The sequence below is a fragment of the Malus sylvestris genome, chromosome 15 (assembly GCF_916048215.2).
Source record: "Malus sylvestris chromosome 15, drMalSylv7.2, whole genome shotgun sequence".
Classification (NCBI taxonomy): domain Eukaryota; kingdom Viridiplantae; phylum Streptophyta; class Magnoliopsida; order Rosales; family Rosaceae; genus Malus; species Malus sylvestris.
This window is the reverse complement of record NC_062274.1, coordinates 22,309,497-22,371,790: the sequence shown is the minus strand read 5'-3', so window position 1 is coordinate 22,371,790 and position 62,294 is coordinate 22,309,497. Positions and strand designations below refer to the sequence as shown.

At 37.6% G+C, this 62,294-nt stretch overlaps 5 protein-coding genes and 1 long non-coding RNA gene across 6 annotated transcripts; 4 read left to right on the top strand and 2 right to left on the bottom strand.

Annotated features, from left to right (window-relative positions):
* Window positions 1-3,527: 3,527 nt before the first annotated feature.
* Window positions 3,528-4,693, bottom strand: LOC126602166 (uncharacterized). Its single transcript, XR_007616001.1, has 2 exons — window positions 4,530-4,693; window positions 3,528-3,621 (listed from the first exon to the last, which is right to left on the bottom strand). It is a non-coding gene; the product is annotated as an uncharacterized LOC126602166 (long non-coding RNA).
* A 554-nt stretch (window positions 4,694-5,247) lies between these two features.
* On the bottom strand, window positions 5,248-6,475 carry LOC126601710 (transcription repressor OFP7-like). The gene has a single exon (XM_050268456.1). The coding sequence runs from the start codon at window positions 6,303-6,305 to the stop codon at window positions 5,304-5,306; it is 1,002 nt and encodes a 333-aa protein (XP_050124413.1). The 5' UTR covers window positions 6,306-6,475; the 3' UTR covers window positions 5,248-5,303.
* Window positions 6,476-15,318: 8,843 nt separating this feature from the next.
* LOC126604882 (probable polyol transporter 6) lies at window positions 15,319-17,435 on the top strand. The gene is made up of 2 exons (XM_050272208.1): window positions 15,319-15,712; window positions 15,900-17,435. Exons 1-2 carry the CDS (start codon window positions 15,577-15,579, stop codon window positions 17,276-17,278), a joined length of 1,515 nt encoding a protein of 504 aa, XP_050128165.1. The 5' UTR covers window positions 15,319-15,576; the 3' UTR covers window positions 17,279-17,435.
* Window positions 17,436-19,553: 2,118 nt separating this feature from the next.
* On the top strand, window positions 19,554-21,718 carry LOC126604883 (uncharacterized). The gene is made up of 3 exons (XM_050272209.1): window positions 19,554-19,963; window positions 20,278-20,619; window positions 21,050-21,718. The coding sequence occupies exons 1-3, from the start codon at window positions 19,676-19,678 to the stop codon at window positions 21,530-21,532; spliced, it is 1,113 nt and encodes a 370-aa protein (XP_050128166.1). The 5' UTR covers window positions 19,554-19,675; the 3' UTR covers window positions 21,533-21,718.
* A 4,500-nt stretch (window positions 21,719-26,218) lies between these two features.
* Window positions 26,219-27,244, top strand: LOC126604885 (uncharacterized). The gene is made up of 3 exons (XM_050272211.1): window positions 26,219-26,438; window positions 26,743-26,805; window positions 26,912-27,244. The coding sequence occupies exons 1-3, from the start codon at window positions 26,349-26,351 to the stop codon at window positions 27,047-27,049; spliced, it is 291 nt and encodes a 96-aa protein (XP_050128168.1). The 5' UTR covers window positions 26,219-26,348; the 3' UTR covers window positions 27,050-27,244.
* A 21,423-nt stretch (window positions 27,245-48,667) lies between these two features.
* On the top strand, window positions 48,668-49,315 carry LOC126602809 (uncharacterized). The gene has a single exon (XM_050269665.1). It carries the CDS (start codon window positions 48,668-48,670, stop codon window positions 49,313-49,315), a length of 648 nt encoding a protein of 215 aa, XP_050125622.1.
* Window positions 49,316-62,294: the final 12,979 nt, after the last annotated feature.

The window sequence follows — 62,294 nt, the reverse complement described above, 5'->3', positions numbered from 1 at the left end:
AAACGATTGGCTAAGTATTTTCCAACGACTGGACATCAATCCTTTGGTTCTTTTCCCACCAATTTTCTCAAGATAATTGGTATGAATAAGATTCTACATTTCTCGCAACTGTATCTCATTACCCGTAATTGGATCATGAGTAACTTCAACCCAGCTAGTACACAACGCAATATCTTCAATAAGCATCTAATTCGTACCTGCATCATTAGTCATTTTGTTGAAAAAAAAATTGGATTGAAACTTTGAGAGAAATATAGGAATGTGGTTGAAAGTAGTTGAGAAAATATGAAATTGTAGTGTAAGGTAAAAGATAATGAGAAGGTATTTATAGAAAAGTAAAATCAATTTTTTCTTCGGATTTTTATTAATTTTTTACATTTTAAAATTTTTTTTATTCACATAATTAATCTCTGCTGTTGAATTAAAAAAAATAAATTCCAACACTCCAGATTGTGCCACGTGGCACAACGGTAAGATTTTCAGAATTTTAAACTGTTTTTTTTTAATTTATAAAGGCAAATAACGTGGACCGTTGATCTCAAATCCAACGGCTGCAATTAAATAAGGTTTTAAAATTATTATTGTTGTTGGAAATCCAATGGTATAGAAAAAATTACTATTGATATCCAACGGATGCAGAGGTGCCACGTGGCCTCCCCAACGGTAACATTTTCAGAACTGCGCCGCGGGCCCCATTTTTGCATTCTTGTCGGACGACGCGCGCCAACGTGCGCTTGAACCCCACGTGCCTGACGCAAAACAGATACAAAACGTGGCTGACATCGCTTGACGTCAGCCTTGCCATCGGGCTCTCGGGCCGTCTACTCTCGCCAGGCCTCCATCTTGGGCCCCCTTGGGTACAATCGCCTGGATGGGCTGGATGTGGTTGCTCGGGCTCTTCCCTTTTGTTTTGGGGCCTGTCGCTGGGGCTACTCCACATGGTGGAGTTGCTCTAAAAGGAAGCTCTACCTACTTTCTGCCCTAAAAATCTCTTGAGCCAAGTGCTGTTGTGGTTGTTGATTTCAGATTCAGTTTTTCCACTTTGGCTCTTCAAATTTATTTCGTCCCAATTTGAAGTCCCTTTTTTTCAATTTTTGAACCCTAATAAATCTTCTTGTATCAAAATACTTTAGAGGGCATTTTGACGACTCGTCTACTTGACTAAAATGTCATTCATCTACTGACACGTAATCATTTATTTTTTAAGAGTAGTCATTTAATATGTTCAAAAGCGTACATAACAACCAATCCGAATATGTTTTCACCTTAAAAATTGATTTCTTACTCGTGCTTCCATCTGAGTTATCGTTCTTGCATTGTTCGGGAATGATCTTAACAATGAACGTCTTCCGATCTCTTTGTGGTCTACAAAAGCCGTGACGGTTTGGTGTTAGTGCAAAAGGATTTTTTGTTAACATAGTTGGCATTGAGGTTTGTTCGAACCAAAAAATAACTAACCACTAATTTTGTCAACTTTTGTAACTAATGTCACTATTATCTTAATTTACCACATTTTTAAAAGTTTATGCACCAATTTAGGGAAAAAAAGTATATGACCAAAGTAAAATAACCAGTTAAGTTCATGGATACATTTGTAAATTAACTCTTTCAACTTTGAGCCAGATAAAATTAAAATTTTAGTTCTGAGGTTGGTAAAGAATCTCTGATGGCGTGTTCCTTCCACCCACTGAAACCTACCCATTTCCAGAACAAGTTCATTCTCTTTAAGCAGAGTAATGCTAGGAAGATTAAATTTTTAAATCAAATTTTCAAACCAAATAATATGTCACTAATAAGAAATAAGCACGTTAATCAACACTTAAATAATAATCTAATAATCAACGTCCATATTATTTAGTTTACAAAATTTGATCAAAAAATTTAATCTCCCTAACCTTACCATTAAATTAAAGACAGCCTTATGCATTTTCCTGCCCCATCAAAATTTACTACTAACTGAAGTCTTGCTTTTTACTACAGTGCTGGGTCACAATTGAAGAGAAGGCTCTCACCACCTGACTGATCACGACCGGTGAGAGAGAGAGAGAGAGAGAGAGAGAGAGTCAGTTATCAGTTGGTCGTGTCGTCGTGGGTGGTGGGATTCGATTCCATTGTGTTTGTGGTACTTTACGTTACGTGAAGTGTGTACAATACATATTGAAGGGGAGTTTTCTTTCTTTCCATTTGTGCGTTAAAAAGAAAAGGTGAAAGGAATAGAAGTAACTGGCAATACCTATAAAAGAACGAGGTAGTGGAATGAACAAGCACATTGCACATTGGTTTAATGGTGAAGTTTTTTGTTTTAGTCCTTGAGGTAAGTTATAGTTAGTTGCTCATTCGTATGTATGCGGATTTGGATGATTGATGCATGTAGAGTTTATGTTGTTTGTAATAGTCAAAATTATGCTCACATGTAAATGGACGAGATGTTAACAAAATTCATATAATCCTCATGCAACAAAACAAATGGATTAACTAGTGGGCTGAAAAGGTTTTGGTACAATCCCTCTTATATATGGAGAATGTCTTATTAACTACATGTAATGGCACAATCAAACAAGGTATTGATTTCCTTTCAAAAAAAAAAACAAGGTATTGATTTAACAAACAATTAAAATCCTTATTCATGAACATTTTCTTGCATGTTTTCAAAAAAGTTATGCCAGTGACAATCGTCCGCATTCAGATAGTTAATGATTAGCACTTGCAAGAATTATTTGCATATTTTAGTGGTATATATTAAAAAAAAAAACAATCTTAGTAACGAACATTTCAAATAAAGATTAATGGCAGTCTTCTTTCATTTTTCATATTTAAAAAATGCAGACTACTTCAACTAGAAGTTCATTATAACTACGAGCTGGTGACCCAGTGGTAAATGACGGATTGCGAGGCTTCCTTCAAAAAAAAAAAAGAGTGGACTGGCTGGAGATGGCCAGCCCGATGGCCTGATTGGCTGGTTTTGGCCTAGTGGGGCCCACAAGCCCTTTGGCCTAGCCATTGGTTGAAGATAGTTTTTGTGTCATTTCGAGCTATTTTCGGCCCTATGATCCTCTGGCCAGATTAGTTAGAGATGCCCTTATATACTTCCATTTTCCATATGGAGCTAGCGTGCATCACGGATAACAGGATTAGCTTTATTCATTCATGTTTAAAGTTGCAAGTTACAACATAATCATTACATGCAGTCCAGAAGGCTGGCTTTTAATCGCTAGTCGGTCCAAATGCTTAATGGGTCGTCGTCAATATTATTGATTATGAATCCGCCTGCGTTTACCGATCGATATGAGGCTAGCTCCTCATCCTCCGCCTCCTGTCAAACGAACAGGGCAGCAATTAGTATCATGTCTTGTCGACCAAAAGTGCAAACTCGTTTATTAGCTATTGCAACTTTACATCCTCCATAGGTCCATGGGGTTTCCAATGCCTCCGTTGAACACGGCTTTCATGACCTACTATTTGCTTTATTGACTCAGCGAGGAGTTATACAATAATTGAACCTGATTTATACCATGCGAAGGCATAAATTGTAGAATTTTTGATGTGTATTTCATATCAAAACAATTACAAGATGAAACATTATATAGGAAAAGAAAGAGAACATAAGCCTAACTTGCCTAACTTGCCTAACTTGCCTAATTTCCTAACTTGCCTAACTTGCCTAATTTACACAAAGAATGTTGACTAGCCTAACTTCACTAGTCATCCAACATGTTTATTTCATGCATGCATTTTAACAAAAGATATGACTTGCATGCATTCCAACACTCCCCCTCAAGCTGGATCGAAGGGATTCCTTGAGCCAAGCTTGGACAGAATGCGCATGAACTGAACCGTAGGAAGAGGTTTAGTAAAAATAACGCTTTACTTCTTGCTGCGCCATGTTACCAAATTCCCACTTGAAATGGCTTCGTGCCGCAAACAAACAGTAATGGCTTCGTGCCGCAAACAAACAAACTTGAAATGGCTTCGTGCTGCAAACAAACAGTAATGGCTTCGTGCCGCAAACAAACAAACTTGAAATGGCTTCGTACCGCAAACAAAGAATAATGGCTGGCTTCGTGCCGCAAACAAAGAATAATGGCTTCGTGCCACAAACTTGAACAACGTTAGGTAGAGCTAAAGCATCCATCGAGCTCTCAGCTTCATAATGTTCTCCAGCCATCTTGGCTTAGAGTAAATGTTCTCCAGCCATCTTGGCTTAGAGTAAATGTTTTTCAGCCATCTTGGCTTAGAGTAAAAGTTCTCCAGCCATCTTGGCTTAGAGTAAATGTTCTCCAGCCATCTTGGCTTAGAGTAAAAGAAACTTAGCGGAAACGATCAACAGAGCATCCATCGAGCACTCAGCTTCATAATGTTCTCCAGCCATCTTGGCTTAGAGTAAAAGAAACTTAGCGGAAACGATCAACAAAGCCAGGAATTTAGAGTTCCTGCTCTGATACCATGTAGAATTTTTGATGTGTATTTCATATCAAAACAATTACAAGATGAAACATTATATAGGAAAAGAAAGAGAACATAAGCCTAACTTGCCTAACTTGCCTAACTTGCCTAATTTCCTAACTTGCCTAACTTGCCTAATTTACACAAAGAATGTTGACTAGCCTAACTTCACTAGTCATCCAACATGTTTATTTCATGCATGCATTTTAACAAAAGATATGACTTGCATGCATTCCAACATAAATCAACACTATTCCTATAAAACTAGGTCACATTCTTCTTTTTAAGTGATCAGTGACGAAGCTAAAATATTGTCCTAGTCAAGCGCGATAGTAAGAGAAGCTCCAACCAAATCTCACAACCCCAGTCTTCCCGTTTACTTTTAAATGCAAGCATATCTTTAAATCAAATTTAATCAATGAGATGAAGATTAATGAAATCATTTGACCACCCTTGGCGGAGGTTTGTCATTCCGAATCCAAAGCCTTCTAGAATCAATAGTCTGATACCATGTTAAGCACTTCCAAAAGACTAAACTCTAAGAAAATAGATCCATGTTAATGTATGTCAAAATATTTAAAAGAAAAGGACAAAACTAAGATTGTGGAGCATTTTTTTTTACCTTCCTTTGATAAGATACAAATTATGTTTTATATTTGGTACTTCCAGTTAATAATTAACATGTGTTTGCTTGCTTCATCATGCATGCCAACTACCAAGTACTACTACAAAGTGATCATCTGCTTTTACGTAGAGGAAAAATGCATGACAATACCCAATTAACTAAATTGTGAAGAAACTAAAGAGAGTAATTTTATTTTCCATTTCATTGATTAAAAGTTAAAACACTAGTTAATCATTCAAAGAGCCCTAGAAACCCTAGCTCCTGAGGATCTTGCACTACAACAGAACAAACCCTCCCAAATCTCTGTGAAAACTTCAACAATAACCCTATGATGCTCTCTCGAATTCAACGACAAGAAGCAATGCAGCAGTTGCTCCAGCTCCCTCTCCTCAAACATCTGCTTCTCCAAAACCATCTCCATCATCGACCTCTTAAAATCCTCGTACGGATCCTCTGATTTCTTCACCACCGCGAAGCTCTCCCTCACTTTTCCCTCCACCCTGCACGGTATCAACCTCTGAAACATCGACAGTCTTGCCGGCACAGCTTCGCTCTCCCCAGCCGCAGACTTCCTCGAAAAGCTGCGTCTGACGGCGCTGCTGCTCCGCTTCTTTTTTCTTCGCCTTGTCGGCGGCGAGGAGTCGGTGGAGAAGCTTCTGGAGGATGATCTGGTGGAGACTAGGGTTTCGGTTTCTTCGCCATCGTCGAAGCCGCCGCCTTCGCTGCTGAAAAGTCCTGTTTCGAACGAGGACGTGCTGATACGGATGCGACTCGTCGTTCTTTTCTTCTTTCTGTTGACTCGACGAGTTTTCTTCTTTTGTTCCTTCTCTATGGCGGAGGAGGGAGGAGGTGAAGCGCCGTCGTTTGCGTCGGATTCGGGCGAGGCGGAGGAAGTGTAGATTTTGCGTCGGGGGGTGATGTCGTAGACTTTGGCCACCACGTGCCACTTGTCCTCTCGGTCCCACTCGAACTTATGAAGATCGGGCGGTGATTTGGTGTGGTCGTCGTCGGAGAGCGTTGGTCTGGGTCTACAGCCGCAAAATAACACGTGGCGTTTGATGGATGAGGAGTGGTGGTGGGTTTTGGAGGGTAGAGGTGGTGTCGGGGCCGTGGCTAAGGGGGGTGGACGGAGGAATGAAGGGACAGGATTTGAGGGGAGAGTGGAGGGATCTTCCGAACGGCAGGAATGGAAGGAGGTGATGACTCGGGAGAATCGGAGCTTGAAACGTTTTGCCATGAGTAAGTTTCTTAGTAGCAATTAGCTCTGTGTTTGTGTTGTAATTGGAGAGAGTTAGGGGCGAAGAGCAGCAGTGTGAACAAAACATTGAACTGTTTGTGTGTTGTTAAGAGGTGGTGGGGCTAGTATATATATAGAAATAGCAGTGCTAGGTGGACAACTTTTTAACTATACTCATAAATAAATAAATAATTCGATGTTACGTACACTAATTGGCATAATACTTTTTTTTCAAGCTTCCAATCAATTATATTATTAGACTTAGTGTACTCAGGTTGTGTTTTCGACATTGAAAAATTTCTCTACTAATAGAAAATAAGCACATTAACTAACACTTAAGTAATAATTTAACTATCAACAAATACGTCATATGATTTATAAAATTTAATTTAAATAATTAATCTCCCATAAAAAAGTTGTGTGCCCATTTATCACAACTTCTGTCCAATTCCACCCATAAAAGAAGGACAAAGAAAAAGAAAGTAGTACCACTAATATTGATAAGTTATAACAATACACGGTTTCAATGTCACTTATATAATAACTATAACTACTTCCAATTTTTTCTTTTGTAAGTTCTAATATAATGTTTGAGAAATGCTTTTTCATCAACTGTATAGTAATATATCTTGTTAGACTCCGTTCTAGTTAACTTTAACTGTATTTTGTCTGGCAACATAAATCTTCATTTATAGAGACATAAGAATTATAAAAGACATGATAATTAACAGTTAAAAATATGTTTTTTCTTGTTGAGAAACAATAAACTATGTATGTTGTGGGTTGAAAACATGCCAGTTATCATGACCATTATTAGTCATAGTAGAGAAGGGGAATTACTTGAATACAAAATATTGATCATAAGTAGTCCAAATTCAAAGCCCTCCAACATATATAAACATTCCTCTAACAAGAAAACATTATTTTGTGATGCTATATTTAAGTTATCGAGTAAGGAGCATAACATATGGTCTTTAGGCAAATATATGTTGAAAACTATGAAAGAAAAAGATACAGTAAAAGAGAATCTATATGGTAGGATATGTTAACAGGGTAACCTATATATTCTGTTTGGCATTATACTCAAACTACAGGGGAGGGTGTCCCTCTTTTTCTCTGTGGATTGCTGTGTTGCTGGCATTTCTCTCTTCTTGTATTATTTTTGGGAGACGATCATCTGATCTTATATAGAAGGCTGAGGGAGCCAACTTCCAAGATAGTAAGACAGTCATGATTATATGTGACCAAAGATCTCGGTGCATGTAATGCAACCAGTGTAGTATGCATGCAGTAGTATCCAGCCGTACGATGATGGATTCTTGGAAGATGATCATGGATTACAAAAATGTTGATACATCAACTGGTATTATTATTATTGTTATATTCTTTTTGGTGGGAAGAGTCAATAGAGTCATGACAAAGTTCATATCTAAAGCTGGATTTTGCACCTTGCATACTGTAATATTGTAGGGTAGATCAATAGACGATGTGCCCCTAGGCCCCTACCCATCATCACCATTGAGTTTTATAATAAGCACATGAGGGATGAGGCCATGCGTTTTTTTTTTTTTTTTTTTTTTTTTTTTTTTTGAGTTTTAACGAAACATTTCCGGTACTGTTCATTTTTTACGAAAAACCATATTTTTACTTTTCTCTAGTACTATTTACTACACCTTTATTTGTCATTTTTCATTAAAACTAAATATTTTTTAGACTTTTAGACTTTTCAAGTTTTCCTTTTTTTTTATTTTGGTCGGCAGGCCATGCTTCTAATTATCTGCCTATGTGAATGGAAAAACCTATACCATTTCCCATTTGTACGGGATAAGAAGTTGGAGTGGACTATCTTAGTTCATATTTTAGTTCAATAAAACTATTTAAGCACACAAAATCAATACATTTATACATTCTTAAATTTGATTAGTTAAAATAAAGATTGAATTGAATTAAAAATAATTTACTCTATTTTCCCATGTTATCGGTCACAAGAGAAATTGAGCCTCAGGTCTTGGATTCGAAGTTAGTTAGGGTTCAAAGTTTGGGGACTAATTAATAAACAAGGTTAGAGTCTACGGTAGTGTGTGTCCAACCCTAACTTGGAGCCAAGAACCATGGTTCGGCCGCCGGCCGGGCCTAGGTCTGTTGTTCAAAGCTCGGTGTTAGGATACCAATATCTCACATGCATTAGAAAAACATGAGGTTTTGGAGTAGTATATGAGTTCTGAGACATCTTTCCCTCTTACAAGCCAGTATTTTGACTGTAATGAACAGAAACCCTAGCTATATATTAAGTTCAATTTGCGCATGATAGCGGCATTATTGGGGAAGGAAGTCGCGTGCACACCTTACCCAAAAGGACAAGTAGGGAAGGAGATCAGGAGCCATCTTAAGAGACAAACTTCAAATTTTATAACCCAGATGGGTGAAAATTTTAACATCTAGGCTGCTAGGCCCCTACACTGTAGCACCTGGTGGTGGATACAAATTCAAAATGATTAGTAAAAGTAAGCTACTCTTGTCCCCTTCATGCTACTATTGCCATGCCAGCATTGAAATTGAATTTACGTAAAACGTTACCAAACCGTGAAAAGTAAAGGAGCCTAAGCTTTTTTTATGCTTGAGATTCAATGGGTGGGCACTGGGCCGATTGTATATAAGTCAAAGAAAAGTCAACCAGAAGAGAAGAAGTATTTCATCAAACGCGTGGTGGGGATCCAAGGAAACAAAATCATATTGCATGCAAGTGTCTCTTCTTGTTTCCCTGGTTTTTTCTTTCTGTCCTTTTGGACCATTGCTCTTTGGCAAGCAAAGTTAATGCTCCTTTTTCTATGTACAGTAGTCTCTCAGTATCTCAGATGTCCCCCCACCCCAGCAGCAATCAGCATGGCGCGCTCTGAGCATCCCAGTCGTGACTTGTGGAGCTCGATTCATTTTGCTTTGCATGCTTAAGCTAATGTCCTTTGTTTCTCTTTTTCTTCAGCTTGCTTTATTTATGTTGTCTTCTGAATTTGAAATTTGAATACCCTGTAGTAGTTTTGGTGGGTATTTTTATATCTTCACAACTACACGTAGCATTATTATTTTAGAAGGAAAGATCAATATGATATTATTTAAGAAATTTAGAACTCCATTTCAAAAGAGAGCAAATTAATGTAGCCTTACGGCCCTTACTCTCATCCCGCATAAGATGATTAGAAACAACTAAGATTTCGAATTTATTGTAGGCTAATTCCTTTATACTCGAGCTATTAGAACTATCAACCTTCCAATAAAGATTCTGTCCGTCAAGCTTATCCAGTTCAAATCATAAATTACATTCTTCAAAAAAAATATCAGGAGCTAAATCCACGACTCTTCAAACAAAGTGCTTGTAAAACCATTAAGTAGTCCATAACGTGGAGAAATTTTTCTAGGTGAGCTGGTGTGCAAGTCCCATGACCCGCTTCATCAGTTTGACAACAAACATGGGTGAAACTAACTCCAGTGGTCCCCAATGCCAAAGCCTTTGCATCCTCCACCAGCTGCCCAATCTTAGACGTGTTTGGTGACGAATCCCGCAGTGCCATTATGAGTGAATCACTCTCTACACATAGATTGTTAAAACCCCTTCTTGTCACCATTAACAAACCTTGTCGCATCGCGACTGCTGCTGCTTGAAGAGAGAATTATTCTTCATTGCTGAACCCGCTACAAAGAGACCATTTAAATCACATATTACTTGGTAAGCATATTAACCATATCAAACATTCATATCAGAACATGTGAATTAATAATATTACATGACAATATGACCGTTATATGCAAAAAAAAAAAAATAATATTAAGGAAAAACTAAGCTTAATTGTAGTTGAAGTGTCATGTTCTAAATTGCTAGGTTGTTATAATATCTTAGATGTAATGAAATACGGGTAAATAAATTAAACTTAAATGTAGAAACTCGTGATGTCTTTCATATTTAATCAATTTTGGAATAAGTTAATTTGAAATTTACTGATAAAATTTTAGCATTTCTTTCCAATTTTGTCCAAAGTGTCACGTGGCCACCATTTAATGAAATATTGTTGATAATTTTGTGTTTATAACATAATATATCGATAATATTGCGTGATTGCACAATATTCACACTGAAAAACTTCCCCTCATGAAAAGTTTGAGCTTACTTTAATTTTTGTCTCTTCTACTTTTTGGGCTAATATTCAAAAGTACATGGCAAACCAAATCTTAAAAACTGTTGTCTCTAGGCCCAAATCTCAACTCTCATGCCAATTTTAAGCTATTCTCGTTTATATTGCACATCATTTGCTCGGTCGGAAACTTTGAACAAAATACAGAACGTTACCATCTCCAACCGAAGGGTCCAGAGGGCCGAAAATAGTCCTAAGACCGTCTCCAACCTAGGGTCAGGCCAAAAGGCTAGTGGGCCCCACTGGACAAAAAAGGCCCAAATGAGCCAGCCAGCCGGCACTGGCTAAAAAATTTGAATCTCATGAACAGCTAGCTGACGTCAGCTAGCCGTTATTTTTGATTTTTTTTGGGCCAAAAATTTTAAAAAAATATTTAATTAAGGCCCAGAAAGGTGATTGGTTATATGTGGGGTTGTTGCTTTTATAAGCATGTTTGATTGCTCAAACCTCTCTCACAGTCGATGTGAGACAAATATAATAGGTGTCACACATGCAAGCTTTTGCTTGCTCAATTCTCTCCCGATGTGGGAAAAATATAATGGGTGCCCCAAATATAAGCTTTCTATTAGAGATGGTAAATGTGCATTTATACATGTATCTATCTCAAACTAAGTTGTACTAGTAATTGGACACTTAAATTAAAAAAATAATTTAACAAACAATTGTTAACCGCCGCAAGTAGACATGAAAGCAGCACCAATTACTATGACGAAGTAAGTGTTTTCACAATTTATTTTAAATATTTAATTATATTTCATGTAATTTAAGTTGTTGTAGTTTTTAAATTTAAATAATAAATTATGTTTGGCCCTCGGTTGGAGATGGTAAGAAATATGGCCCTGTACTGTTCATTAAAATATTAATTTCTTGAAGGGCCAGAAGGCTAAAACAAGCCCTCTGAGGCCATCTCCAACCGAATGCTGGCCAAATGGCTCGTTTTAGCCCTCTGGCCATCCAAGAAATTAATATTTTAATGAACAGTACAAGGCCATATTTGCCTCCATCTCCAACCAAGGGCCAAAGGGCCATAGCGCTCGTTTTAGCCCTGTCACAAAAAACCATCTCCAACCGAGGGCCAAACATAATTTATTATTTAAAAACTACAACTTAAATTCAAATACAACTTAATGTTGTTTCATGTTACTTAATTTAATTTAATGTTGTATAATGGCTTAGGAAGTTATAGGAAAAAAAAATAGAATTTAAAAAATATATGAAACAAATTTTGTAAAGTAGAAGTTATAGGAAAAAAAATATAATTTAGAAAAAATATAAAACAAATTTTGTAAAATAGAAGTTATAGAAAAAAAAATATAAGTTATAGGAAAAAAATTGTGTTAAAAAAAATATAAAAAAAATGTAAAAAAAAAATAAAAAATTAACGGCCAGCTGACGTCAGCTAGTTGTTGCATTTGAAATTTGGCCTAGAATTCCTGTCGGATATAATCGACAGGAATGCTAAAATTTCTGGCCCAGCCCGGGGTTGGCTGGATTGGGCCAGCCAGATGGCCCTTTGGCCCTTTCAGATTCCGTGGGGTCCACGAGCCCTCTGGCCTAGCCCTCGGTTGGAGACGGTTTTCGGACTATTTTCGACTCTCCGGCCCTCTAAACCCTTCGGTTGGAGATGGCCTTATTGCCTTATTGGTCAAGTTTATTGGTGCTACATAAAACTGGTACAAGATTATTGGTCAAGTTTGCAACCAATTTCCTGGTTTGATCGGTCAAATGACATCGTACCTAATTACCATATATTTTCGTCGTGCTTTATAGCATATATCTTTTGTCGTGCTTTATGACACATTATATATATTGTTGTCACATTGTTCAGTAGGTTTGATTTGCGGGATTAAAAAACTAGTTCAACAGATTTGATCAAGCTCTAAATACCTTTATTTATTTATTTTTTCTTTCTATTCTGTAAAATTATGGTATAGTTTATGGATAAGTCTTCATTAAACGTTATAACAAACACTTGGGTGAGTGTTGTTCGACTCTCACCTTCCTGTTTATAAGGAAGTATAAACTCTCGTCGAATTTTTTTGGATCGCTACAATTTTGAAAATATAGGTAATGCCTCACAACGAAGAGTGTTTTTTGTTTTTTTTTCGGTCGAACATGAAAATCTTACATGAGGTAAACTTAAAGAAAAGCTGCTAGTTGGCCAAGTGGACAAAGAAGCCCAAGCAAAGCACATGATGACCCAATTAGGTTCCGTTAGTTGACGGAATAGTCTTCGAGCACAACCACTAAGTACCTCACAAATTCACCATTCAGGTCATGCATGACCAATACCAACAAAACATAAGGGCCATAAAATAATACCACAAATGCAAATAAGTCTCAAATGAAGAACAAATTTAATCCCTACTTTCACAACAACAAAGATGCACAAAGAATACAAATTTACCTCTAAGATACTCAACAAATGAAATAAGCAACCAACACCAGTAACCATATCCACCACCTGAGGAACAGCAAGAGAAAACTTTTGATGCCAACAAAGCAAGAAGACTAAACACCATCAAAACCATAGAAGGAGGCGGCACAGAGACCCAACTAGTTGCAAATCGATCGGTTTTGCACACATTCATTTGAGTAAGTGATGACTCGCTCTCGAGGGGGGGAGCAAATACAATGCCCATAAGAGACTTCTCAATCGATAGCAAACATCTATCAAACAAATGGAGGATTTGTGGACAGAGGAGTGGGAGGGTATAGGAGAGCACTTGTGTCATGCACAAAGAAAGGAGATCTAAGTAGTTGTTAAGGCTAAATTGAATCTAGTGCAGCAAATTGAAAATCTCTAAGAGGTGAGCAGAAAACCAAAAAGATGGAGATGAATCAAAAGAGTTACACGATCACATATTATTCAAAATTAGCAACCTTAGATGGAAACTCAAAAGACCTTGAAAATTATGGTAAATTGAATCAAAATTTTATTTTACCATTAATTCGTCTTCAATTTGAATGTCTTATAAAAAAAAACTTCATAATTCTTATCCAGAAAAAAATCAGTTGACTCATCCGCTGAAAATGGAAAATTGTTAAATTGGAAAGAAAGTTAGACCTAAATGAAATATAGCAAATCGCGATAAAATACACTGTAGCCTACTTCGCCGCCCAACCCACTTGATAAGTTAGTACCACAGCTGGTACTCTATAGTGCGATATTATTTTATGCCATAAGTGAAAGCGATTTTAATTTCCCATGTCACTATCCAAAGAAAATCAAACAATCAAGGGATAATTTGATTGCGGTCCTTAATCCTTAATATTCTTTGATTAAAACCTTAATAGTATTCAAAGTTTGATCAAGGTCCCTTGACTTTGTACACCTCATTATATTACTATTAATATTTATATTCTTATAGTTTTGCAATTAATTGTTTGATATTTTATGAGATTTATAATCCTATAAATTTAAAATCCTTCATTATAATACTATTAGAAACGGTTATAATAAAAAAAAATTCAAACATTTTAATTGAATAAATGGATAAAAACTGTGTAAAAATAAGAAATAATAAATGGCAAAAGAATGTATCCATAGTGTTAAAAAAATTGGTACATTTTACAAAAAAATTGGTACATTTCACATATAACAAAGTGGTACATTAATAAAGAAGAATGGGTACATCATAAATAAATTAGGGTACAAATAAAAGATTAAAAATTATGAGTACAAATGAATTTTTAAAAATATAGGTGCTAAAAGAAATTAATAAATGGGTACAAAATAAAACTAAAAAGAAAATACTACAAATTTTTTAAAAAAATGTTGCAAATTAAAAGTGGGTACAAACTAAAAATATAAATATATGGTACAAAGTTTAGGCATAAAACATAAATATACCATATGTAATTTTTCTATCATTGATTAAATATACAATGTCACGTGATGGTATACACATTGGTACAAACACAAATAAAACTTTAAAAAATATGGGCACAAAAAGAAACTAATATATGGGTACAAATTAAAAATGAAAAGAAAATTGGTACAAATTAAAAAATATTTGCAAATTAAAAATTGGTAAAAACTAAAAATAAGAATATATGATAAAAAATTTAGCCATAAATATAAATATACTAATTGTACCATTTTTAACACTAAAGGAATATATTTAAAAATAAAAATATTTTATTATTCAAATAATTAATGATGTTATTAATACTAAGGACCTTGATCAAAAATTGAAAATGAATAGGATTTTAATCAATGGAGTAACAAAAAAAAGGATGTGAACCTAATTTTCCCAAAAATCAATTTCACCAATATTACTAGCAATAATGCATGGATGGTGCTAATCTTCCAGGTGCTTTTCTGTTACACTTTTTACATATTAAACAATTCAATCCTTAGTACCACAAATTTGAAATACCAACTTATTCGATCCCACCAAGAGTTCTTATCCAAATTTATTGTGTTTTACTCTTTTTCCAAATATATATCTGTATTAGTGTCTAAAGCTGCCTTGGTCAATGGCACATCAAGCTGGTGGATTTGGCCGACTATACAAAGTATTTTTCTTCAACTAGGCACTTTCCTCATCGTGGTTTAATGATCATGCTTCTGAAAGTGAAAACTACTAGCAAAAGCGGCCTAACTTTGAACAGCTTTGGTTTTAATTTAAAGCGTGTTTTTATCACACTAACTAAGAGAAATATATACCAGTTTATCAATTCAAGTTTGTCACGATTTTGCTGGCATACTGACGGCTATCCATTTCCCACATGGTGTTTCCAATATTGTTCCTACCTTTAAAATACTCTTTATTGCATGAATTCCAAACTTGGCCTATTTTATTCCTATATAAAGCTAATCTTTGTAGCCAGAGTGACACATAAGTTTCTCCTGTCTATCCTTCCTAAAATTTCTTTTGAGTGTTCATGCATCTGAGATTTTATATCCAATTGACGATACTATATTATCCAGGGAAAGTTTCATACACAGTACCCCAATCTTATTGTTTTTTCATGAATGATTCCTAGTGTTATAGAGGAGAGACATAATATTGGTAGTGGTACCTAGATATAGATTGTGACGAACACACACTACAAGCTAGAATACTCAGACGAGCGCATCTATGCCGAAGCATACTACTACATCCCCGATGGAGGTGGAGGGCAGTGGCGAAAGCTGCGAAACACCGGAAAGGATAAACAAGATTGCTTGTGCTTGTGCTGTGGTAGCCTCCATTATATCCATTATATTTGGCTATGGTATGCTACATTTCACATTTTTCTTTTTAATCTGTTATGTTTGTAGTTTAATACCCCCTTAATTAGATCAATTGGCTTCTAAACAATTTGGTTTTCCCTTATAATTAGATTTTAATTAAACATGAACGCATGATCCAACAATTTATGAATGTGGTAATCATGAAAACCAATTTCTTTCTCAATCTAGATACTGGTGTGATGAGTGGAGCCATGATCTTCATCAAGGAAGACCTCAAAATCAACGATGTACAAGTTGAAGTACTTGCAGGAATACTAAACATTTGTGCTCTAGTGGGATCCCTAGCAGCTGGAAGAACATCTGATTACATCGGTCGGCGTTGCACTATTGTTATAGCCTCCATTATTTTCTTAATAGGTGCAGTGCTTATGGGGTATGGTCCAAACTATGCAGTCCTAATGACTGGGAGGTGCACTGCTGGTGTCGGTGTAGGGTTTGCACTAATGATTGCTCCAGTTTACTCCGCAGAAATTTCATCTGCCAAATCAAGAGGCCGTCTAACCGCGCTCCCAGAGCTTTGCATAAGTCTTGGAATCTTACTAGGGTATGTATCAAATTATTTGTTTGGTAAATTCACTTTGAAACTCGGATGGAGATTGATGTTAGGAGTTGCTGGACTTCCTTCTATTGTCTTAGCTTTTGGGATTCTCAAAATGCCCGAGTCCCCAAGATGGTTGGTGATGCAAGGTAGGCTAGCAGAAGCCAAGAAAACTTTGTTACTAGTTTCTAATTCCAAACAAGAAGCCGAGCACCGTTTTCGCGATATCTTGGTTGCTGCTGGAATCAACAAAAATTGCAACGAAGATGTGGTGAAGGTCAGTAACACCACTAGGGGTGAAGGGGTTTGGAAAGAACTATTTTTGAGGCCAACGCCCGCCGTCCGCAGGATTTTAATTGCAGCGATTGGAATCCACTTTTTTGAGCATGCGACAGGGATAGAAGCTGTTGTGTTATATAGTCCAAGAATATTCAAAAAAGCTGGGATCCTTGGCAAAGACAAGTTATTGCTTGCCACAGTTGGAGTTGGGCTCACAAAAACTGTGTTTATATGTGTAGCCACACTGTTCCTTGACAAAGCTGGGAGAAGGCGCCTACTGTTGACCAGCACTGGTGGCATGATTATAGCCCTAGCAGGTTTAGGGTTTGGTTTGACCATGGCTGAGCACTCCAAAGAGAAGCTGACTTGGGCTCTAAGCTTCAGTATTGTGGCAATATATGTGTTTGTGGCATTCTTCTCAATTGGGCTGGGGCCCATAACATGGGTTTACAGTACTGAGATTTTTCCCTTGAAGCTTAGGGCACAAGGTACCAGTATTGGGGTGGCTGTGAATAGGCTTATGAATGCAACTATTTCTATGAGCTTCATTTCAATTTACAAGGCAATTACAATTGGAGGGGCCTTCTTTATGTTTGCAGGCATAGCTGTTTTAGCCTGGATATTTTTCTTTTTCTTCTTGCCAGAGACCAAGGGAAGGTCCTTGGAAGAGATGGAATTGGTTTTCAGCAAAACTAGTGATGCTAGTAGGTCTAGAAATGGTACTGTATGAATGGGTTCAAGAAGTAATATGTAGAATATGACTAGTTTGGGGATAAAATTAGTGGGACCTGGAATTTGGAATGTGTGTCTGTCAATACATTATGAAGATCTATAATTGTCGGTTTTTTTTTATTACAAGCAATATTATTATTTTAAACTAGACTAAAGCGACGGAGAGAGCTTCAACCCAGAACACAATGAATTGAAAAAAAAAATTCCTATCCACTAGGTCAATCCACCATTTGCCTACAGTTATTCATTAATTAGTATATTTAATGTATTGATTATGTTATGCTTTTACCAATTGCAATGATGTAGTGAAAGAGATTTTATTTATGTTTTATTCAAAAGCTTAATTATGAGGTGATTACAATCTTTGCTTATATAGCAAAAGATTCCAATTCACACTACTAGATTAAACGCCAAATGCCGTAATTCACCTTGCTTTAATTTTTGGGATGACAATTCAAACAAAACAAATTAACTACTGTATATAGGAGGGAGATATTATTCGTATGCGTTGAGAGAAATCCTGCATCAAGGAAAAAAAATCTTGCATGTGCTTATAAGTAGTTGAGTTTCTCATTGTATTGTCAATTAGTTTTATGGTGGAACCTTAACTTTCTTCATGGTCTCAGAACATGTTGTTCCATGTGTGAAACCCAACAGCTACACATGCTCCACGTCATCCGATTAGCGTTGTTCATGTGATTAGCTTGAAAATTTGTTAGACGTGAAAGTGTTGAGAAAAATCCACATCAGAAGAGAATGGATCTTACATTGCTTATAGCCTTATAAGTAGTTGTTTACTTTTCATATTTTCAATGAATTTTACGGTGAAGAAATCTCAATTTCCTTCGTTATGTTTGCGGGCATTTTTGTGGTCGCTTGGGCCTTGGGTTTTATTTTTTCTTTCTATTTTTGCATGTCAGGGAAGAGACCAAACGAAGATCTGTTTTTTGGTCAACTAAAATAAAAAACCTTTATTAAACAAACAACACAAACTTTCAAATCACTGGCCCACAGACAAAATATACAAACAAAAAAGGACTAGCCCAAAAAACAGAAAAGCCCAACCAAAGGTTGAGCCCAAACCAGAAAAAACCGAGAACAACCTAGAACTTTGCTACAGTTGTTTCCACACTAAAAAATCTCGTCCAGCCCGATTCCATGCTTTCGACGAAGCATCCCCACCCCAATTGCCTCCATTAGCTAAGAACATCTCTTTAATAGAAACCACAAGCAGGAAAAAAACTAGCCATGAAGCCAATGAAGATCCACATGCAACGCTGCCAAAGGCACAGAGAGAGAAGTTGATGGTGTTGATGACGCCCGAATCGGTGAGAACATCGAAATTTGACACACCGACTCGATAAATCTCAACGAATCGTGATGAAAAGTGGCTACAAATCAAATTGGAAATGTCCCGGAAAAAGGGATGCCAAAGGATTGTACAGAATAGACTAAAAATGATTGATAGAAAAGGGAAAACACAGTAGAAAAACATAAAGGAAAAAGCATAACAAAAAGAGAAGAAACTGCCATCCTTTTCTGTAGAAACACTTGTGATGATGATTCTAAATTTGAAGTTGCAAATGGTGTTGGAATGCAGTAAAAAAAGCAATGGATAGCAATTTACCATTTAAGTTTGGCTTTTTAGTCAAAATAGTACATGAGATTGTTCTATGTCAATCATTGGTCATTTTGTGAATAATCTTAATTAAATTGAAGAAATCACCAATTCAAAGAGAATGGTTGATTTGACAAAAATATCCTCAATTTAACGAAGATTTTTCATAAAAAAGATCAAAATGATTGACGGTGAATAATCTCAGGGATCACCTCTATTAATTTTAAATCGCAGGGGTCACTGTGATGAGTTATGCCAGTTTCAGGAATCATTTTGGATAAATTTTTTATAATTTGAACAGAAAATTAGGTGAAGCTTTGTATATATGTCAATAATTTCTTGTCACCTCATAATCATTTACTTCTCTTAAAATGAGACGAGAATAGTTTTGTAATTTGAAGGATTTAAAGACACAGATATACAATTGTTCAAGCGGACATGTTAGACTATAGGAATGCGAATTTTCTGACTAGTAAGAATACAATTATTGTTATTCAACTTAATTTAAGAAATATGGCTTAACTATGCACCTAAAATAGAAAGTTAAATCAAATCCATCTAATCTTGCCCACATGACACCTACAAGCAAGGAGAACCTCTGGCAAATTCACATCCACTCCCATCCTCTCACCATCTCCACTCTCTCCACTTAGTTCCCTCTTTTCCCTCATCAGGTTTGAGGAAGGAGAGCAAGGCGTTTTAATTAAGCCCTTGACTCTAAGTCTCTCTCTTTTTTTCTTCCTTTTCCCTTCTCTCTTTTATGAGATCGTAATACACATGAGGAAGCTTTGTCCAAATATTGATAAAGAAGATGGCCTCGAGACGGTTCTTGAGGTCCCCATACCAGAAGAGATGTTCACGAGTATGGGAAGCAACGTGCATTTGCGATGGCAGAACATGTTAACGTGGATGAAGGCTCAAACTTCCGACAAATGGTCTGCGCCGGTCATCGCCGGACGCTTAAACGAGCTGCGATTCTTGCTTTACCTTGTTGGCTCTCCTCTCATCCCTCTTCAAGTTCAATTGGGACATTCCGTCCATCGTCCAGTTAGAGATTCTTCCATCGTAAGAATCATCGATCCTTTTCATAGTTATTAATTTCTTATACTTTGTTACGGATTTCTATTGTTGTTGCTGAAAATGCATGGTTATAAGGCATCCACCATCTTTACTTATTACATTAATATTATTGACAAAATCTCTAACTAATACCAGTTGAGACAATTCATTCGAATGAATACCTAAAGAGAATATACGTATTGTAAAGAAAGAATCAACATTCAAATACATCGTGCAATAGTTCCAACACAATAATGAGAATCTGAAGATCACTTCCTATGCTTGAAATAATCACAATAATTCTACTCAATATGTTACAGCAAGCTTCCACAGCCAAATACATCGTGCAACAGTACACAGCAGCAACCGGAGGGCAACCAGCACTGAACTCGGTGACCAGCATGTGTGTGACCGGCGAGGTAAAGATCAGTGCATCGGATTTTCACCAAGGGGACGTGAGCGTTGAGGTGAAAAGGAGCTCAGCCGAGAGGGGTGGTTTCGTGCTGTGGCAAAAGGATCCGGACTTGTGGTGCTTAGAGCTTGTTGTGTCTGGCTGCAAGGTTATCTGTGGAAGCAATGGCAAGCTTTCATGGAGGCATTCCTCTAACCAACAAACAGCCGTCTCTCAAGGCCCACCTAGACCATTGCGCCGTTTTCTACAGGTACATATACATATATTCTTCAACATATTCTGATTTCTTGTAGGAACGAGAACGAAACTTTTTGCACCACATTTACGGAAATTCGTCTCAAACAGACATGCGCATAAAACTATTCCACTTGAATCGGTACCTCAAAATTTGTATTATATAAGCAAATGGAATTAGCCTAGTGACGTGGTATAAGCAGGCTATCTAGGTTTAGGATTCAAAATTCTATAATGTAACAAAACAAAATCTATGCTAAATAGATCCACATACCTGATAGAATTAATTTGTCAATACAAGTGGGATCCCATTGACAGATGTAGTGTGTGAGTAAATGTGAAGATTTTCTTCTTAAATATTTGTTTTTGCTACATTTCTTAAAAACTGTTCAGTAGGGTAACTAATTTCATGGAATTGAGAACTGATTTGACGTGAACATATGCAGGGTTTAGACCCAAGGGCCACGGCCAATCTATTCGCAGATGCAATGTGCATCGGTGAGAAGATCATCCACGACGACGATTGCTTCATCCTCAAGCTAGAAACAAGTCCAGCAATTCGTGAGGCACAGAGTGGTCCAAACTATGAGATAATTCACCACACAATATGGGGATATTTTAGCCAGCGATCGGGTCTACTGGTGAAATTTGAGGACTCAAGGCTACTTAGCATGAAAAACAAAGGGGACGACACGGATGTGTTTTGGGAGACGAGCACCGAGTCGGTGATACAAGATTACAAGTACGTCGACGGCATCAACATTGCTCATAGTGGGAGGACTAGGGTTAAGGTGTTCAGATATGGTGAGCAATCTGCCAACCACAAGAGGGAGATGGAGGAAACGTGGAAGATTGATGAGGTGGATTTTAATATATGGGGTTTGACAATGGAGAGCTTTATGCCCCCTGCTGAAATGAAGCAAGGATAGTTGATTTGATACGAGAAATTTTGTTTCTGTTTTTAATTTACAAAGAGATAGCTGAAAGAAAATTAAAAAAATGTGTAAATACTAGTGAGCGTGGAAGTGATACACGTATGGCAAGTGATGAAAAGATTTTGTAAAAACAATTTTGTTAAGCTGCATAATTGAATTGAAATTTTGTTTGTACGTTAATTGGCTTTGCATATAAAAGGGTGTGGTTATAATTTCCCGTAGTATAGAATGCTTCAAATTTATAACCGTAAAATATCTATTTTGCAATAGTGTTCTTTTTTTTTTTCTTCTGTTTTTAGGAACAAATGATATTATCTATATTGAAGGAAAATGATCAACTTAGCTTGACAATGGGTTAGTAATAATGCAGTTCAAATTCTCCTTTAGTGAGAATCAAACCTAAGATCTCTCACTTACAAGTGAAGATGAATGCCATTAAACCATAATACTAAGTGACACTTGCAATAGCTTTAAATCTCAATGTTTAAGAGCTCGTTTGGAAGTGCTTTTAAAATGGTTGAAAGTTTTTTTTTTTTTTGTGAAAATGTTTTTGGGACCAATATCTAGTAAAAATGTAAGTAAAACTTGGAAAAACACATGAAGTGCTTTTAGAATAAAAAAAAATTTTCTTCAAAAACATGCCCTAAATCTGATTGTTCATTTTGTGAGCATTTAATGGTTGCATTGTAAAAAGATTGATATAGTTAGTGAGCATTTTGTGTAATTTTCTATATTTTTAATGAAAATTTTATTTTCTGACCAAAGAAATAAAAAAGAAAAGTGGTTGGTCTCATAAATTCCGCTAGCTTATTCTTTAAAGCCTGTATAAAACTCCCAAAGCTACATACGGTTTAGAAGCTGCTTAAAGTTTAGCGCCTCAAAATTCAGAGAGTTTAGCTATTCAACCATTAACGCTTTCACTAAAAGCCATGCAAATGGAGGAGGAAGATCTTCATTGTAGGGTCCCATTATTAACTGTGCTGGGAGAAATTTTGGGCCCCGATGACAACCTTACAAGACTCTTGATATGTCATGCTAATCTTGACTTATTCTTTGATCTCACTTTCCTCACACACCAACTACAATTCGGGGAAGGTAGATTGTTTACCCTCCTGTTTGGGTGCCCTTTTTATCCCCTCCTATTTATGCGGTCATGATTAAGCCACGTCAACATTTTATATTCTTATTGCTTTTTATCTTATTATCTCTATAAAAAAAATTAATATAAAATGTTGACGTGGCTTAACCGTGACCGCATAAAATAAGAGGAGATGAAAAGGGCACCCAAACAGGAGGGCAGACAATCTGCGTGCCATGTCAAAGACCATCTCTTGTGCTAGAGGCCTTCTTCAAAGTTTATTAATTGAATCAAGATCATAGAGAAGCAATGAGACACTATATTGTAATTATAGTATGGAACGCTCTTTTTTTTTCAATCGAGTTGAAATCACTTTTAAAATTTTATCGATGTCCGAATAAAATGCAAGTCCATCGTTTGTTGTATTTATCCATTGTCACAGTACTATTAGTGTATAGGATCCTTAAAAAATATTAAAAAAATAGAATAAAATAAAAACTATTCAATTAATACCACATGAAATACGACTTCCTGTTCACCAAATTTTAGAGGGCAGCTTTGTATCTAGAGTTTGAGGATGTGAATTTACACAATATCTACCATCAACATAGATGGTTGATCTGTTGTATAAACTCGAATTTTTATCAAGTTAGTCATATGTTTTATTTTTGTTTCATCCATTAAGGTTACTCTGAAACATTAAAAAATAAATAAATAAATAAAATAAGTAAAAAAACTTATTTTTAGTTATGACACATATATTATCCACCAAATCTCACTTTATTTTTTATATATTTACATTGACTCACTTAACCACGTGCACTCTTCTTTTGTGTTTCACTTTACCTCCTATACTCTATATTGTCTTACTTTAACATTTGCATTTTTACTTAATGTCCCATTTACATTATTCTGTCAAATAAGTTTAAAGAGTTGTAAATTGTACTAACATGGCATAGAAAATTTAGTCTTTTCAAATACGTTGGTTGTCTAGAATGTTAGGTGGGTTAAACTCAAACTAGGTCTTAATTATTCAGATTAAGAGAAAATATAAGAGAATGTTGAATTTCAAGATTCGTGAATTAAAATATTGTTTTTGGACCTTTTTACAAAGATTCAAAGAGTTCTATCATCAGAATCTCTACTTCTATCGCAATCCTCTTTCTTTTTCTTTTTTCTTTTTTTTTTTAATCTGGAGAAATCAAACCTATTTCAACTTACCCCACATCCTTACACTCCAGGATCTTACCAGCATAGTTGAAAAGACTAAATTGTTCATGCCACTGCTAGCACAATTGATGGCTATTTTTAACTTATTTGACAAAATCGGGTATATAAGACATTGAGGAAGAGTGCAAGTAAGACCATACATAATGTAGGGGTAAAGTGGACACGAAGAAAAGTGTAGGTCATAAAGTAAGTCAATATGTAGTGTAGAAGCTAAAATGAGATTTGGTAAAGAGCAAGTACGACAACAACAACAACAACAAAGCCTTATCTACTAAGTGGGATCGACTATATGAATCCTACAACGCTATTGTGCTTGGTTATGCGCCAAGTCTTTTGTAAGGTCTAAATACTCCATGTCCTTTCTTAGTGTCTATTTCCAAGTCTTCCTAGGTTTTCCTTTAACCTTATTGCCCTGAGCCTCTATCTCATAATCATATTTCCTAACCAGAATATTTGTAGGTCCTTCGCTCACATGTCCAGACCATATTTTCGACCCTCAAAATAGTACAAGCCGGAAAACAGACCACGAAAGCCCAATAAAATTCAAAGGCCAAAGAAGAATAGGAAGCCCAAGGCCTAGTAGAATCAAAATGAGGCATGTCCGAGTGCTATAACCAACCACTCACCAGCCTCGTTCGACGAACGACATAAAGTACTTTCTCACCACCAAGGACACGTGGGGAGACCGACAACTTAATGGCACAAAACTTTAGGGGCAGGCCTACTCAGACACCAGTTAAGCCATATGTCAACCACCAAATAAAAGTAGGAGTCTAGGATGGGACGTAAAGGCAATCAGACCATTGCTCGGGAATGGCATCGTTGACTTATCAAGGCCAAGCAGGTTGCTCACTACACATTGAGCTAGAAGGACGTGCAATTTCGACTGAGTAAATGTCACTTCATCAGCGAATATAGACTAATAGTGAAAAATGTTATTAGCAAGCAAGCCTATTTAAGTGGCTCATTAGATGCCATAAAAGTAAAGGTAGGTGAGCCCAAGGTTTTTTGGGTTCACTGTATATAAAGGGGTGTGAAACTCTTGTAATGGGGTTTGATAACTAAGGGGGGTGTATTCAATTGAGATTTTGATAGATTTTAATTCTTTTAATGAATCTAGGGTATTCAATCAGGATTTTAAGTGATTTTCTGAAATTCAAGGTGTATTCAATTAGAATTTTAAGATAGTTTATTAAAATCCTTAGAAATACGGGTGTATTCAATTATGATTTTAAATAAGTTTATAACATTCCAGGTGTATTCAATTAGAAATTGATTTTAAAGAATTTGAGAAAGTTGAGGAATTAGAGGGAATTGGAGAGATTTCGTAGTGTATTTTAAGCATCCACAAATCTCACATCTCCCCATGAGATTTTGAGGGAATTGAATCAAAATTTTATATGGAATTTCTACAGATCAATTAAACTCCATAAAAATCCATGAATTTATAAATCCATTAAAGTCTCTCAAATTCTCAATTGAATACACCCCTCCTAAAAGAAGAGAGTTATTGTCTTTACCCTAGCACTACTTGTAATATTTGAAATCAATATATTATGAGCAATAAAATGGATGTAGCCCATTTTTAAGGGTGAGTTCATTATGGCTTCGATTCCACACCCACCAATGACTAATTATTTTAGTTTGTTAACCTATAAGTTTTGAGCGTTAACACACGTTAATTAACTGATTTTCTCTCATCTTATCTTAAATGAGCCATTCATAATTTCTCTAAGATATCTTCGTGTTTAATCCTGTCATTTGTTGTGTACCTAATTATCCAATAAAACATTTTCATTTTAGCTATACTTATTTTTTACCTGTATTAATGTATGATCATTCAATATTCCATGCTATAAAGCATCCTATAAAAATTTTCTTTGAACGTTATTGACAACGATTTCACAACACACGTGTTATAACTGAAAAATAAGTCGAATAAAAATTTAAAAAATGAAGCGGCCAGAACTTTCCAGCGAATATGTTCTTATATTCCTGAATCAAATCCGTTACTTTTGAGGCAAACGAAACGCCTTCGTGGTCCTCCCTGGTTGGCCACCGTAGGGCGCAGCACCACGCCGACAGGTGTCCCCAAGAAAACCGCCATAAGTTACCCCATTTGGAAAAAAAATGTGGGGATCACGGCCATTCCAGAGTTTCTGCATAAGGAAAAGGTAACCAACAGCTGCCACGTGGGGCATCCTCATGTTCCCAATGCCACGTACTCGAATTTCTGCGGTGTATTACTGGCCACGTAACGTTACGTGGTGATCTTGCTCATCCGTGCATTGGCTCACTAGAGTCAACCAGTCAATGAGTCACGACCGACCAAATAAAAATGCAGAGTTCTTATAAACACTTCCTCTCACAATACTTTGTTTTCTTCATCAGATATCAATCGCTACGCTTATCTGTTTCTGTCTCCCATCTCCCAGAAAGCAAAAGAAAATTTCTGTTTCTCTCTCTATATCTTTCTGTCTTGTCTCTCTCACTATTAAGAAAATGGAGGCTGCACCAATTCGGATTGATAGGAAACCATCCATAGAAACCGAGCCAAGAACGTTGGGAATGGAACAAATTGAATTTGCAAGGGTACTTATGTTAATTCTTTTCTGGGTTTTTGAGACATGCATATATGCTCCTCCTTGGCAAGAACAGTTCATTTCGTGATGGCAAAAACGGGACGATTTACTATTTACCGTATAAGACTCCTGTATTAAGCAGAAGGAAGAGAGTAAAGTACACGAGGTTTTATATGGCGAATACAAGATCATTTCTTTATCCCTTTTTGCTACAGTATATGGAATGAAAATTGGAATTATGAGTTTGAATTTTTTTAAAAAATTATCTTACTTTTTATGGGTTTGTAATTTATAAGTGTGGTGATATCGTGCAGGAGGCAGCCAAGTATGTGGTGAATACAAAGAATATGGAAGAAGCAATGCGCATTTTCACAGAGGTTTGTTGTGGTTGAAAAAACCCTTTCAATAATTTTTTGAATAAATATTTTATAACAATATTAGAGACCAAGATTTAAATTAACTAAATTATTATTAATTTTGCAGGGTTTGGAGCCAGTGGTTAGTTCGATCCAGCAAAGTGGTGATGAAGTGATGATGGCTTCAGTTGAGGAGCCTGAGTACTCGGAACATTATTACAGAAGACCACGAGGACCCAGGGAGATTGTCTCAGCACCTTTTTAGCTGGTGATTAAATACTTTTGTAATTTAATTACTGCAGGTGTTTTGAATGTAAAATATTGCACAGGATATGGATTGCTTGTTTTTGTTTTTACTTCAGTCGGTCTTTTTGTAACTTGTTCTTCTTACGATGCCGAAAAAGTTTTGAATTGATTGAGATTTTCCCTAGTATAGCAAACTTGGACTTTTTTTTCTTCAGATTGTTTTTCTTTTCTTTTTAAAAGGGACCAACAGTTGACATCGCCACCGCAGTTCACTCTTCCGGAGGCTAAAAGAGCTCATAGGGCATTTCAACTTCATCTGGTCATTATCGTGTGATTTATAAACAGTCAGGAATAGAACTGAGGACGTGTCATGTGAAACAAGAGTCTAGAATTCATCTTCAATTACTGACCACCGTGGTAGTTTCTTGTAGACTGTTCGTTTATTCTTTTCCGGCTCGTGCATGATCGTGGATAGACTTTTCAATGTTCTAAAAAAAGTACAATAATATATTTGATTAAAAACTTTAAAAAATATATATAACCAATTATATCATGACATTTAGTGTTTCGTGCTGTATTCTTAGGTACCCTAAAAAATTTCTCGTGACAGTAATCTTTAACTAATTAATACTCTCGTGACAGTAATCCCTAACTAATTAATACTGATTCTAATCTAACTACTAGTGACAGTGACCCCACTAGTACTGATTCTAATCTAACAACCAATACACGTAGTAGGGATGAGATATTCTATGAAAGGTTTATTCTCTTTCATAAATTCAATTATTCAACTGAAGTATTTACTGCGATCAGGTTTAACATGATGACTATCTTAGTAGGTGCATGTGGAATGTCCTCTTTTATTTTGGATTTTAGGGATTTGATTTGCGTATCTTAACTTAGAGCTGCAGAGTTTTTTTAATCTCATTTTCCATTTCGAGTTGAAAGAAGGATCGTCCTGATATCACGTTAATGTTTCAAAGATTTTGAAAATTCACTACTAATTATATCGATATTGTCATTAATTTATTTATTTTGAACTTCAAAATTTAGTTCGAGTGTTTTAACTCAGGATGTAGATTTTTAGTTCATTGTCACATTTCGGCTCAATCGAACCCAGAGGATCACTTGCTTTAATACTATGTCAAAGTTTTAGATACTCTAGTGGCCAACTAATTAATATAAATATTTTTCTTAGCTTGACCACCTATGAAATTAGATGCAAGTAGAGATTTTATACGATTAGTAATGGAACCTCAATATGATTTTTTGTGTTGTCTAACGTTTATGGGCTTCATATTTGATTTTCTCTTTCGGGTTTTGTTGTGATTTAGGCCTCATCTCTTTCGTAATTTTTTTAACAAATGATATTATCTACACTAAAAGAAGAAAAGGTAATGAACTTAGCCTCACATTAGTAGCCCATTAATGTGGTTCAAATTCACTTTTGATGAAAATCGAACCTAAGACCTTTCACTTCTTACTTCCAAGTGAAGATGAATACAACTAGACCCTAATACTAGGGGGTGTAGTCAATTTGGATTTCATAGGATTTTAAAAGATTTTTTTAAGTGACAAATTTCAAAGGATTGTAGAATCCTTACAACTTTCAAATGGATTTTTAAGGATTCTTATGGATTTTGATTAAAGATTTGAAAGAATTCTTATCGACTTTGATTAAGGATTTGATTGGATTTTGAGAGACTCTCTTGCCATTTTAAAATGTATTTTTAAATAAAAAATAAAATTTAAACTTGAAAGTAAATGAAGAACTGTGCCCAGTTCTCCTAAGTAACCCCTATCCTCCATGTCCATGGTCTTCCACGGCAGAAACCTTCCACCATAATCATTCATTCATGAAAGCGCTTCTGACTTTTGACTTTTTTTCTAAAAGGTGATTCCTTTTATTCGAGAGAGAGAGGAATGGATGATGCAAATGTAGGAAAAATGAAGGAGTCTATTAGCAAATGCGAGAGAGAAGAATGGATGCTGCAAAGGTAGGAAAAATGAAGGAGTCCATCAACAAATGCAACTCAAACCCTTCAATTATCCACACCCCTTCTCTCACCTTCTTCAAGTCCTATCTTCAAAGGTATGATCAACTTTGCTATCATTATCCACACCCCTTCTCTCGCCTTCTTCAAGTCCTATCTTCAAAGGTATGATCAACTTTGCTATCTTTGTATACGATCGTATATATACAATGGTATATTGATTGTATATTGAGAGGATGAGGTGGGTGGCTGAGATGTCAAAAGGAAGGAAGGAAGGAAGGATGGGTTTCTTGGAGAAAATAAAGAGTGAGAAAGAAAGCTCGAGTTGCAGTGTGAGGAGAGAGAAAAAGAAAGTGAGGGGTTGAAAATAAATCCTAGGGTTGGAGGTAGGATTTTGTTATGCTCACCATTCATTCTCAAATCCTATAAAATCTCTTATTGAAGGAAGTCCTTTAAAATCTATGATTTTTTTAATACCTATAGATTTGTATGGACTCTATAAAAATCTTTTAAAATCCTAGTTGACTACACAAGGATTCTAAAGTCTTTCGAAATCCTTTAATTGACTACCTCTATATTTGAATAGACTATTTTAAAATTTTGTAAAATCCTAATTGACTATACCAAGATTCTAATGTCTTTTAAATTCCTTTAAAATCCTTATTTGACTACACCCCCTAATGACATCTCATCCGCAATATTGAAAATGAAAATAATATACCGTGATTCTCCATAACATGTTTTTCACAAATAAATGGTTAAGATTTAACTAAAGGAGATTTAGTTAAATCTCAACCACCTATTATTCTCAAATCATGCTTAGAAGAGAACAACTCGAACAATATATTTCTATATATCTCAAATTAGTTGATAGTTATAGCTTCCTTTTTATTTAAGAGCATATCCAGTGGAATCCTTAAATATGGACAACCACCGTATAAAATAGGTATAAAACAAATATAGGGACAAAATGAATTTCTAATGGATCAAAAAGTGAGTTCTTAATGTATAGGGACTCATTGGATACATAATGTATGTCTTCACACACAGGGATTGTACATGGACAACCTTGAGTGGAAAACGAAACCCACAATCTTGATTGTAGCTGTTAATGCTTTTAATTAATTAAAAAATGGTTAACATAAACAAAAAAAGCACCTTGAGTGGAAAACCGTACCCACGATATTGATTGAAGAATTTTTCTTTTAATGTTTTTAATTTTAATGCTTTAATTAATTAAAAAAAAGGAAAACTAATGAAAAAGGTTTGAAAACTTTGAGTTTTAATGATAAGGACAAAATAAAGGGTAAAGTGAATAGTAACATGATTGATTTTTTAGTGTAAAAATATGGTTTTTCGTTAAAGTGAACAGTACCGGGTGTTTTTCGTTAAAGTTCCCTTAAAAAAAAGGTTAACATAAGAAAAAAATGTGCACCGAATCAAATTATCACATAAAACCATAAAAACTTCAAATTTAAGGATTCTACTATAAAAACTTTATCATTGGAGGCAATATTCCTTTAGAGATACAAAGATTCCCTTTAAATCTTTAAATGAGTACTAAAATTTGAAAGCACGTACTTCCTTTGGAAGCCTTTTTATTATCCTCTCTAAGGACGGGTGCTATATATCATTTTCTACTATTGATTATAACTCCACTTTCATAAATCAAATTTCTTTCTTTTCCTTTATTTTTTCGGCGCCAATAGGTCACAATAATTACACAATTTACACAAGTTCCTCAAAATATTAGCACAATCGGATTTCAACTCAAGGTTTGCCTTGGGATTAGACTTAGAAACAAAATACTAAGAGACGATTTATCTTAATATTGTGTTCGACAACGTTGAATAAGAAGTTACTTTGCAATATGCAAATTCTTATGCAATAATACATTGATAAATGGGGGTGCACTGGCAGTATATTTTTAAATAAAATAAAAATCACGATATATATACACTATTACATTTAACATAGACTAAGAATTAAAAAAAAAAAGTCTCTGTTTTGATGGATTACAAAAGCGAGCATCTTTTAGTATGTATTATTGTATGATTCTGTTTTGAGGGTCAAATTTATCAATCTTTGGAAGACACTTCAAAAGACAATTGGCAAGGCAGCAACATTGCTGCCAACATTATCTTTGTGCAATCACATCTTATCGGTAGACACTTCAAAATAATAGTCTGATCTCCACTAACCAGTAATACCTTTGTTGAAAGCAACTTGTAATGCATCTGTATAATATACACAGCCAAAATTTTGTCCGCAAGAAAAAGGAAACTTCATGTTGCTTATTCTCTTTTCTAATTTTGGTAGATACAACAGCACTAGAATCAAACCGCATGTAAGCAACGCGTAATCAATTATAACATGTTATCAAACATAAATTATATTCTATTGCAGCCTACCTTCCATTACCCAACCCGTTAACCTATGTAACAAAACAAGTGGACCTGCATGTCCCATATCATGCATTTTACCACTGCAGCGATGGTCCGAATGCTCTATTATACAAACCAACCCCGTAACTCAATCATCCCAAGTACCCCTTTTGTTAGTCATTGTCATGACCAAAAAATGTAACGTGACAGTGTCGCGAATCTTAAAAACGCATAAGAGTTGCATGCTTCATCTCAGAACACGACAATTCTCTTGTATCTTTAACATACGCAAGGCCTCTAATACTATTAACAAAATAAATATCAGAGTTCAAGCAAAAGCCATAACATTCAAAACTATTTCAAAAGCATCATTTTTACAAAAGAAACCCCAGAAATATATATTTATTTATATGGAGGTTGTAAAGGTTTAGGAAAAAAAAAATGAGGCAAAAGGAATCGAGAGCATGTGAGTTCAAGAGGATTCTTTTATCTTCTTGTTTTCGGTGCACTGTTTCCCAAAGGCCAGAAAGGAAGAAAAAATAGCCATGGTTCTTCTTTAGGTATCAAAAGAAGAAAATTCATAGGTTAATCTCTAGACATCCGATTTGCAATCTGTTTTTGCCTCTATGATCACAACGTCAAGCTCTACAAACAAAGGTAAGAATTCAGAGCTCATTTGCAAATTCGAAATTTTTATTAATTGGAGATTTCATGTTAATAAGTTTAAAAATTCACATTTGAAGTGCTGCATGGTTGAATTGAGAGTTTTGAAAGTCTCAATAGGTAAAATTTTAGTTGATTTTGAGTTATTGGATTCAATTGTGCATTGGTTGTTAGATGACATTGGGTATATGGCTAAAGCCATGAATGGATTTCATGGAAAGTGCTAATTAAGCTGGGACTCAATATGAATAAATATTAGATTTGGTCATTTTGGGACATACATGCACTATGTTAGATGGAATTGTGAAGTATTAGTATGTGTTGGTGCATGTGAAGTGTGTAATGGTATGTTTTTTTTTTTTGCATGTTAGGAAAAAGAGTTTTGATTTCTCTAGCATGTGATTTATGTTATTCTATATTGTACTGACTACCTGAGAGTGAAGGGGGCTGTGACTACCTTGGGCTTCGATCCCCTAAACCTGTGAAGAGTCCTATACAAATGGACTCGTACCATTAACCGTAAGGGGAGGGTACTTGTGTCTGTGGTATAGGTTGTAAGTGGATACTTTCACTACCCTATCTTCTGTTGGTATTATTTGAGAATATTTTTTTTAGGTATGGGTAGTTGGCCGCGTTTTCGATTGTCAGGACAAAAAGAATCTAGGGATCCTGCTATAGTTAACTTGCATGAGCATGAAATAAATTTTAACTCAAGCCAAGGGTTTTTTGTGTGCAAATTGTTTCTTTTATACGTAGTACAAAGGTATATCTAGTTTCAAACCCAGCTAGGGTGCCTCCCGAGGGGGTGCAAATGATTGTATGTGATGCTCACCCCTACATTTTCAGGTGCTGTGCGAGATTGAATGGAAGAGTTGGACTAAGGTGTGTGGTTGTAGCTTGTTAACCTCAAAGCTTTCGAGTCAGAAAATCAGCTTTTGAAATGTAAATATTGATTTTCTAGTTTCAGTGGAAAATGTTTATGTGTAGCCTCTTTTGCTTATGTATATTTTATCTACAACTTATGATTTTCTTGTCTGTTGTAAACTAAATTTATAGGATTTCTTTTGTAAAAAGGTTGCTTATGAAATAGTTCTGAATGTTATGGCTTTTGCTTGAACTCTGATATTTATTTTATTAATAGTATTAGAGGCCTTGCGTATCTTATTGATAAAAGAGAATTGTCGTGTTCTGAGACAGAGCATGCAACTCTCATGCGTTTTTAAGATTCGCGGCGTCTTAAAGATACAAGAGAATTGTCGTGTTTTGAGACAGAGCATGCAACTCTCATGGGTTTTTAAGATTCGCGGCGCTGTCATGTTACATTTTTAGGTCTTGACAATCATCTTGTTCTTTTCTTGGTCGCCAGAGTCCTCACTACTTTGTATCATTCCTATAATTTCACTTTTGTCACCCTTGCTAGTTCCACAAGAGTTGAAACACTTCCGTATATATTCCAATAAAATCCATCCACCCCAATATGCATTGACACATGCATATAATCAACATTATGACGATATCCACATTACCAAAAATAACAATAATATGTCAATGTTCTAATATAAACATTTATATTAGTTATAAACATACCAAGTATAACACATATTTCACAAAGCTTAAACAAGACAAATAATAAGTTCTATAAGAAACCTTCTACCCCGATTCCAAAACTAAAACAAAGATCCACGTCACTATCGCAATAGCTAGACTCCACGTACTTGAGCAAGCTCCTCATCACTCCTAAGCCATGTATTTCCTCCACTCTAATTTCTTTTCTAATCACACTATAAACATGTACACACACACACACATGTACCAACCAACCTCTACGTAAACTAATGCAAGCATTGCATGCCATCCTATTCTCACTCAAGTACTTATTGGTTTTGAAAAGAAATGGCAATGAGCTTCTCCTGTTTATACTAGTAGAGGCTGTTAGTAAATTAATAACTAAGTAAAAGTAGTAATAAAATATGGAAATTTAAGACCGGTTCTTATCTTAATGGCAATGAGCAGAAAGGGATCCTCTTCGGATCACTTCCACCTAATCCTCCTCATCAAACAATCCGGGCTATTGAAATTTGATCCAACAGCTAAAGTTATTTAAGACCGGTTCTTATCTTAATGGCAATGAGCGGAAAGGGATCCTCTTCGGATCACTTCCACCTAATCCTCCTCATCAAACAATCCGGGCTATTGAAATTTGATCCAACAGCTAAAGTTATTATAACTTTTAAAGTGGGCCCGTGTTTTTAGCCGTTTTATCATATTTCAAGGGCCCGGATTGTTTGATGAGGAGGATAGCGGCGCCGTCGTCTCTTTGATGCTGCATCTTGGCTGCTATTGCATCGTTAAAGGGAGAGAGAATATGGGAGGGAAGGAGAGATAGTAGAGGAAGAGAGAATAAATGGGCTAAATTAAAAAATTAATTTGTTTTTTTTTTTAAATCCATATTTGCCACATCAGCACACAAACAGATTTTTAACAGAATGCAGAAGGAATGATGACATTGATCGATTTTCAAATTTCATTGACCATCTTGATGGGGTAGGTCAATTCAATAGACCATTTGTGATAAAAACCCAACTTTGTTAAGGTGATACAGGAAAAGTAAGGGAAGAGGTTTAAGTGACTAATGTAAAAAAAAATGGGGATGTGCTATCCACACACCCATTTTTACTTCTCACACACCCTCTTAATTTCCGACCGTCGAGTCGAATGAATTGTAGATCAAAATACATAATTAAATAATGAGTGCGTGAGAAGTAAAAGGAGTGTGTAGATATCATATCCCAAAAAAATACAAAAATCATGCTTAAAATGTATGTTTAACTTTTTGGTTTTTGAAAAATGAAAAAGTATATGAAAAAATAAGGAATATAAGGGGTATTGCCGTATTGGAATCAATTTTAATTCACTCTTGTTGTTACGTTTTCTAAAATCTGCCCCACTGCTTAAAAATTAGAAATTAAATTAGATTATTTGACTCCATTTCCTTTGGAAGAAATAGTAATATTTATTAAAACAACTTTAATAGTATAACAAAGACACGTATAAGACGAGATCAAATTTTCTACATACAAATACCATACATGCATACAAATACTGACACAAATAGCATACATATCATACTAACATACATGCATCGGAGAATTCCCAATTTCAGATCAAACTGTATAAAAACCTCAATATCAGAATCAGAGAATCCCCAATCTCAAAATCTCAATCCCTAATTTCGAAATCAAATTTCAGAATATCAATCCCTAGTTTCGAAATCAAATTTCAAAATATCAATCCCTAATCCCCATTTCAAACTTTGTAATTTGGTATTAGGCGGAATATCCTGCAAATAAAAATTTAACTTTGCACAGTAGATTAGTCAAATGAGCTAGTCAAATAACTACAAGTTAGTCAGTGATATAAAATGCAGTTGTAAGAACAAATCCAAATTTAACAATACGTCCAACTAATCAGAGTCTGCCCATATTAGTTCACAACAATAATTCCTAAATTTGAACACATTTATATATTAGTTCATTATGCAAACAACAATGACAAAGCAATTATGAATTAAAGTATGCTGGATTGACTAGTCAAACTCACCAGTCAATTAAGTACATATTCGTCAGTTAATTAAATGCAAATCTACGAATCAAACTTAATTCACTACATGTTATCCTAGTCAACAACGATTCAATTCATTGCTCATAATATGCAGTGTAAACTTAGTCGCTAACACATATCAAATAACAACTTATAAGACACATGAAACATATGCAAGTAATAAGATATGTGTACAAGTTTAAGAGACAAAGATTGCAAGAAGTTTTTTCCAGGGAAAACCTACTTCTAGGTTAAATAATCAGGGACTCTCTACTGAGTCCAATCCACTAATACAAATAAGGTTCTTACAAAGTACCACGCAAAGCTAAATTTCTAAACCTAGTCTACAAAGCAGCTTTACCTTTGTGCAACATTGCTTTGCACAAGTTGAGAATTCCTTCAATCTTCACGAAGTGGCAGCTCTTCCTGAGCTCTTCACCTAATGGCACCAAAATGGAGTCGTCTCCAATCTTCACAAGATGACAACTTCTCCTAAACTTTTCATCTTGTGGCACTGAAACCAACATCAACAAATGCACATGATATGATAATGATGATAATGTGCAATCTGGATTCAATCACTAGTTAATTTCTTGAGTCAAAGAGTTGAAGGAAGAAACTGACGTGAATCCGAAAATGGGGTCAGTTTAAAGATTTGAAACTCGAAGAACTTGATCACCAAATTAAAACAAAACCATGGAGACAGTGCTACCCTACTATGCAATGATTGGATATTTGGTGCATGAACATGGTTTTGTGGCTAGGGTTTCAATGAAAAACACAAGAGGTAACTCAGAACTAAAAACACTATTTTTAGAAAATGTAAACTTCCTAGCCAAAACAAATGAGCATATAAAAATGATTTAAGCAAACAATTTCAAAGATAGATTTATAAATATCCAATGAAGAACATTACCTAGAAAATATGCTTAGTGCTCCCAGGAAATTTGAGATGGAGATGAAAAAAAAAACTCTAAAAAATTTTCCAATCTTAGCCCAAAAAAACAAATGAACCCTAGATGAACTATTTAAAGATGCTCGAAAGTTTTAGACAAAAAGGGAGCAAAAGAACACGTGTAACGACCCGTACCAGATTTTACGAATCGAAAGGGCAATTTTGTAATTTCACTTTGGTTGGGAGATATTTTGAAATGGTTGATTTTTGGATCTTGTTTGGTATGCAATTTGGGGCTCATTTTCCTTTTTGGTCCCCCGCCCCACTCACTCTTCCTTTCTCTTCTACCCATGACTTTCTCTCGGACATATTCCTTATCTCTTCACTCTCTCACCCTTGCTGCACCCTCTCATCCCACGAGCACCACACACACACACACACACACATACACACAAACGACATCGATGACGACAGCAACACCACCACCAATCACCATCGCGAACATAGAGTCTAGCCTAAGATCTCGAACCTTGCAGCGAGTTATACACTGTTCATCATCGTCCCCAAATGAAACCTGGCGAGTTCTCGATTTTTCCTGACGTGGGGTAAGCCTCAGGGGTACTTAGATCCTTCTTTGTTCATCATTGTGGTTCCGTTCTAACCTAGTTTAGGCCTTTTGAATGACAAGATCGCATAGGAACGAAAGAAGTAATCAAACCTAGTTTTCCAGCGAGAACCTGAGCCTTCTAGGCAATTTTCTGGCCAACTCTGGTCATGACCTGACTCCAAACTGGTACAAACCTCTTCCTCTATCTCTAAGCTTCATTTCATTAGCTTGTACATCGAAAATGGTGTAGAAATGAGCTCGAACAGAGCTCGGGAAACTTTACCCAGATTCCGGCCGAATCCATAGCCTGAAACCAGGTTGACCCGACTTGCCACCCTTGAACCCGGATCCAAACCTAACTATTACTCGGCCCAAACCTTTGGGCCATGTTACCCGACCTAACTTTCGGTCCACTAAACCAAGCTCAAACCTGAACCAGAAACCGGCCTAACCCAGAAAACCCAAAACCTGGATCCGCCCCAACCGGATCCCAATTTCCAGTCAGGGCATGGGTCTGCTCGTAGGTGCTTGTCTTGGCCGGCGCGTGGAGCACACCCACCTCCACTGGAGTGTGGACGGTGCCGGTGATTTTTCCTGCCAACTTTTTGGCAATCCAACTTAGTGCGTGGTGGTGCGTGGGGTTACCCGAGGTTCCCTTTTAGGTTTTTTGATGTCCTGAAGTCGTTTGCGACGTCCGTTTTCTCAAATTCAATCATTATAGTATAATTTAATTAATTGGTCCCTTTATGTGCTTAGGTGCATTGTTAGTGGCATTTTCGTCTTCTCTAGTTTGCATGACTCTTCGACAACTGGGTAAGGTGAGTGGACCCCTTCCAAAATGCATGATTTTATTATTAGAAATGCATACATAAAAGCATGATTTTATGACTATGTTTTATGAAACACTTATGAGTAAATCAGATACATGCTTTATGGAATATCATGCCTTATCAAATAACCGTTTACCAAGATATTTATGATATTTTGTTTGAGCTATTGAGCTCCGATGAGATATATTTTGAACAAATAATGTTTATGATTTTCTATGCTTACATATGGATAATGATATTTATATAAGGCTTCAGCCGGGTGATGTAGTGGTCAAAAGATAATTATATATGGCTTCGGTCGGAATATATTTATATATGGCTTCGACCGAGCAATGTAGTCACTTTGGTCAGAAGATATTTATATATGGCTTCTGCCCGGTGATGTAGTGGCTTCGATCAAAAGATATTTACATATGGCTTCGGTCTGGTGATGTAGTGGCTTCAGTCGATTGTGATACCACTATTAAGCACACTATATATGATATATGTTATATGAAAGGTTTTATGGCATGCTATGATTTTCGAAAAACCTATTACTTATTATGCTATATGAGTTTTCCAAACTGGGGGTTAGTTCATTATTGAATAACTGTTTAGTATTATTTATATATAACTTGGTTCACTCATGTTTTGTTTTGCGCCCCCTCAGGACTTAGAATCGAGGTGTACAATCCCGGCGTCAAGGCACTCCCACATCAATAGCTTTGAGTCCTCTCGATGTAGGACCCATTCATCTGTTCGTACATTTGTATATTATTCCTTCTTCAATGTTCTGGTTTAGCTGTATACTCTGAACATGTTCCACAATTGCATATTCATTATAATTAAATTTACAAGTTTTATTTATGTTCGTTCTTTCTTCATAGTTCTTATACATTTTAGTATGGTTTCGTCACTTTCGGGTGTCGGTCAACACGTGCTTACCCTGGTGTTTGGAGGATATCGGGGTCAGTTGTGTCAATTTGGTATCAGAGCATGGTTTTTTCATAGCATACTTAGGATATTTTATTGTTGTGGTAGTGTGTCAGCCTTGACATCATTTGGATGTCACGGTTTCTAGATTTGGTGCCATTCGACGTAGTTGTGCAAACCTTTTTCTGTCTAAATTGTCACATTCTATTTGAAATACAATAATTCGTGTCAGGATTGTGCCTCATCGGTGACAAAATGGAATGATGAATGACTTTCAATAATGGACCGATGCTCTACAACATGCGTTCCTTAGGAATGGCAGGCAGAGTCGTATTTATATTGAAGTGACGTGAAATAGAAAATCTCAGTAAGAGGAAGTCTGGTTAAGACCAGCTACTGATCCCAAACAAGGAAGATACTCTGTGATATGTGTTCATTAGAAATGGCAGGCAGAGTCGAATCTACATAAAAGTGTTGTGAAATAGAAAAATCATAATGGGTTAATGTTTGGACCAGACCAGCTGGAGTGTTCTGAAATGATGATGTTAATCTGCAATATGCATTCCCTAGGAATGGTGGGCAAAGTTACATCTATACGGAGATTGCTCAAAACATCCGAAGTTTGGGTTGAAGAAAGTGAGGAAGCATCAGTTATATGCACAATTTAGCAAGTGTTAGTTTGGTGGGATCAAATCATGTTTTTGGACTTCTTGTTTCCTCAGAGGGAATTTGTGTGGACCCTGAGAAGATTTCTCGGTGATTGTCTTACCGATAACCTTCTTGCTTACTCCAACAACGAGGTCAAGTTCACTAAATATCAACAGTCAGCTTTACACCAAATTCTTCGAACGTTGATTTTGTTTAGATTTGATACTTTTCTTGGAAGACTCTTTTGTAGTAGACGTTATTCTCATCGATTTCCAAAAGGGTTGCAACCGTTAGAAATTGAAAATCCACACAAGGTGTTGTGAAATACGAAATATCATTGGTCTTGTCAATTTTCTATAGGCAGTTCTTAACGATTCTTTATGCTTAGCCTTATTCCTTTTGGCTAGGTAGCAAGTCAATCTTGTTTGAGATGTTGATGGTGAACAAAGTTTTTGACAACTGAAGTATTGTTTCACTTGATCATTATTCTTACACTTTTCGATGACATCGACAAATTTTGAATTTTACGGTGATGTATTATTGAATATTTGGCTGCACGTTGATGCAGAAACGCGTGTGCTTGTTGACGGTTGGAACCGTATGAAGTGAACCATCCTATCTATGACATTGAGCCAATGGTTACAGTCTTACTTGAAAACCTAATGACACCCTTTCTTTGTAGAAATTATGTGGGACGAAGGTTGGGAACATAACTTTTGGAGTTTGGAACATCGTCTTACTTATGCTCCCGTCCCTGTTTTGCTTAACATTGGTGGTGAGTTTTAAGTCTCCTGTATTGAATTTTTGTCACATTTAGGGTTGTTTTCGGATGTTGAATGGGAAGGTCATCACCTATGCTCCGGACATCTTAAACCTCACGAAAAGAATTATCCTATTCATGACCAAGAGCTGATAATAATCTCTTTTGCTGTAAAATCTGGTGATGTTTCTTTACAGCGAGAAGTTTTGTATCCTTTATTACCAAAGAAGTTGTGTGCGTTCACACAAAAATGGTTGAGTTTGAGAAAGAAGAGATGGATGGAACGTATTGATGATTGATTGCACTTTTGAATACCATCTTGGTCAGGCAATTGTCATAGTTGATGCTCTTAGTAAAAAATGCTAGGGACAATTTACCTTTATCCGAGTTATCCTTGTTCCACTATTGTTTCTCTTTGTGGAATTGGGTCTACTTTGGCACCCGATCCATGGTGAGTATTGTCGGCTCACTCCTAAGTCAAACTAGTATCGGTAGATTTCAGGTATGAAGCCTAAAAGCATCAGTAATGTGCAAGTTTGAATAAGCAGGTGTCGGATGACATGAGACGAGATTTGAAGGTCCGAGGAGTTGGAACTATGTTGATAAGAAACAAATTGTTATTGACTAAGAGTAAAAAAGCTGTGAATATTGGAATGGGAAAAGGTCTAAGTCACTGCCTATCAGATTACTTTGAACTACCACTCAAGTCGAGTCCACACTCAACCATCTTGACATTCCATAAAAATCAAGTTAGGTACTCATACATGTTCTTGCATAAAAGTTATGCATTCAATCCTATTATCTTGTACTCTAGATTTGATGGACTTGTTTGACCCTTAAATTCTTAAGTGTTCTTTTAGCCTTTTCGACATAGCCTTTTGCTAAATCCGAGAGAAATTTTCAATGAATCAGTTCATTTAGGCTATGTGAATCATAATGTTCGATTTTTGGGTATGCCGTCACTATTGTACCTCATCGTGATGTGCGTGTCACTCCAAAGTCTTGTGAAGATTTCTTGAAGGCCTTGAGTACTAAGTTGTTGTCCAGTACTACATTTCATTCTCAGACTGTTGGACAGTCTGAACAAACTATCTAGACCTTGGAGGGCATGTTGTGTCCATTCGTTCTGTGGTTTCAGCATGATTAGAATTTACACTGATTTCTTTTGGAGTTGTTCACGATGACATTTATTATTTTCGGTTTGTGTATGGCACTATGTGAGACTTAGTATGAGAGATTATACAAGTAGCACTTGTTAGATAGAAGAGTATTGCGAACTATGTGTCACCTTGGAGTTTAGATAAAATGGTAATTTTGTATCCCTGGGAAATTACTACTTGGTTATCGAGACAACAATGTGTTGTCGATATTACGGGATGTAGACTATAATATCGACAATTTATTCGTTGGGTTCATTAAGCAAGTGGGTAGGTAGACCCGTCTACAGTAGTGGTTACTGATTAATTATTGTTAGGGCTCGACCCAAAGACACACACATATTTTCGGAGTATGTGACTTTACGAATGCTTAGGCGAGACCCATTCTCTTTTTTGGTTTTAAATTCTCGATGCAAGTAATTTTAACTTACTTATTATAGTTATATATTTGTACCTTTGACGTCACAATGTTTGAGCAAGTCATTTCCACTTTCAGTTTTAAAGTCAATATAAGTTTTCGACTCCTGTGTGTACATATCTATCTTGACGTTATCGTATTATGCATACATATTTTTTACCTTACATTATTATATATTTTTGACTTTATATCTTTTTAAAGTATGATACTACATTTTTCTTGATGGGGGAAGAAAGTATGAGCTTGGAGGCATGAAAGAGGAATCATTGCAACCCGATCGCGACGGTGTGGCACATTCTCTTTTATGCAACCGCTCTGACTTGATTTCTTCTTTATATATACTCTTCTTCCTATCTTCGAGTATTTTTGTATAACAAGTTATTTCAAATTTCGGGGATGAAATTTTCTTAATGGGGGTATATTGTAACGACCCATCTTGGATTTTACGAATCGGAAGGGTAATTTTGTAATTTCATTTTGGTTAGAAGATATTTTGAAATGGTTGCTTTTTGGATCTTGGTTGGTGTGCCATGTGAGGCCTACCTTCCTTTCTGGTCCCTCGACCCACTCCCTTTTCCTTTCTCCTCTCCCCGTGACTTTCTCTTGAACATCTCTCTTCACTCTTCACTCTCTCTCTCCCTTGTTGCACATTCTTTTCCCCCGAGCACCATACACATACGCACACACACAAACAACAACAACAATGATGACAATACCATTACCAGTCACCACCGTGAATGTGGAGTCTAGCCTGAGATCTCAAACCTTGCAACGAATTATACACTATTCATCATCGTCCCCAAACGAAGCCCGCGAGTTCTTGATTTTTCCTGACGTGAGGTAAGCCTTGAGGTACTTAGATCCTTCTTTGTTCATCATTGTGGTTCCGTTCTAACCTAGTTTAGGCCTTGTGAATGACGAGATTGCATAGGAACGAAGGAAGTAATAAAACCCAGTTTTCCGGCAAGAACCTAAGCCTTCCAGGCCATTTTCTGGCCAACTCCGGCCACGACCCAACTCCAAGCTGGTACGAACCTCTTCATCTTTCTCTAAGCTTCATTTTCATAGCTTTTACATCAAAATGGTGTAGAAATGAGCTCGAACGGAGCTCGAGAAACCTTGCCCAAATTCTGGCCAAACCCACGGCCTGAAACCGGGTTAACCCGACCCGCCACCCTTGAACTCGGATCCAAACCCAACTACTACCTAGCCCAAACCTTTGGGCCATGCTACCCGACCTAACCCAGAACTTTTGCTTACTAAACCAAGCCCAGATCCGAACCAAAAACCAGCTTAACCCAGAAAACCTAAAACCCGGATCCGACCCAACCCAACTAGATCCAATTTCCAGTCAGCGTGTGGGCCTACGTATGGGCGCGTGGAGCACACATGCCTTCATCGAAAGTATTGTGCTCCACTCCCGTCCATGGCGGCGTCGGTGACTTTTTCGGCTAACTTTTTGACGACCTAACTAGGCGCGTGCAGTGGCGCATGACCTTCCGGGCTGTCGCAACGTGGCGGCACGTGGGGGTACCCAAGGTTTCCCTTTAGTTTTTTCGACATCCTGAATCTGTTTACGACATCCATTTTCTTAAATTCAATCGTTATAGTATAGTTTAATTAATTGGTCCCTTTATGTGCTTAGGTGCGTTGTTAGTGGCATTTCCGTCTTCTATAGTTTGCATGTCTCTTCGATGACGGAGTAAGGTGAGTGGACCCCTTCCAAAGTGCATGATTTTATTATTAGAAATACATACGTGAAAGCACGATTTTATGACTACGTTTTATGAAACGCTTATGAGTAAATCAGATTTACGCTTTATGGAATATCATGCTTTATCGAATAACTGTTTACTGAGATATTTATGATATGATGTTTGAGCTATTTAGCTCTGATGATATATATTTTGAAGAGATAATGTTTATGATTTTGTATGCTTACATATGGATAATGATATTTATATATAGCTTCAGTCGGAAGATATTTATATATGGCTTCGGACGGGTGATGTACTGGCTTCGGTCGGAATATATTTGTATATGGCTTCGGTCGGGTAATGTAGTGGCTTCGATCGAAAGGTATTTACATATGGCTTCGGTCTGGTGATGTAGTGGCTTTGGTCGATTGTGATACCACTACTAAGCACATTATATATCATATATGTTTTATGAAAAGTTTTATGACATGCTAAGGTTTTCGGAAAACCTATTACTTATTATGCTATATGAGTTTTCCAAACTGGGTGTTAGTACATTGTTGAATAACTATTTAGTATTATTTATATATAACTTGGTCCACTCATATTTTGTTTTGCGCCTCCTCAGGACTTAGAATCGAGACGTACAATTCCGACGTCAAGGCAGTCCCGCATCGATAGCTACGAGTCCTTTTGGTGTAGGACCCATTCCTTTGTTCGTACATTTGTATATTATTCATTCTTCAATGTTCTGGTTTATCTGTATGCTTTGAACATGTTCCACAATTGCATATTCATTATAATTAAATTTACAAGTGTTATTTATGTTCGTTCTTTCTTCATAGTTCTCATGCATGTTAGTATGGCTTTGTCACCTTTAGGTGTCGGCCAACACATGCCTACCCTGGTGTTTGGAGGATATCGGGGTCGGGCATGTCAACACGTGTCAAGTGAAAAAGCAGTGGTCTAAAAATCAGCCTAGGTGTCGTTGTGCGGATGCGATAAGGTTTGAAACATTAAGGAAAATCAAGGAGTTGTTGGGCACCTACGCATTTCTAGACGATCTAGGTGGAGTGAAATGGTTTCCTGAGAAGAAATTCCAAACAGAACCAGAATTGTAAAAGATTTTGCTCTGCTTCAACTCATTCTCTATGTGCACCACGACTTGCTTGGCCATTGCGACTCCCTCTCTTTGAAATCCATCGAGGCAGAGGAACTTGCAAAGCAAAATAAAAGAAAGGAAACAAAAAGAAATAAAATTTATAGAGGGAAAATGGAAAAAGGAAGAAGATAAGGAAACGGAAAAAAGACGATGACGATGAGGAAAAGGAAAGAATAAAAATAAATAAAAGTTTTCAGTTTTCAAGGGGTCAAAGTGGTCTCCTTCGTTCGGGAGTCTCTTGGGTGATGTGAGGGTTAGGGTGGAAGGGAAGGATCACACCTCACACGTGAGGCTTTATGAAATGGGGAAGGATGCAACTACTTAACCCACAGCGTGGAATTTTCATTTATATTTTAAAAAAAATAAATTAATTACTAATAATTCAAAATATCTTATTATTACTTTATTTTTATAACTTAATATATTTCTTTTATAACATACAATAAATTTTCATAAAACCCCCTAAGCGTCCGTTTAGGCCCGCCTAGCCACCTAGGCGCTAGGCTCCAACCCATCGCCTGACTAGTGCCTTGCGTTTTTTAGAATCTTGTGCACAAGCAATCAAGAAAGATATAGGGTTAAAAATCACTCTTGGGAAAATTGTGTCACTTGACTCATGTGGACTGTCTTAAAGTGTGTGCCCAACAAACTGGAAAATAGCGAGAAAATTTGATGAGACAGAACCACTAGACAGAATGAACTAGAAATAATAACATAAAATGCATATGTACGAACAAACCTTTGATATAAGAAGTTAGCTCTTGAGAGAATATTTCCAGTAGCAAGATCCCAAAAGTGATATTGAACCCTAAATCTATGTAGAGCATGTGTGTGGTACAATTTACAAGATTTGATAAGGAAAGCCAAATAATAATTCTAGACTTCACAAAATCTCAATCCCTAAATTCACACCAATCCCCGATTTCGGAATCAAATTCCAATTTCAATTCCAATTCAAAGTTGGCAACACCTGGTTTCGAAATTACAATCTCTAATTTTAAAATCACAATCCCTAGTTTCAAAATCACAATCTCTAATTTTAATACAAATCAGAAACCCTCATCCCAATTTAGAATCTCTAATCTCAATTCGAATTCAAATCAAAGTTGACAAATGAAATGCGTTAGGAAAGTCATAGTTTTCTTACCTTTAGACTTATGGAGTGTAGAGAAAAATTGAACAAGAGATCGAGAGAAGTCTTAAGCGAGAAAGAGAGAAAGAGACCGAGAGAAGAGATTAACAGAGGAGTCTGGAAAGCCGTGTGTGTGGATGCAAATTTCTTCCTCCTTCTTCTTGGACAAAATCGCACCTACAAAACAATTAACATCTTAGAGTCAAGGCCAAGAGCCTCACGCACCCACGATGAATAGGGGGCTTTGGCCGAAGAAACTCCGATGCCAAAGTTAGGAATTTAGAGAGAAAAAGTGTTTAGAGAGTTTGTGGAATTTTGCAAGAGTGTTGGAATGATTTTTTGGTGAAAATGGAAGTCTATTTATAGGGATAGGCCGGTCCCTTTTGGAGAGGGAGTGGCCGGCCACTAGGTAAGGTTTTCTAGGTTTAATTTTGGTTTAATTAGCCAACTTATTATGATTAATTGGCTAATTAAACATAAAGGGAATGTTTTGGTGGTTATGAAATTAATTGGCTAGCTAATTAGTGTAATAAAAAGGGAGAAATGATGAAAAAAGGTAGAAAAAGTGGTGGACTCCTTTTTGAATGGGGATGACCGGCCTTTGAGTAGTTTTGGCTTTGAATGAGTGATTTAATTGACAATTAGGGGATTGATTAGGCAATTAATCCCTTAATTAGTCAATTATTATGTTTTTAAAGGAAGATATTAGGAAATATGAAAGGAATATATTATTTAGCTAATTGATTAGCTAAATAATGGAATATAAAACATATAGAATAAATTAGGTTTTGGGAATTACCTTATAGAAAGGATTTGATGAAATAGGCTTTAAATTGTTACATATTTTGGTCACTTTTGACTTGGTTGAAAGATGATTACCAGGTGCTTGCGCGTAGGAATCCCGTTATGCCTCAAGGGTATTTTTGTCCTCTTTTGTCCAAAAATCCAAGTGTCGCCTAGTGAATATTTTTGGCTCCACAAATGCCCCCACACCTGTTGGGCTGCTCATAGAAAATGGGCAACAGGTGTAGAGATTCTCTTGCTTTAGGAAACTTTAAATTGCTTCATATTTTGGTGATGATTTTCTCTTTTAATAGGAAATTAGATCCTTCTAGGAGAGGGGAAATAAATCCCTCTCAAAGTTTATTTAAGTCCACCTTAAGTGGATTATTAAATCAACTTCTTGAGAGAAACTTATTTCACCCTACAAGCGAGAAAAAGCTTAGAGGATATTTATTCCCCCTCCTCTAGCCATCTTCTACATCTTGCCCATGCAAAGGATCGTCTTTCGTTGCTTGCTTTGTCTTCTCGTTGCTTATAGGTAAGAAAAAATTTCTTTTCTTGTCTTCTTGATTTTTTTTTAATACCTCGAGGCTTGAAATTGTCTTGACAATGGTCGAGGAGATTTGACAATGGACTTAGGGAGGTTGAGGCACTGTTGCCTTGGGTGGTGGGAGCAGACAAGCCATGCCATGGAGTTTGGCATTGGTGTTATGCTTCATACGGCTTGGACTGTGGGTTTGTGCTACAGTCTGGGCCTTTGTGCCTGGGCTGTGAGAAAAGAGAAGGTGTGGGGGCGCCTGCCCCCTGTCAGTTGAGCTGGGCTGCAAAGCCTTAGACCGTGGAGAATGATGGGGGAGCTAGCACGGGCTGGGCTCCCTGTTTTGCCACACATTTTTTTTTTGGTTGGGGCTTGTGCCCTAGGAAAGAACAAAAGGGCTTTATGTTCTTTTGGGTTTTTTGCGGCTAGGCTTTAAGCCTTTTTTTATTTTTTTTTGAAAACAACTCTCTAACGAATCCCACTTTTGCTTTTTGTAGAATTTTCAAGCATGTCTTCCTCGAGCCATAAGAATGATGATGGTGTGCCATCGTTGTACCGTCAAGGCGGGTCTTTGAGCAAGGTTGGCTACTTCAAAGCTGCTCACTTCAAGATTAGCTCTGATGATTTGTTTAGAGATTTTCTTGAAGCGTATTGGCATGCCATTCCGTCGGGAGTGCGTGTGAGGCGAGTTAAGGATGGTAATAGTCGGGAATCATGCAGTGGAACTCGGAGAGCCATCAAGTTCCACCTCTACTATTTTGTGTGAGGGTTTACTTTCCCTATGCCGTGTTTCTTCCAAGAAGTGCTTTGTTCCATGAGATGTGCCCTAGCATAATGTTCCCCGAACGCGGTCCGTGTGATGGTGGGATTCCACAATCTAAGCCAATTCTTTGACTTAGATCTAACCGTCAACGAATTTTGGTACTTCTTTGACATTGGTCATATTGGCGGAGTTGGGCAACTGCGATCTCGTCATAAGCTTTTTGATAACTCGAGCAAAGGAGATCATGACTGGGCCAAAGAGACTTTAGAGATAAGTGGAGAATAGGAGTCTGATTCTTCCCCCGAGCTGCGTGTTCCAACGGTCTTCATATCTGGTAAGTAGGCTGCTTAATCTTCTCAGCTGTTTTGCTTTAGTGCCAAGTTACTCTTCAATTTTCTGATTATCTTATACTGTTTTTTGTAGATTTGAAATTTGGCTCAACTCCTAAGGTTTCTCTTGACATGAAGAAAGTACATGTCGCTCTGGGTATCCCTTCCGAATATCCTGAGTGGCGTTGGCTGCTTAGTCCTTTTCGTAGGAAAAAAGTAGGCTACCCCCAAAAAAGGAGATAAAACCGATCAAGACAGATGCGATGACTCGTCCTATCACTGTGGTGGAGCCTGCTATCAATGAAGGTGGGAAAAGGAAACATTCCCCGCCTGCTCAAGAGATGCCTGCTGAAAAGAAACCGAAGATGGCTCACGGGGATTCTCCGGCTGCTCAAGAAATACCTGTTGAGAAGAAACCAAAGATTGATTCTGCTACTTGTGATGGTTTATCAATTGTTCCCAAGATTATGATTGACTTGACCTCCTCTAAGGGCGAGAAAGAAAGAATTGCTAGATTTGTGTCGGTAACGCCTATTGCTCTGAAGGCTGCTAGCTCGATTGCTGAAAGGATTGCCCAGCGTAGAAGTTCCTCCGTGCCTCTGGTGCCAAAGTTTATGCCAAAGCGTTTGTCTGAGGCTAAGTCTGGCTCACCTTTGGAGAGGCTTGCTACTATGAAGAGTGATAAGGTGCCCCTACCTGCTAAAGTGGCACAAAAACCTGCTTCCTCCCTTGCTGCAACCAACTCGTCTGCTGATAAGAAGGAAACTGGTCATTTAAGCAGGCTTGAAGAATCCACCAAGGCTGTTTTTAGGGAAGCTGCTGAGATTTGCGTGCTTTTGAAGCCAGATCTACTTGAAGACATGGATTTATGTGCCAAGTTTGTTGATGGCGTCAAGGAGATTGTTGGTCTGAGTCTTTTCGCGAAGCACACACCCGAGTATAGGAAGACTGCTCTGTTAGCCATGATGCAGAAAACAACAATTCTGGCAACCGAGTCTATGCTCCTTGACTAAGAGGATACCAAGACTGCTAAAAAGATGGCAAAAACCATGGCTGCCGAAGCTTACTCCTCGGTCGAAAAAATCAAGAAATTGGAATATGAGCTGCTACTTTGAATGGATCTAACATTTCTGCCCCCACTTCTGCAACTTAAAGTTGCTCGCCAAGAGATCATGGATTTGAAGACTAGGCTTGATGTGATCCAAGTAAAGTATGAAAGTGCAGAGAAGGAAATCGAGCATTACATACCTTAGATTCAAGACCTTGAGTGTTCCATATCTGAATTTCACTCCATTGCTTATGCAAAGGATGAAGAATTGATTGCTACTTACAACCAAGTGATCCACTTCCAAAAAAGGTTGTTGATAGGCTTGAGCCTTAAATGTTGGAACTTCAAAGTGCTTTAAAGACCAACGACAATCTGAAGAAGGAAATTGAGGAGTTGCAGCGGGTTCGTGCTTGCTTGCTTGAGGAAAATGAGCAGTTGAAGGGTGAGAAGGCTGGGTTCGAGGCTTCGCTTACTCAGAGTCAAGCCGATTTCTACAAGTTGGGCTATGTAGATCATCTCTATGGGCGGTCGTCTGACTTTGAGTTTTCCAGTAAAGACTTCAAGAAATTCTCTATTTCTCCAGAAGACTTGCTCGCTTTTCGTTTTGAGTATTCTGTTGGTGAAGTAGTTGGAGAAGTTGGTGCCCAGGCTGGGGCAGCCGAGGGTAAAGAGTTGGAGGCTGCCGCTGCTGAGAACATTAAGGCTGCTGAAGGTGTGGTGACTGAGTAGTTGTGAGATGTCCAAGCTATTGAAGAGTAGTCTTCTAGGTAGCCTTTAGGATTTTCTTTGTTTTCTTTTGTTGCTTTTGCTTGAACTCATTCGATATTTGCTAGTTGTTTATCAATTTTGCTATAAAATTTAATAAACTTGCTTCCTTTGCTTTTCCCCATCTTTGCTTCTTTTTTGTCCATGCCCAAACCTTTAGACCTTATAGACCAGTGGCAGGAGTGCAACTTTTCTATAAACAGACAAGCCTGCGCAGCTGTAGGTATTGGTGTAGAACTTTTGCAAAGTTGTTTATCCATAGGGTTGGCAACCGGATGTCTTACTTACAGAATCAGACGAATCCGTGTAACCATTAGGCAGTTAACCTTGGCTTTTTCCAATTCCGTAGGTTGTGTAGCAAGTATCACAACACTTTAGGATTTGGTATAGGTTGTTCTGCGTTTGGCAAAGGTGAAGCTTATCGACTACGTAGCATGTCAGCAGTGGATAAAATCTTCGTGTATGCACGCTAGCTTGTTTAACCTTTCACAAGAATGTGCGGTTGCATAAGTCTAGCGTGGTTTTACTGCTCGAAGGGCAAGTCGTAAGCAGTCTTCCAGAAATCCGTAGGCTACCTTAGTGCACTCGGTAGCAGCTTTAGGTTTCCAGGGTAGCCGCCCATAAGGTGTACTGCGTAATGTGCCCTCTCCGTCTCTAGAGCCCGGTTCTCTATGGATTAGGCCAAGAGACCCAAAATCCTTCAACTAGCTAAGCCTTGAAAAATACCATTGTGGCTATTTCTAGGTATACTAGGGCAGCCAGGCTCATCCACGTCTAGATATTCAGAGTGTTAAGTTTATCTTCCCGCTTTGGAGAGCATGGTTGGTCCCTCGGGGGGTGCAATTCCTGCGGTAAGTCCTAGAAGATAGTGCGATATTCTTTTGACGTACAGGAAAGATAAGTTGTTGTAAACATGCAGTCGAGCCAAGTTGCAAATTACTTTTGAATTCTTTATTGAAAAATGAACAAAATGAGCGAATAACTTAGCTGCAAAAGACTGCATGATGACTGGATAGTCTTCGGCTTACGAGGTGGTGCCCGTTGAGCTGCTTGAGTCTTCGGGTCTTGATATAGTGGGAAGTCGCACATGGTATTTCCTTAAATTGTAAGGGTTCCATTGCTTTTTGATCTCTTTATCATTCATAGTGGCAATGGTAAAGCTACCCTTGCCGCCTACTCTGCTAATCTTGTAAAGACCTTCCCAAATGGGATCTATGTTTTTCGAGCCTTCTCTGCGAGCAGTGATGAAGGCCTTTCTCATGACTAGATCTTCGGGTTGGAACTGTCGGATCTTGGCCCTTTTATTGTAGCTGGAAAAGAGCTGCTACTGGTAAGCTGCGATGCGGGTGATAGTCTGTTCACGCCTCTCTTCTGCCATATCTAAGTCTGTGGCCATCTCTTTACTATTATGCTCAATGCTTGGCAACAGAGTGTTGATGCTTGGCACGATGATGTTGGGAGGAATGATTGCTTCCGAACCAAATGCTAAAGAGAAAGGAGTTTCACCGGTCGCTCGTCTTTTGGTGGTGCGATATGCCCATAAACATCCGGGGAGCTAATCTGGCCATTTTCCCTTTTTATCGGTGAGGGATTTCTTGATGCAATCAAGGATCGTCTTGTTGGATGCTTCGGCCTGCCCATTACCTTGAGGTTATCTTATAGTGGACATATGTTGTTTGATGTCGTATTTTTGGAAGAACTTCACCAAATCTTTTCCCACAAATTGCGGGCCGTTGTCGATGACGATGGACTGGGGGATGCCAAATCAGCAAATGATGTTCCTCCATATGAAGTGCTCTAAGTCCGTCTGAGTCGTGGTCATCATAGGTTCTGCTTCTACCCATTTGGTGAAATAGTCGGTTGCCACGATCATCATGCATATGTCCCTAGTAGCAGGCGACATAGGCCCTACTAGGTCAATTGCTCATTGCATGAATGATGTGAAAATTAACTTGACACTCAAATTAAACCCTATTGAATATGTAATTGTAGTATTAAGCAAGTAGGGATCGTTCTAAACCGGAGATTAACTAGGGCTGCTAATCTACTTAAATTAAACTCTAAAACACTAAACTAGACTTAAAAACACAAGACTAGACTTTATAGACTCTAAACTAACCTAAAACACTCAAAACAACAAAACTAACTTAAAAAGACTCAAAACAGGTTCTAAGGACTATTTGGATGAATTTAACACTAGTGAGACTCAAAAAACTAATTTGGACAGATTGAAACACCTTTTTAACTAATCTAAAACACTTAATTGAGAGGGGGATTGATTTGGACGAAATTAATTAAATTAAACAGATTGTAAACTAAAGCAAACTAGGTATGAAATTGGATGAATTGAATGGTGAAATAGGCTAGTTAGAGGGTCATTCTCCAGACATGAACATATGCAACATAAATCGATTTCCAGTATTGTTTCTTTAAACCATGAACGACAATGCCCCAAATTAATCGTGAATACACAAATTAACTCTTAGATTTCCCTAAATTCATTGAATTGAATGGACAACGCATCGCAACCAAATTATTCTTCTCAAGTTCCCTATATGAACAACATGATAAAGATACATTCAAAGATCATTAAGTTCCATGGAAATCATAAGCATTGACAAGGCAATTATAACTATGAATTGCATGTTACTTTTGCCTAAGATTTACTTAACACAATCATGACTAGCGCCTTTTACTACTCATGAATATAAGTTTATAACGATTAGGTGAAATTCTCTTATACTCTAGCATCAAATTCATGCACACAAACTAAGTTGGCCACCTTAATCAACATACAAGAACAAGTTCTTAATTAAACAGATAAGTAAACAACATTCACGATTCATGAAACAATAACTGGAGGAAATCAATTCATATAAAACATATAATCATGGCTTTGAATTCACCTCCAACTATAAAGAAATTAGTTCCTCATGTTCGCAATTAAACAAAGATAATTTAAATTAAACATTGAAATCAAAGATAGAATACACCTAAGAACACTCCAGCAATCCAATCTTCTTGAATGGCAAGCACGGCTCCAAGTTTCTTCCTTCTTCTCCTTCCTTAGCTGCGGCACAATGAGGGATTTATGGTGAATGGTGTAGTAAATTGTGGTAGAGGGTGGTGAACTGAATGGTGCAGCATATATGTGTATTTATAGGGCTTAAGTGCAGCACCTATGTAGCAAAAGAAAAGGATTTCAAGGCCTAATTTGTATAGGAAAATAATAACATAATCCTTGAAGGAAAATGGTCATCTAGAAGGGCAGAAACCAACAAGGAAAGGTAGAATCAGGTTTCTAGAACTTCTAGAAAAATTTGGGGTGCCAGATTTGTAGGACAAGGAATAAGGCCTTCTAGAAAAGTTGTTTTGTGGTTGACTCCTAGAAAGACAAGGGATAAGGTGCAGCACCTTTGTAGGAGTGGATAAGGGCTTCTAGAAACCAATTTTAATGTGTTTTATTTGTATAATTATCCCTTAGAAATAATTAAGGCACAAACTGACATAGATAAGATAAGATAGGATAAAGCTAGATTTAGGCAAGGATAAGATAAGGTTGGAAAAGGTTTTGGATAATGTTCATTCTTTTGAGCTGATTCCTTATCTTCTTTGTCTTGGATTTATTTTCTTCATCTTTTCAACACATTCCTAGCCACTTGAACTTCAAATTCGTCCCTCCCTCTTGCTCAATTCATAAGCTATCCATTTGATGCCCAAAATTGCATCAAAATGCTCCAAATTGCACTTTCTTGCCAACTTTATCAATTGGATCTACAAACACATGAAAATAGCTTAAACACTATAACAAACACAAATAAACTATGAAAATGCAAGAAAACAAGCTAACTAAGTCGCATAAATATGCTTCTATCAATGAATGGCCAAGGACTCGTCTGTGGATGTAGCTTGCTGGCAGGCAGTGTTGGTACCGGTTTGTAGTGTTGGCAGCGGTTGCACTTTTGTACTAACTCCTTAGCATCTTGGTGCATGGTAGGCCAGTAGTAGCCTACGTTAAGAGCCTTCTGGGCTAAGGATTGGCCTCCAGAGTGATTCCCACAAACGCCTTCGTGGATTGAGCTTAGAACCTTCAAGTCATTGGGAGGTGCTAGGCAACGGAGATGTTGTCCAGTGTATGATCTATAGACGAGAATGCCATTCCACATATAATAGTGTGCCGCCTTGATTTGGAGCTCCAATCTTTCGGTGGGTAGTGTGCCGCTAACCAAGTAGTTTATAATAGAACTTTGCCAGTTAAGAGTTACACCAACCTGTGACACTTCGGCTATCGGCTCCATCTCTATGCTTGGCTTATCTAGATATTCCACCAGAATTGAGCGTTTAAATTGGTAGTCGAGCGCGGAGCCTAAACTTGCTAGTGCATCTGCATGGGCATTGTCTGCCCGCGGAACTTGAGTGAGAGTGTAAGTCTAAAATGCCTCAAGCTGCTGGCGTACTTTCTCTAGGTATTGTGCCATCCTTGGGTGTTTTACCGTGTATTCCCTAGTAGCCTGGTTGGTGATTAATTGGGAATCAGAATGAATTGCGAGCTTCTTCACCGCCAAGTCTTTTGCCATTCAGAGGCCTGCTAATAGGGCATCGTACTCTGCTTCGTTATTGGATGCTTTGAAGCCTAGAGTGATTCCCTGCTCGAGTATTGAGCCGTCTGGAGTAACAATGACCACACCTACTCCCGAGCCTTTATAGTTGGATGCTTCGTCGACATGCAAATGCCAGAAGTCTTTATCGAATGGAGTAGACGCTGCTAAGGTACGCTCATCTACTTTTAGGGCATCGTTGGGCCGCTATGTTGCGTCACCTAGGCTAGGCGTGAATTCCACTACGAAGTCTGCCAAGGCTTGGGCCTTTATCGCCGTGCGAGGTCGGAAAATTAAACCATATTGGCTAAGTTCCAATGCCTATTTCATCACTCGTTGAGAAGCGTTTGGACCATGTAAGATGGATCGTAAAGGATATTGAGTCATGACAATGACTGTATAAGCTTGAAAGTATAGTCTGAGCTTCCGAGCCGCAACAACTAACGCCAAAATTAATTTTTTTGATCTTCGGATATCTTGTTTTCGCATCAGGAAGAGCTTTAGAAATGTAGAATACCGGTAGTTGGGCCCTCAATTCTTCTCGTATGAGGGCAGAGCTCACTGCTACTTCAGAGACTACCAAATAAATGTATAAATCCTTCGCTGCTTCCGGCTTTGATAGTAAGGGACGTGATGTGAGATACTTCTTCAAGTCTTGGAAAGCTTTTTCGTACTCCTCATCCTATTTGTCTCTTTGTGCCCTCTTGATAGGTTTGAAAAAAGGCTTACATCGATCGGTGGATCGTGAGAGGAAGCGGTTGAGGGCAGTTGCTCGTCTGGTCAAGCTTTGGATCTCCTTCAAGGTAGTTGGAGATTTCATCTTTAAGACTGCTCAGAGTTGCTTGGGATGTGCTTCAATTCCCCGTTGGGTTACTAAGTACCTTAGGAATTTGCCTAAAGATACTCCAAATGTGCATTTGGTAGGGTTGAGCTTCATCTTGTACTTTCTAAGGATATTGAAAGTTTCTGCCAAATTACGAATGTGATCTAATCCCTGCTTGCCCTTTACCATGATATCGTCAACATAAACCTCCATGGTTACTCCAATTTGCTTCTTGAACATACATTTACTAACCTTTGGTAAATGGCTCCCGCGTTCTTGAGGCCAAAGGGCATGACCTTGTAGCAGTAAGTGCCCCGCTCTATCACGAACGTGATTATCTCCTTGTCGGGCTCATAGATAGCTATTTGATTGTAGCCGGAGTATGCGTCTAAGAAACTAAGCAGCTGGTTCTCAGAAGTTGAATTTACTAATAGATTGATCCAGGGGACAAGATAAAGGTCTTTTACGCATGCTTTGTTGAGGCCGGTGTAGTCTATGCAAACCCTCCATTTGCCCTTCTCTTTCTTCATGACTAGTACAACATTAGCAAGCTATGCTAAGTATGCTACCCCTTCTATGAATCCGGTCTCCAATAGCTTGTTGATTTTCGCCTCAATGATCGCTACTCGTTCGAGTGCGAAATGTCTTCGCTTTTGGATTACTGGTTTGGCAATGGGATCAATGAACAGCTTGTGGCAAGCCACATTGGGGTCAATGCCGGGCATGTCAGATGGTGACCATGCGAAGACATCTCGGTTTTCTCTAAGGAAAATTGTAAGTTCTTCATTTTCGGCTGAGCTTAGTCATGAGCCAATTTTGACTGTCTTTTCCAGTTGCTGGGGATCAAGAATAATGTCTTTGGGGTCCTCTTTGGGTTTCCATCCTATCTCGTCTGCTTGGGCACCATATTCTCGATCCTCCTGTTATAATTGCTATTTGGTAGTCTTTTTATCCTTTTGGACTTCGGTAACCTCTACTGGGGTAAAGGTCTTATTCTTTGATTCTTTCAACATTTGCACAGTGCACCGTCGGGATGAAGCCTGGTCAGACTTAATCTCTCCGACTCCTCCTCCCGGGATGCGAAATCAGATTTTTTGATACTTGACAGAAGTGATGGCATCCAACTTGATCAACCAAGGTCTTTCAAGGATCTCATTATAGGGAGATGGATCACTTACGATTATGAACGTTTACTTTGAGATGACTGGCGGTGTTTTCACGTCAAGTGTGATGTGGCCGATGGCAGTTGAGGTGTGTCCGTTCAATCCGGTAAGTATCTCTGCTCGGCGTATGATTGTGCTTTCCAGCCCATCTTCTGAATAACTGAGAGTTGAAGTAAGTTGACTGCACTTCCATTGTCAACCATAATCCTGTCGACTATAGCATGGGCTAGTTAGACAGATACTACTAGTGCATCATAGTGGGAAATTGACGCCTTCTGCATCCTGCTCAGTGAAGCCAATAATGGGTCCAGGTTAGGTATCGACTGCTTGAACTTGTGAGATTATTAAAGCCTGCTGGATCTTCCTCTTTTTGGAGTTATTAGTGACCCCCAAGTGCTCGGATTCGGCGAAAATGCCATTGATTCGAATCATCTTGGTTGGCGGCTCCTCATTATCTTCTGTATTCCTTCTTGGCTCCGCAACTGGCTTGTCCAAGTATCTATCGACTTTGCCTTATTTCACGAGCTTCTTTAGGTAGTTCTTCCAAGTGTAGCAGTCGTCGGTTATGTGACTAGGACCTCGGTGGAATGCGTAATACTTGGTGTGGTCCAACTTAGAAGTATCTCATTTTGATTGTTTCAGTAACTTGAACCATGGTTTGTTCTTAATGTCACGAAGGATTTGATGAATCGAAATTGAGAACTTAAAATAGCTTTTGGTTATCGGGCCTTCTTTGGTCTTGGGTCGGTCCCTGTGCTTGACCTCTTGCTTGCCCTTGTTGGGCTGCTTTCTATCCTCATTCCTTTGAGTAGCTGCCGACTCTTTTTGAGGCTGTTCGAGCGTCTTTTCTACTTGTCGAGCCTCATCCCAAAGTGCATGTTTCTCTGCCAGAGTAAAGGAATCTGCAGAGCTAGGTCTTCTTTCATGATCATTTATCTGAACAGTGGGTGGTCTGCTGGGAGTCCTTTTTGGAAGGCTGCAATTGCTATCGTGTTATCGCATCCGACGATCTTCGCCTTTTCTGCATTGAATCTCTTCATGTAATCACGAAGTGACTCTTTTGGGTTTTTCTTTACGTTGAACAAGTGATCCGACTTTTTCTTGATCGAACGATAAGATGAGTATTCTTTGGTGAAAACCAAAGAAAGATCATTAAAATTCTGCATGGATCGCGCCGGCAAGGTATGAAACCAATCTTGTGCCTCGCCTTGTAAAGTGGTGGCGAATATTTTGCACATAAGGGTGTCATTATTCCGATAAAGGACCATTGCTCTTCAGTAATGCTTTTAGTGTTTTTCTGGATCCCCATCTCCTTTAAAAGATGTGAAGTGAGGCATGCTAAACTTGCGTGGAGGCTCTGCCTGCTCGATCTCGTCCGTGAAAGGTGACCTACTTATGTTGGTCATATCCTGCCTTAGGGCTTGATCAGCCATTTCGTTGCATCGAAAATCACGCATCTGTTCATTGAAAAGTCTTTCTACCTCTTCTTGGATTTGCCTTTGTTGGGGGTAGCGGAGCTCTAAGCTACCCCTGGTCTTAACCTACGACCGCTCTTCTTCATGCTCGGCTCATCTATATCGTGGCTGTGGTCTATGAGATGGGTTCCTAGCAGGCGAGGGATTTCTTTGCAGGCTGCCGGTTAAACTAGAGCCAAATTGAATAACTGCTTCCTTCCGTTTGCCAGGCTGCCTGCTCTGATGTGATGTGAAGGATGCTCATTGTGGGCCTAACCACGAATGAACGCTTTGCCTAGAAGGCTGCCCATGTTGATTATCGAAGCGTGGCCCCAACCATGAATGTATACTTGCCCGTGGGCCTAGTCGAGAGTGCATGCTCCTCCGCGAGCTAAGTCGAAAGTATACGCTATCTCAGGGGCCCAATCAGGAATGTGCACTGCCTGAATGCTCGGTTTGTGGTTAGTTGAGTGGTTGCTTCCCTGGACGCTGCTTGAGAGGTTCCTCGTCTGCCCTAGTCCTACTTCGGGATACCTTATCTGGGGCACGTTGAATTTCGGTGCGTTGCAAAAGTTGATTCACCAAGGTTGTTTGTTGTGCAAGGGCGCTCGTCAACTCCATGATTTGTTGAGACAAGTGTTGTTCACCATTTGGATTGGAAGAGCTTGGATGGAAAATGCCTCATTGAGCAGTAGAAGGGTAGTATACTCCGGGTATGAGATTTGAGTTGGGAAATGTCAAATCCGTGGAGAAATGCGGTGTAAATGCCACCGGCTCAATGATTGGTCTGGATGGTTGAGATAATGTCGAGTCTACTTGGGCTGCTTGGGAAGCCATGAGAGTAGGCTGGGCTACGGGAGCAGGCTGGGTCGTGCGAGTAGGCTGGGCTACGGGAGCAGGCTGGGCTACGGGAGCAGGCTGGATCACATGAGCATGCTGCTCAGTATGTGGTGCATGCGAATGCGAGGCTTGGGCTCGTGCCCGTGCAAGCTTGGATGGCATGGCTTGGGCCATGGTGGTACCTCGTAGTGGTGGTGCCACTCTATTTACGACCGTATTTTGCCTCGTGGATCTCCGCGATCCCATTTCTTGAGTATTGGAATTTTCACTTGTGGAATTTTCTAAATTTCTTGCCATTATATTTTTCTTATACGTTTTATCAAAGAACCTTTGCAAGTAAAAAATTCTAATAATAAGAACGTATGAAAAATATTCAAATGGACTAGAAAATAGAGAAAAAACATTTTTGTGTGAGAGTCTTCTACAAGTATGGATTTCAACTCTCAATGAAAGCACCAATTTGTGGATGCAAATTTCTTCCTCCTTCTTCTTGGAAAAAATCGCACCTACAAAACAATTAACACCTTAGAGTCAAGGCCAAAAGCCTCACGTGCCCACGATGAATGGAGGGGGCTTTGGCCGAAGAAACTCCGATGCCAAAGTTAGAATTTAGAGAGAAAAAGTGTTTAGAGAGTTTGTGGAATTTTGCAATAGTGTTGGAATGATTTTTTGGTGAAAATGGGAGTCTATTTATAGGGATAGGCCGGTCCCCTTTGGAGAGGGAGTGGCCAGCCACTAGATAGGGTTTTCTAGGTTTAATTTTGGTTTAATTAGCCAACTTATTATGATTAATTGGCTAATTAAACATAAAGGGAATGCTTTGGGTGGTTATGAAATTAATTGGCTAGCTAATTAGTGTAATTAAAAGGGAGAAATGATGAAAAAAGATAGAAAAAGTGCTGGACTCCTTTTTGAATGGGGATGGCCGGCCTTCGAGTAGTTTTGGCTTTGAATGAGTGATTTAATTGACAATTAGGGGATTGATTAGGCAATGAATCCCTTAATTAGTCAATTATTATGTTTTTAAAGGAAGATTTTAGGAAATGTGAAAGGAATATATTATTTAGCTAATTGATTAGCTAAATAATGGAATATAAAACGTATAGAATAAATTAGGTTTTGGGAATTACCTTATAGAAAGGATTTGATGAAATAGGCTTTAAATTGTTACCTATTTTGAGCACTTTTGACTTGATTGAAAGATGATTGCCCGCTGCTCGCGCGTAGGAATCTCGTTATGCCTCAAGGGTATTTTTGTCCTCTTTTGTCCAAAAATCCACGTGTCGCCTAGTAAATATTTTTTGCTCCACAGTGTGGTCACTGGTCACTGCTCATTGGCCATTGGCCATTGTGGTGTGGTGTGCGTGTGCGTGAGTGGTGCGACCGTATAATTCGAAGACGGAGAATAGGAAGGAGGACATAGATCTAGAGAATCATAGATAAAAGGGCGGAGGGTCGAGAGCAAAGTGAGGTGAGGTGGAGATAGATGGGTTGGTTTGGATTCAACGGTTGAGATTAAATTTCAACTAAATTCGACAGTTATATTAATTTCAGATCTTATATATTTCTATTTAAGGAATTGTTATTAGCATTCCAAAAATCCCAATTCACACTCTAAACTTTCTATAATTAGAAAGAAAATTAGACTTATGAGGAGTGTATAATAAGATTTTTAGAGTGCTAATAACAGTTCTCTGTATTTAATATATATATATATATAATATTATTTTGGTTCAGTATGCTTTCAATGGACAAATCAACATTTCATAACGGTGCCCGTATGGAATTTTTCGATTTCGTTTCGATTTTGGGTTACCAAATTTTTGGTGTTTTTCTTTCATACGATTTTGGTTTTTTGAGTATTTCTTACCACCCTTAATCATAACTATCACCACACATTGAAGTTGTGTCATCATTGAATCCACCCACATCTAGCCATTAAGAACCTGCAGAACAAAGAAAAGATTCAGGGAAGAATCAATCTCTACTGATCCAACTGTGCATAATAGCGGAAAAGTGTCGCATATTAGCGATTAAGAGTTGTCACTTGGCAAAATTGTTCAAGAATAAATGGGTAAATCGCACCAAAGTCCTTCAAATCGGCAATAGAAATAAGATTAAAGAAAGTGAAAGAATTCGAGAAGGCATCTTGGAGAAGGATTGGAATGAGAAACGAGAAACTGAGTATAGCTCACTCACCACATTAGACTTGTTACTTATTATTGCGAATTGAGACTAGATACATCTTAATGTAGACTTTGATTCCATTTCGATTCTTCTCTTTCCTTGGTCAATTTATGAATTTTCCATTTTTTGTACAAATGAAAATTTTCATTTTAAGTAAATAAATATGTAACATAGTACTAAAGAAAATATATGGCCTCTGTAGCTTGGGAAATTTGAAAAAATAACCAAAATTTGGACCACAAATAGAAGTATAACCATCCTTTTAAGTTTACGATAATTATAACCAAAAATCGATACAAAAGTACTAATATAACCTTAAATTGAGGTTTTCCAAAAAGAACCAAAAGGAAAAATTAAGGTGAAGATTAGGTGAGGTGCTTAGAACTTAGTATACTTGTAAGCTTCTTGTTGTTAGTAAAGGAAGGCATTTGTACGGTGTGCTTGCAGAAAAATGGGAAAGACTCTTCAAAAGTTAGTGAAGATTTAAAGGTCTTGTTGTCACAGTTGTTTAATAGTCGAGGGCTTGAGCAATCTGTCAACACAACTAAGAAAAGCAATCAAGAAACCTAGAGAGAGAAAGTGCTCAAGAGAATTATATAGTGAGAGAAATGGATAACAACTTTTGTTCTATTTCTGTTGTAAAACATAGTTACAAGGCTTTCTACTATTTATAGTTACACCTACTATAACTATCTCATAATATAACCACTACTACACTGCCACATGTTATATTACGTACAACTTATAACCTTTATATTCTAACATTTCCCCTCAATCTTATGTTAGGAATCCCCAAGCATAAGATTGGAACAATGATGAGTAAATGAAGGAGAACATAACCCTTTCATAAAAATATTTGCATATTGATCTGCAGATGCAACAAACTGAAGAGAAATGACTCCTTGTTGTACACGTTCCCTGACAAAATGACAATCAACTTCTATGTGTTTAGCTTTAGAATGCATAACCAAATTGGTAGCCAAAGCCATAGCAGAGATATTATCACAGTGAAGAAGATGAGGGAATGAACTATGAACATAAAGATCTTTGAGCAATTGTTGGATCCAACCAATCTCAGCTGTTGTAGTGGCCATTGCTCAATATTCAGCTTCAA

Coding starts and splice junctions, on each gene's coding strand:
- LOC126601710 (XM_050268456.1), bottom strand. CDS start 6,305: ATGGCAAAACGTTTCAAGCTCCGATTCTCCCGAGTCATCACCTCCTTC.
- LOC126604883 (XM_050272209.1), top strand. CDS start 19,676: ATGAGGAAGCTTTGTCCAAATATTGATAAAGAAGATGGCCTCGAGACG. Junction 19,964..20,277: donor CAGTTAGAGATTCTTCCATC/GTAAGAATCATC, acceptor AATATGTTACAG/CAAGCTTCCACAGCCAAATA. Junction 20,620..21,049: donor CATTGCGCCGTTTTCTACAG/GTACATATACAT, acceptor GAACATATGCAG/GGTTTAGACCCAAGGGCCAC.
- LOC126602809 (XM_050269665.1), top strand. CDS start 48,668: ATGGCTCACGGGGATTCTCCGGCTGCTCAAGAAATACCTGTTGAGAAG.
- LOC126604885 (XM_050272211.1), top strand. CDS start 26,349: ATGGAGGCTGCACCAATTCGGATTGATAGGAAACCATCCATAGAAACC. Junction 26,439..26,742: donor AACAAATTGAATTTGCAAGG/GTACTTATGTTA, acceptor GATATCGTGCAG/GAGGCAGCCAAGTATGTGGT. Junction 26,806..26,911: donor CAATGCGCATTTTCACAGAG/GTTTGTTGTGGT, acceptor TTAATTTTGCAG/GGTTTGGAGCCAGTGGTTAG.
- LOC126604882 (XM_050272208.1), top strand. CDS start 15,577: ATGCCGAAGCATACTACTACATCCCCGATGGAGGTGGAGGGCAGTGGC. Junction 15,713..15,899: donor ATCCATTATATTTGGCTATG/GTATGCTACATT, acceptor TTCTCAATCTAG/ATACTGGTGTGATGAGTGGA.